The sequence below is a fragment of the Nematolebias whitei genome, chromosome 6 (assembly GCF_014905685.2).
Source record: "Nematolebias whitei isolate Nwh7 chromosome 6, NemWhi1, whole genome shotgun sequence".
NCBI lineage: Eukaryota > Metazoa > Chordata > Actinopteri > Cyprinodontiformes > Rivulidae > Nematolebias > Nematolebias whitei.
Genome location: NC_056503.1, coordinates 38,066,030 through 38,120,308, shown reverse-complemented (window position 1 = coordinate 38,120,308; position 54,279 = coordinate 38,066,030). Strand labels below are relative to the sequence as shown.

General features: G+C 40.3%; 1 protein-coding gene across 2 annotated transcripts; it reads right to left on the bottom strand.

The window, feature by feature from the left end:
* Positions 1-3,278: 3,278 nt before the first annotated feature.
* Positions 3,279-28,791, bottom strand: hnf1ba (HNF1 homeobox Ba). Of its 2 annotated transcripts, XM_037678259.1 has the most exons (10): positions 28,397-28,791; positions 26,609-26,808; positions 26,170-26,434; positions 25,870-26,093; positions 17,521-17,669; positions 14,428-14,554; positions 14,152-14,334; positions 11,430-11,548; positions 11,144-11,188; positions 3,279-3,964 (listed from the first exon to the last, which is right to left on the bottom strand). In XM_037678259.1, exons 1-10 carry the CDS (start codon positions 28,789-28,791, stop codon positions 3,944-3,946), a joined length of 1,728 nt encoding a protein of 575 aa, XP_037534187.1. In that variant the 3' UTR covers positions 3,279-3,943. The 2 variants fall into 2 exon arrangements, with proteins under 2 accessions (XP_037534187.1, XP_037534188.1); XM_037678260.1 differs by lacking the exon at positions 11,144-11,188.
* Between the last annotated feature and the right edge of the window lie 25,488 nt (positions 28,792-54,279).

Sequence of the window (54,279 nt, the reverse complement as noted above, 5' to 3'; positions counted from 1 at the left end):
TTAATATTACAAGAATAAAGTCATAATATTATGAGAAAAAAGTTGTAGTATTTTTATTCTCGTAATACTGTGACTTTATTATCTTAATATTTTTACTTTATTCTCGTATTAAGACATTTTTCTCGTATATTTTTTCTTAGCGTTGCCCCAATACTCCACCGTAGTAAACAATTTGGCATGTAAAAAAATCTAGAAAATGAATAAATGATGGTCACAGAGATGTTAATTCTTCAAATTCACCATTTTTAACTGGAGTTTGAACAATTAAAAATCATCCTCCGTCCCTACTTCGGTCCTTCTTTAGCAGCGCTGGTGACTTTTTGGTCATCAGAGCAAAATGTAGGGGGAAGGGCAAGTGACTTAAAACCTGAAAGTTGCAAGTTCAATTCCCATGGTTGTGGTGTCTTGGTCGTGGCAGAGCACAAAATTTGTCTAAAAGCTGAAACTACCAGAAATAAGCTGACAGGAGCATGGCAAGCTGAAATTAGCAGAAAGAAGTTAGAAGAAGCACAACATTTTCTTGTTAGCAGAAATAATCTGAAAGGAGCACAAAACAGATGAAAAACAGCTGAAATTTTAGCTGAAAATAGCTGAAAAAGTTTCAATTTACACAAGGAAAGAAGCTGAAGCAGAACAAAATGTGAAAGGAACAGTAAAAGGCTGTAAACAGATCTAAAGATTTGAAGGATGTAAAATGAGCTCAATTCATTTTCTATGAGAATAAAATGATAGAAAATGATGAATATCTTGCTAAAATTGCACCAATACCAAAAGTCATAGCAGGATTGTCCTGAAAAAGCTGAACGTTTTGATTTATGATTTGTTGGAATAGCAGAAAAGTTGTGGAACGAGTCGGATGCTGAAAAACGTACAGAAGAAAAATGGATCACAACAGAGTGAATGCTTCATAAACATTCACACTAATAAAAAGAGTGAGCATGCAGAAAAACTATCGACTGATAATTCCAGAAAGCTTTGAAAAACTTTCCACTCTTTTGAGACCTGGACTAAAAAAATCTTCGTAGTCGGAAAACGATCGCTGTTGTCGTGTAGACGAGCAGCCGAAACACAACCGAACCTTTTCACCAAAAACCTGGGCCTCAGTGGCACACAGAACTGTCCGTCCATTCAAAGGGTTCGAGTACGAAGAAATCCATCGGTGCCATGAATTAAATAACTCTTAACTTGATTTAAAACAAAAAAAAAACAAGTTTCATGACAAACTCGGATCCAGACGTAGACAGAGGTGAACTGAGCCAACGGACTCCCGGCTTGAAACAAAACGTGCACTTTAGATCGGTCAAAACCAAGAACTGTATCACACAGAAACGCTGCTACATTTGTTGAGGCTGTAAACACAAACGCCGAGAACTAACGTTTGTCTCTGCTGGTGAGAACGAACATTTACATTTGACTAAACTTTGAGTTTATCTGTAAGCCTAAAAAAAGATTTGTTGTTCCGCCACAGGACCTGCTCAAAACGCCGCAGAACATGACCAGGAACGTAGACTAAGAAACACGAGCGTGGAGAAAAAAAAGAAAAGTAAACATTTTACTTGAAATACCAATATATTCTCAGAAAGTATAAATAATGATTTACGGTTGATTTCAATTTTATACAAAAATAATACATCAGGAGGAAAACAAAACAACAAAAACAAATCACGGTTGGTCACACAGGTCCAGCGTGAGCGCCCTCTGATCAGACGGCAGCAGGCGTGACGACAAGTCACAAATAAGAGCTACACAATGACCTAATGTTGAACAGGAGGCTGCAGCTGCACACTTTTACCCGCCGTGTGGGAGGAACTCAGCTGAAGTGGTAGTCCAGATGTTTTAAAGCAGCGCTCGCATGAAGAAAGGTTATGAACAGTTAACGTCTCACCTGTTGTAGATGGCTCTCAGTTTGAATACTTTAATTTTGAATGAATTAAGAAGCTAACGGCTAGTCCAAGTTAGCTCAAGAAAGAAAAGCGGATCACTGACATCCTAAAAATAATAATAATTTAAAAAAACCTCACCCTTTTTTTTTTTCTTCTTTCGGCTGCTCCCTTCTTCAGGGGTCGCCACAGTGAACTAAGTCGTCCGAAGACTCGGCAACTGTTTTTACGCCGGATGCCCTTCCTGATGCAGCCACAGCCCTCTGTGTGGAGCAGAGCTGCTATGTAGGGCACTTAGGGGGTGCAGATGGTGGGGGGTTTGCTCAAGGAGTAAGGCAAATGAGAGCAGAGGCAGGTGTGGGTGCTTCACCTATCTCACCCACATTTTGATGTTGTCGGTACAGGGAGTTGAACCGACGATCTTCCGATCACACACCTTCTCTAACCTCTGCGCCACCACTCCCACCTTAAACATTTTGATTTGTAAACCTTTACATTCAATTTTGAATTACACGTTTAATTATATAGAATTACATGATCTACTGTACAACCAGTAATAAGCGCAGGAGCAGCTAGCTGTAGCACTTCCTGCATGTAATGTGAAACTGATGATGTCATTAAAAAAAAAAAAAAAGCATCTGCATTAGAGGTTTTAGGATGGCAGCAGTCCCCTCTGGTCCTGGATTAGCAGTTAGCTCGTCAGTTTGGCCAGAACTAATCCCTGGTACACAAACCTACAGAGCTATCCACAACAGGTAAGATATTAGTTACTTATAACCTTTCAACATGACCCAAGTCAAAAGTCTTTTTAACTTGGACAGTAGGTGGGTGTAGTGAGTAACGTTCAGTGATGGATTTGGCCCCACGATTGTCAAACTCTGAATCAGAACTAAATGCTAACATGTCTGCATGCTCTGGTTGTGCATGTGTGTGTGTGTGTGTGTGTGTAGGGGGGGGGTCACAGCGGCTGTCTGAACACACCTTAATACTGTCCCCGTGGGCGTCTGGAGACCAAATCAGCGTCTCTGGATTCCTGTCCGATTAGACACAACACTGTCCTCTTTCATGCATGTTTGGTTTCTGAATACTTGTCAATGTTTTCATACTACGCAGGGGGGTGGATGGAGTGGGGGGGGGGGGTGATTTATGCTGAGGAGTTATTAACAATATTTGTCCTATTTCACACTGAGGCAAGAAGTGGGAGAGATAATGGCAGGGCGAGTCCCATTCCTGAAATTCACCTGGACCTGTGTGCAAACAGTCAGAGGTTTCCACGGAGGGGGAAAAGTGTGAGTCAGTCCTCCGCTCCCAACAAAGGCCCCGCACGGCCGTCGCTCATACCTCACTCCGTTTGTGTTATTTTACAGCTTTTACCAAACAGTATACAACAGCTGATAGTGCATATTTATTTCCAGCCTTGAGTGTGTGGAGTTTTTTGTGCAGAATCCAGTTATACAAAGCATTGCTCACACGTGTTGCATAGTCCTTTCACGATTGTCGAAGTCTTTTCAATCACAGTGTACACACGGAACAACTCCAAATATCATCATTCGCAGTAAACCGAGTACGAAAGAATAACATGGAAGACTCGCTTAAAGCCCGGTAATGCATGTACAAGATCAAATAAGAGTTGATGTGATTGTCACCAGGAGGAGGACGCTCCTACAAGTCGCTGTCTCTGTTAGCGTCTTCGTATTTCCGCCGTAAATCCCAGAAGCCTTTATTCAGGTCCGAGCAGTTCATCCCGGCGCCTTTTTGTTCTTTTGTCGTGTGAAAACAGAAACAACTCAAGGCTGTTTTCAAAGTTTGTGAATCAGACGTCCTCGTTGATCATTTTTGTGCCGCAGGTGATTTTTATTTCCTCCTCCCTCCTCTTTCCTCCTCTGTCCCCATTTCTCATCTCCACCTCCTTGCCTGCCGTCGTCACTCCTCCGTGTTTGCTGACCGATCCGTCGTCTGCAGCACGCGGCTGCGGGTCTTTAAGGGTCGTCGTGGTTACGGCAGCGAGAGGGAGGAAAAATGCGCTCGGGTTGCCGGGCAGCGAGGAAGTCGGGTGGACGCTCTCACCAGGCTTGAAGAGGACACTGAAAAAGAAAACGGAAAGAGGAGTCAAACGAAAACACGCAGCTCACAAAACAAGAAAGACTGATTCAGTATGCTCAGCTTTTTAACAACAGAAGGTTCATAAATAAATGATACTTTATTCTGGTCGGTGTGGAACTGGGTTCTGTTGCACTTGTACATTACTGATTTATTTTTAATTTAGATCCAAAGCTAAATTTTGAACTTTAATACAAACACAGTGGTATGATTTTACTGATTATCACTGGGCCTGATGATTTTAACCAGAAAAGTAACTAAAACTAGAGAAATAAAGTGCAGTGTGAATGCTTATTGCTGAAGAACTTGCTGAAAAACAGCTGAAATAAGCTAAAAATAGCTGAAATGTAGCAGAAATAGAGGAACAAGCCTAAGTTAGAAGAAGAAAGCAGAAAGAACACATATTTGCTGAATTTGGTTTAAATAAGCAGAAATGAGCACAAAAATTAGTAAATTAGCTAATAAAGCTGAAATTAGCACAAAAAGGCTGAAAATTAGCTTGAAAGGGTAGAAATAAGCTTAAACTACCACAAGGAAGTGGAGAGAGCATGATTGTGCCCAATTAGGCTTAAGGAAGCAGAAATGAGCACAAAAAATAGGAAATTATCTGAAAAAAATCTGAAATTAGCTAAAACAGCTGGAAAGTAGCTAAAAAGGCAGAAATAAGCTTAAATTACCAGAAGGAAAAGGAGAGAGCACATTTTTGCTGTATTAGACTGAAACAAGTTGAAATGAATGCAAAAAATGTGGAATTAGCCCAAAAAGCTAAAATTAGCATAAAAACAGCTAAGTAGAAGCTGAAATAACAGAAAAGGCTGAAACTTGCATAAATGAGCTGAAAGGAGCATCGTAAGCTGAAATGAACAGAAAGAAGTTAGAAGAACAAAAATGTTGTAGATAGCAGAAAGAATATGAAAGGAGCACAAAACAGCTGAAATAAGCTGAAAAAAGTTTAAATTTGTACAAGGAAGCTGAAAGAAGATGAAGAAAACAAAATGTGAAAGGAGCAGTAAAAGGTTGTAAACTCATCTAAAGATTTGAAGGATGTAAAATCAGATCCATTCATTTAATATAAGGAAAAAAAGGCAGAAAATGCTAAATATTTCAAAAAGCTAAAGTTGCACCAATACCAAAAGTCATAGCAGGATTGTTCTGAAACAGCTGAACGTTTTGATTTATGATTTCTTGAAATAGCACAAAAATTGTGGAACGAGAAAGATGCTGAAAAACGTACAGACGAAAAACGGATCACAACAGTGTGAATGCTTATGAAATATTCACACTGTTAGCTTTTTATTGATTAATTACAAAGCAGCAGAGCCAATTGTAATATTTACTGAACTGGGTCAGTTGATAGCATTTATTTTATATCTTAAAACTGCGGCAGTTATTTCTTGTCCACTTGATGGCAGCAGAAATAAGACGTGAACACAGCGATAAATTATTTGGAGAGAACAAGCTAAAAAGCATTAAAGGTTATTGTCTGCAGACAGTTTGAGTGGTGGTGGAGAATAAAAAGACAGAAAAGTCACTCACAGCGTGTTTATACGCTTTAGGATTATTGTAGCAACTTCTTACATTTCTAACTCCAGCTAAAGTTGCAGCTTTTTAACGTTTGGCGAGTTAGTTTGTTAGGTTTGGAGGAAAAATATCACAGTTTATGTTTTAAAAAAACTTTACATACTTTTACAATAGTAACCTTGTTTGAAGCACATTTGTTCTTCCTGAAACAAACTTTCCCTCAAGTCTCAGAGCGAATAAAGACACATGATAATGTCAGCCGAGGAGAACATTTGGAAATTATTTCCTGTCTGTGCTGAAGTTTTTCTATTAAAAGTTGCTGTATAACCAAAATGATGCAGAGGAGTGATAAAATGTGCCGTTAGGATTTTAATAGTCAGTTTTGGCCGATTTTGACCAGTAAATTCTGTTATAAGGGAATGTGTCATCAGTGGTTCTCAAACACTTTAGCTTCTGACCCATAAAAATACCAACGGCAAAGACTTGTGACCCTGAATCCTATGCAAACACGCCTAAAAAGCTAAATAAACGAGCAGCTTCAACTGGCGTTCCACTGCCATCCATTTATGATTGTTTTTAGCTTTTGCAGCAGTAATTGTAAAAACGTTAACTTTTAAAAACTATTTTTCATTAAAGATCATCTCAAGACCCAAGTTCAGTGTTTCATGATTCACGATTGGGGGTTCTGACCACAATTTTACAGAATTAAAAGCTTCACTGCTCAGTGCTTGGAAATAACCAGCACCAAAATAAGCTGAAGGTCCAGCCCTGAATGGAGATGCTTTCTTGAGGGAGATTTAATGACTGCATCATTCTCAGGTTGTATTCTGAGCATGCAGCTTTTCTGCTTGACAGGTAAAAGTTGCCTCGGTTTCCATGACAACTGAATGCAACAAACACAACCTAACATGTGGTGGTTCATTTTTAGCTGCACCAGCATCTGCATGAACATGAGAGCATTACTTAATTACAGCAACTTAGCTTGTCTTCCTCAGATTTCTGCAAACTGCTGCTTTGTTTAGTGAACAAACAACTTTGTGGGTCATTTATCCATTTAGCTGTTAGCTCTGTCTGCACAAGCCACTGATGGTAAGTGTCTACTGTTGTATGCTGTTTTAGTCAAGCTACAAATGGCCACCTGCTGTGGCTGAAATTACCACCAACATCCAGGAACGTCAACGGGGAACCTTCAAGGCCTTCTAGGCTTTCAGCGAAGGCCTAAAAATTCAGCACATATGAAATGTTCCACTTAGTTTATTTAAAATGTATATTTTCAATGTAGTTTTTCTTATTTTGTTCTAATTTCTCAAATTTTCTGTAAATTTTTTTCTGCAGTTGAGCAAGAAACTTTTTAATTCATGAAAACACAGTTATCCAAACAGATTCTAAATATGTTTTGAAGGTTATTTGTCATTGGTTAAGACTTCACTGCCATGAGAGAAGGCAGAGCTGAGTCTGAGCCTCTCCAGGATGAGTTTGTTTAATAACTGACAGGGACATGAACTAATCACAGTGTTCATGTAAAGTGGGTGGGCTCTGAGCCTTCAGGAAGGCCTTGCAGATCGTGTTTGTTGACCATGTGAAAATCAGTGATGCATTCAATTGCATCCATCCATCCATCCATCCATCCATCCATCCATCCATTATCTTCCACTTGTTCTCAAGTCGGGTGGTGGCGGCAGCAGGAGGTCCAGACATTTCTTTACCCAGCCATCTCTTCTAGCTTTACTGGGATGACCCCAAGGCGAGACGTAGTCTCTCCAGTGTGTCCTGGGTCTTTCCAAAGGTCTACCCAGTTGGACATGCCCAGAGCACCTCCCTAGGAAGGCAACTAGGAGCATCCTTACCAAAAGCCCAAACCACCTCATTTGGTTCCTCTCGGTGTGGAGGAGCAGCGGCTCTATTCCGAGTCTCTCCTTGATAACTAAACTTCTCACTGTCTCTAAGGGAGGGTTCAGCTACTCTGCAAAAAAAACTCATTTTGACCACCTATATCAGCAAAATCATTATTTCAGTCACTACTAAGACTTTGTGGCCATAAGTGAGGGTAGGAACGTAGTTCAACTGGTAAACGGAGAGCTTTGCCTTGCAGCTCAGCTCCCTCTTCAACACCACGAATCAGAACAGAATCTACAATACAGTAAATGCGGCATCAATCAATCTGTCAATCTCCCGCTCTGTTCTCCCTTCAATGGTGAACAAAACCCTGAGATACTTGAACTTCTCCACTTCAGGCAGAACTTCACTCCCAAAGGGTAATATATCTTTTTTTCTCACTGAGGACCATGACCTCAGACTTGGAGGTGCTGATTTTCATCCCAGCTGCTTCACAATCTGCTGCTTCACAGAACTGATCCAGTGAGAGTTGATCACGGCACGATGGCGCCAACAGGACCACATCATCTGCAAAGAGCAGAGATGGAATTCTGAGGCCACCAAACTGGACTCCCTCCGCCCCCTGGCTGCACTGATAAATTCTGTTATGAACAGAATCTGTGACGACAGGCAGCCATGGGTCCGACTTACTGTCGGCAATGCAAACCAAACTCTTGCACAGCTTGTATAAGGATTGAATGGGCTGTAGCAATGGGCCTCCAATTCCATACTCACAACCCCCAGTGTACTTTGAGGAACAAGGTCTTGTAATTGGTCTTCTCCAAGTCCACAAAACACAAGTAGACTGATTGGCAAACTTCCATAACTCCTCGAGGATCCTAGTGAGGGTAAAGAGCTGGTCCAGCGTTCCACGGCCAGGACAGAAGCCATATTGTTCCTCCTGAATTCGAGGTTCGACCCTCAATTGGACTTACGTCTCCAGTACCACTGAGGAGAACTTACCGGGGAGGCTAAGGAGTGATACCACTATAACAGGAACACACCCTCTGATTCCCCTTTTTGAAGTGGGGAACCACCACCCCAGTCTACAATTCCAGTGGCACGAACCCCGATGTCCACAAAACGTTGCAAAGGCGTGTCAACCACGACAGCTCCACATCATCCAGAACCTTGAGTAAATGATATCTAATTGATACACTGATCATTTTCAATATTAAAGTTGTATTTTGTTTTCACTGCATGATATAAATGTACATGTACTTACAAACTGTAAGTTCTGGTGGTTGCTGTTAAATTCCAGTCTGAATTATTGAAATTGCACGCTATACTTGAACGCAAGACGCTGCGTGAGCCGCAAGCACGCTGGGTAGTCTTGGGATATGAATGCGTGAACTTTTTCAAGTTACGTGTTCAGATGGGATTCCCCTATTGGTTTTTATGTTCAGTGTTGAAGCAACATTTATGTTCAGATTGTTGTTAGTGACTGTAAAGAAAGACTACCAAACAGATGTTGTACTTGATGTATAAAAACGTGGAAAGCACTTCCTCTTCAGTGATTTACTGGGATGTGAAACTGAAAGTAAATTGCTGAAAATGGAATGTGTCTTGATGTAAGAATGTGTTAGATTCCTTCAATATTACATCTTAATTGAAGTGAACTGGTGGATGTTAAACAAGCAGCTAAACGTACTTAGAATTTCTTGGCTTTAATCTTTTCATGTTGATATTTCTCTTCTTAGGTTAAAAACAAGAATGCAGGAGTTCTGTCTTCTCCCCGTCGTGCGCCACACCTGACCAAACACCTTCTCATTCCTCTTCTCCTGCCTCTGAAAAGCTCATTTCCACTCTCTTCTTCAGGGACTGTTTGTGGGGGTGGCAGATTTATTTTTCACCTGCCTCTCTCCGTGGAGACAGCTGACCCCGTAGTGACCCAGCGGCCGGCAAACAGCCTCACCTGATAACGCTGACCTGCAGCCAAGACCTGAGTCATTAGACGCCGCAGTCTGAGCAGAGGGGAGCGGCAAACAGACGCAGGTATAATGGAGGGCTCTGGGTAAACAGCCAGCATTATAAAGCCTGAGCATGTTGGTTGTTTCATGAGAACGAGGCTGCCCCCTCTTTTAAATGACATGCTGATAAGAAAAAACTTGGCTATTCAGATAAATGCTAAATAAATAAGAGAGTTTGTGAAATGCTGGAGTCCAACCAGGACTCAGAGTTGCATGCTTTATTTATGGTTTGTTATTTATGCTATGTTTTTTTAGAGTACTGTATTTTTCGGACTATAAGGCACACTTAAAATCCTTTAATTTTCTCACAAATCAACAGTGAGCCTTATGATAAGGTGCGCCTTATGTATTAACTCTGGTTGTGCTTACTTACCTCGAACCAATTTAATGTGGTACACGGTGCTCAAAAATGTGTATTGTGTGTATTGTTTTGTATTTTATGTGTTACAACTGAACAATGTTGAGAGTTACTGTGAATGAGTTGAATAAAGTTTGACTTATCAGACTGTTTAGCTTAATGTGCCTTATAGTCCAAAAAATATGGTAGTTGCTTGTCAGGCTAATGTTTTACCCCAAAAAATGAAGGATATGTTTAGCTAATACTGTACACTGTGGTAGAATTTAAATTTAAATATTTTTGTTTATGCAAAATAATTCAATACATGCAATGAAATTAAAAAAATATATATATATTTTTTGTTTGTTTGTTTTAAATCAACTATGTCCAAGTTTTGGACAAGAGCCTTCACAAAGTCTGACTGAAATCATGAATGAATGTGATACTATATACTTTATGTCTATATTAAGACAGTTTTGCCAATTAATACTAGCAAAATTGCCATTTTATATCACAATTAAAAAAAATAATAATTAAATAGATTAAAATTTTCTGAGCTTATGTCTCTTTATTTTGAGGATAAAAAATCAGGAGCTTGTTTATTTTCTGTATGGATTCTTCCTTCAAAGATTATAAAAATTCTCAAAATAGGAAGTGTTTACATTTATTTAACAAAAGTAAAGATTTGAGTAAACTTAAAATACTTGGGCACACAAATCAGATATTGTATTTTAATTCTGAGGCTTTTAAAATGCACTTTACTGTGTTTTATGGTTCTTTTAGCTCATTTAAGTTCATCCACCACCAGGTGCTGCTTTATTTCTATGCATACAGTAACTTTAGCTGTTCTGAATATTTTATGAATTTTCAGACATGCGGTCACACGCTGCTCTCAGCTGCCATCCCATCAGCCCATCCGTGGGGCGGCACTCTGCCTCAGCGTGGGAAATTGAGCATGTGAAAGCACCGTGGACAACATTTCAGGCTAGAGCGATCACGGAGAGGAGGGAGAAGTAGAAAAAGAGGAAGAGCCGTAATTACTAAAGGACGAAGAAAAAAACCAACAACAACTTCCACCTCCGGCCGACTCGTCTCATTTGCACCCTCACTGTAGCATGAAGGAAAGTAGCAGCTTACAGGTTGGAAACCTTGATTAACAGGTCTCATTTCCTGATCGCAGAGGAGACTCTCACCAGCAAGATGAAAGTGAAAAAAGGGAACGATAATCAAGAGGTGTTCAGGTCGAGGGAACCTGTGATTGATTAGACAGCTGGGTTAGACACATAGGAATCGTGAGGAGTGTCCTATCCGAACGTCCATCTGATCCGTTTGTCTCAAAGTGTTCAGTCGCGACAAGAAGTCAAAGGATTAGCGTGCACGGCTGCGGCTGAGTTCAGTGATTGGTTTCTGCGATTTTACTCAAAGAAGCTGTGAGACAGAACTAATAAAGTTGTATTTACCAAGGAGAAACCCCCAACTTGCACCACCTTGTTTACAGGAGCATCCTAACATGACAAAGAATCAGACAGGTCAGCAGACAATCACAACACACACTCTTCTCCTGGCATGGCTCTCACTGTTAGTGTGTGTTTATCTATCAGTAGGAAACGATTGAGCAAATTAAAACCGTTCCGGGAGATGATTCTCAAGCGAACAGTACCTGGACTATAATCTACAACCGCAGGTGGAAATTTAAAAAAAGAGGAAAGTTTATGAGATGAGTCGTGACGTGGGGCGCAAACTCACCGTCTTGCCGGAGGACATGGAGCTTAGAGTGCTGAGGCTGTTAGCGTCTGTGACCACCATGGTTGGAGGGAAGCGTGACGGGTGGGAATATTGAGGGGGCTCCTGTTTGTGGGAATACACTGCAAAGGAAGACAGGAAGTGTGATTCTATTAAAAAACAGTACAAGAAGGTAAAATGACTTTTATGGGTAGCTCATGTCAAACCAAATACAAACAATCAGTCAGTGCTCAGGGTTAGTGTAGGACAGGGGTCTGCAAGCTGCGGTTCTGGGGCCACATGTGGCTCTTAGGTACCCCTGCTCTTTCAGGCTTTGACCAAAACTAAAATAAAACTGAATTTCATTTAAATTATTGCCAACAATGAAAATGGCTAGTTTTAGCAGATGCCCTGTCATTTTCAAATATGTGAAGGATAGTACAAATACAAGGTGTAAAACATGATGTGGGCTACATCATGCTAGCAGTTTGTTAGCCACTTTAAGTCAACTTCCAGTCTCGCAGCGTGATCTTTATCTCAAAACCACCAGAATGTTTTGGAATATCTTTAAGACAAGTTGCTGAGAAAGAATATTTAATGACACTAAGAATAAAACACAAAAAAACAAAGTCAAAGTAAAGAAAAGTATTTAGTTTTCTTTAAAAATGTAATTGGATATTCAACAAACTAGCCTAATTTGATACTGTCTTTAACTTTATGCTTAAAGTAGGACATTTAATACAATTAAGAGAACTCACATCAGCCTGTAAAGTTCAATGTTTTAATTTTTATAAAATTAAGTCCCACCCACGGGCAGCATGGTGGCGCAACCGGTAGAGCTGCTGCCTCTCAGCGAGCAGGTCCTTGGTTCAAACCCCGGTCCAGGGGCCTTTCTGGGTGGAGTTTGCATGTTCTCTCCGTGCATGCGTGGGTTTTCTCCGGGTACTCCGGTTTCCTCCCACAGACCAAAAACATGCATGTTAGGCTGATTGGTGACTCTAAATTGTCCCTAGGTGTGAGTGAGAGAGTGAATGGTTGTTTGTCTCGTTTGTCTCTATGTGTCCCTGTGATGGACTTGCGACCCGTCCAGGGTGTACCCCGCCCCTCGCACAGTGATTGCTGGACCTGGGCACCAGCGACCCCCGTGACCCAAAATAGAATAAGCGGGTAAAGAAAATGGATGGATGGATGGATGGAAGTCCCACCCACAGTTAGGGACAATTTAGAGTTACTAATTTACTTAACATGCATGTTTTTTGGTCTGTGGGAGGAAACTGGAGTACCCAGAGAAAGCCCAAACATGCATGGGAAGAACATGTAACTCCACACAGAGATACATTGGTGTAGATTCTCAACCATCCAGGACTCACAATCTTAAACGGTTAAGAAGGTTTATAAGGCATCTAGACGAGAGAAGATGGAAGAGAACAACTTTGGTGTGGTTGTACTATGTTGACACTTCGAGGCACACAGAAAGGTCTCAACCAGCGTTAGAACCTGCAACCTTCTTGCGGTGAGGCAGCAGCTCTACCCACTGCTCCATCTTTCCACCCAATTTAGGCTTTAATTTCAAGTTATAAGAACCAAACTCCTTGAGATGAAAACAGTCTGAATGTAGCTGGAAACGTTCAGAGTTAAGGGCTAACAGTAAACTCTATAAAAATCAAACTAATTTCTCTTGAAGGAAGGTCACATTACAGGTCAAAGTTTCAAACAAAGATCGCACAACATATGTTAAAAGGTAGAATCTCATTGAGCTGTGACTGTTGGAGAAGACATTGGCATCAGTTGCGGCCATGACAAACTGCCAAGTCTGTGTGAAGGTTTGTTCATGCTACGAGGACTCAAAATCAGCTGATTTATGAGCTAAACCATATAATGGAAGCGATTTGTGAGAATCGCAGGCCACCCACGGCTTTGGAACTCGTCAGCATGTTGGAGTTGACCTTGAAGAAGGCTTATAGTATGGATCAGTAGATTGCCCATAAATCTGGCCATTTTGGATCGAAAGTACCAGCAGGACTCAAGGCTGACAAGAAAAAACAGTCTGCCTGAAGAAAATCAACAATTGTGGCATTTCTGAATCTGACTCCCCCGTTTGGCCTTGGATGCGGGTCAAACTATCAAATTTCTCCTGGGACATGGGTAAACTAAGGGAAAATCTTTGTCTATCATCCCCCGCTCTTGTAGCAGCAGCAAAGTGCACTTCCATCTTTCGGACGACTGTATGAACATAATCTCATTGTATCCCGGCAAAATGATAATAAAGCTTATTCTGATTCTAACTGCTGGATGTCTGGCCCCTGAGCTCTTGGCTTTCAGTAACTGTGGCCTCCTGAGCAATTTAGTTGAACCGCCCTGCTCTAAAACATGCAGGACAGTGGCCCTCGAGGACCAGGATTAGCGACTCTTGGATTGGAGTGTGTCTAGGATGACTTTCAGCTATAACGCCACCAAACTTTAGCTCAGTTTCTGTATGACTAAGTTATTTTTGTATCTTCTGGGGTCAATTAGTTGTAGTGTCCATCTTGAATCCAGATGAGTCCAAAAGTTAATCATTTGTAGAGGTACACCCAATGATTATTAGATTGTGAATTATGAATAAGATATATATAATACTTTGTCTTGAGAACAAACTATTTGCCATCAAGTATAAGTTGCTCTAATTACCACAAACCATTGAGGTTAGGATCCATTGTTGAAAACATATAAAACATCCACTTAATGAGGCGTATGAGTTACTGACTGTGCGAGTGTGTGACTGTCGCCATGAATGGCTGCTGGCTCATGTGGCTGGGCGAATGATGCATCAGGCTCGACTGGTGGGGGCTGTGGAGCTGTTGGGAGAACTGCACCGGCTGGAGCGCTGCAAGGCTGCCAGCCACACTGTTGATCACCGGCACTGTCTGAGACTGTGATGTGTTTAAACCTGATAAGACAGAGTGAGCCAGCAGTTAGTCAGTGCAGAGTAAAATTAAAAAGTTTGGTCACATGGAAGGTGTGTGCGTGGGGGGGGACTTACTCTGTGCTATGGCCATGACTCCAGACAGAGGCATGATGAGGTTCTGTGTCTGCTGGTGGCTGTGATGGGAACTGTGGATGTTTGTCAACGTGCTGACTGGAGGAAGTCCCCCACCTGAACCTGAAATCTGAAGACAAAAGCGGGAAATGAAATTACACGGCCATTTTATTGCTCTATTATTTGTTTTTAGCTGAATATAGCACTAAGCCTGAGCACCTCCTATGTAAATTCATGTTCAAAGTGAAACAGATGTTGCTGCTAAACAAACAGCAGGCACGATGTTGACTCAGTTCAGATTCTTTTGAACAACGCTGCTCTTGTGTAACTCGTGTCGTACCGCAAAGAAAGAAAAATGGAAAGAAAAAGAAACGCACACAAGCCGACGAAAAGGAGTCTGTGTGTGTGTTTCTGCAGAAAATGATTAAAATGGCGTCAGTGCATTTACAGTAACAGCTACAGTATCAGAATCCTCCCCTTGGTGGGATGGAGTTGATTTGAATACAGCTCACTTCCTGACGACCTGCAGACAAATATCCATGATATCTGACCTGCGCAGCCCACCACCAGTTCACATATTATCACACCAAAAGAGGGAAGTGTCCTGACAGGGATGTTAGAACAGTTTGAACATTAGTTATCAACAAACTAATATTAATGTAGACAATTTATTCTTACTTCTTTGTCTTTACTTAACCAGGAAAAGCAGAATCTCAAAATTTAAACTCTCTTTTATGTGACTATCCTGGCTAAGACTGGCTGCTAAAACAGCAATAATGCACAATAAACAGAAAAAAAGGTTTACAGAGTTCAACACAGTCATTAAAAAACAAAAATGTTGCAAACCAAAAGGAGTCAACCTAAAATTACTCAGTGAGTCTTTTCAGCAGCCATCAAATAGAAAATAAAAGAACATCACTATTACCGTATTTTTCGCCATACGTCGCACCTTTTAACATAAATTTGTAAGTCCTACGATTTATACACCAAAGCAACTAATATTAATTTTTCCCCCATATTTATAACCCAATTTTCGGCTGAGATCTGATGATTTCTTTCATTCTGACATGGAAAATATTGAACACTAGGCCTGTCATGATAATAAATTTTGCTGGGCAATTAATTGTTTCTGAAATTATTGCGATAAATGATAATATTGTTTGAGATTTGACAATACTTAGTAATTATTGCCAAATTTAAGAGGAAATGTTTAATTGTTTTGCATGTAGTACCTTTTTCAATCAGATGGCAATATAAGACTGATGGCAATATAAGACTGTTTGAACTGAAGGATGGATAATGAGGGAGCGAGCAGCGTGTCTCTTTAAGAAAAATGGGAGGGAGGCCCCTTGACGTGACATGGGATGTCTCTCTTTGGTTCTCAAAATGGTGGATGCTCGGTGTGGTTTGAGCTCTTTAGCATAGCATTTTTCACACAAAGCTTTTAATTAAAAAAATCAGTAAACAAGTTCTCAGCTTCTTTTTGCAGAGAAAAACAACTTTTTACACGAAGGCACGGGTTTCAACCGTGAATTTTGGAGCTTCGACAAGACGGAGGTTTTTCCCCCGAGGTTGGCCTGTTAGCTTAGCTCGTAGCGTAGCTTCTCAGCTTAGTAGTCAAAAGAGAGTCACGATGAAACGATAAAGCCGATAAATGAAAATGAGATCAATAATTTTAATTTATCATGCGATTAATTGATTAATTGATTTGTTTATTGCGACAGTCCTATTGAACACTACCATTTTTATCCACTAGAGGGCCCTCGAGTAATATGGCAAGCCAAGTGTCTCATTAAAAGTGGCTATTAATGAGACACTTGGCTTGCCATACCAAGCCACCTTCGTCTCACTCCAGAACTCCTGGAGCAAACGTCAAATCAGCTTCATTTCGCCGCGACGCCCAGGCAAAATGCTGCTGATTTGACCATTAAAGTGCATTTATTAAGGAAAAATTCAACTGAGCCACACCTTACTATAATTTCAAGCAAACAAATAATAATTTTTAAGTGTTAATCTTGTTAAATTCTTGTTAAAGTCCTCCCGTGCACGCTCCCGTGCCCGCCTTTTGGTAGCCAATCAATTTTTGGCACAACACCGGCCCACGTTTCTGGGTCGTCAGTGGTGACGCATAATAGATGCGACTTATACGACAAAGCGACTTATTTATGTTTTTCCCCACTTTATTAGACATGTTTGGACTGATGCGACTTATACGGCGGTGCAACGTGTACGGCGACAAGTACAGTAAACTAACAATTTAAAATCTGTTTAAATTCCCTCAGTGATACCTAAACTCTTTACCAGAGCAACAATATAAGCTGAACAGTCTATTATAAGATAAACTACTATTTAAAGAAATAGATGGAACTAAAAACAAAGTGCCTCACAAGGTGTGGATGCAACAGAGTACATCACAGTATCGTCTGCATAAAGGCGGACATTAGCGTTTTAAGCTTCTTAATGAAGACTGTTGGGCTAAAAAATAAAACAGATACTTCTTGAAGAAGCGCACTGCATGTCAAACTTTTAACTAAAGATTCTGTGGGATTTGTTAGTGATCAGAGTATGTGTTAGCTCAATGTCTGTAAAACTGTCACAACTAAAGTAATTTTTTGTTGATTAGCTGTGACGGCACTTTTTGAATTGAAATGCATGTTTGTGATTTCCTTCTGAGAATTTTATAAAATCTGTCCAATACAAAAGGACCTAGAAGTCACGTCCTTTTTGCTTTCACGTTCTGAAACCAGTTTGAGATCGGACACTGAACAGCATTTCGGATAGTTTAAAACATAGTCAATTTGGTAATTGCACATGCTCAACAACTCAGATGATTTTTAATCACTGATGAAATAGAAGTACAACAAATACAAAAGTACAGATCAAACATTGGCATAATTTTTCCTCCTCCACCTCCTCTTTGTGTGGCGTTGTGGCATTGTGTCATGTCCCATTGTCAGGTTAACTGATAGAGTGGTATAAATGACTGCTGCACGCTTCTTGTGCAGCTCCACCTCTCTGACTGAACTGCTCCGGCAGAGAGGAGGTTCAGGAACTTATCTAATCTGGGGCCACTGAGTCCCAGAAGCATTCACTCACCATCTTGGCGTCGGGCGACAGCAGACTGTGGCTGTGGTCCAGTCCTCCCGGAGACACCTGCTGGAGCACCGACTGGCTGGTCGCCATGGCGTTGCTGCTGTGGTGACTGATGGCGCTGGAGGAGCTGACCTCCCCTTGGCTGTAACGCACTGAAAAGGAAATGCAGATGGCCGGTTAGTCTACTGGCTCACAGATCCAGAGTCAGGCTGTCACCTCCAACCAATCAGACTCGCCTGCTCTTTGACTCAAGCGAGGTAAAAGAGAGCAAACAAACACGCTGACCTGTCCACTGCTGCTATCTATGCAGCTCAGCCAAGGCCAGACACTGTGTGCTCACAACAGCACAACTCCCATCAGCCTCTATGATCAGCACACAAACATGGCTGACGACAAGCCTGATTACGTCAGCGTGAACATCACCGTGGGGGGGGGGGGGGGTGTCAATAAAAAGTTGCCTCAGGAGGAGTTTTCCACTAAACCGAAAACATCTCGGCAACCATAACATTTAACTTGCAGACTCACTGACAGCCTTTTTAAAAACATTACATCTCGAGGATTTTTAGACCATCAGGGAAGAACAATCCCTTTCTGGAAGATATTTTGCTAACAGACGAACAGCAACAGTTAATGCAAAAGTTTAAAGGAAAGGTTGCGCAACAGGTAGCACCCGGAGTGTGTGCTTTGAATAACTCTCAGAAACACCAAAGTTCAGCTCAAAATCTGTATAAATGACGAAATCGTAGCCATTCTTGTACTTTCCAAGCTGACTTGGCTGCAGCGGCCATCTTGAAATGGCTCTAAAAGTTAATCACTTGAAGATAGTTACGGATCATTTCAAGTTTCGTTCAAGTCTGTCCGTGGGTTCACGACATATTTTCCTAACAGACAAAGCCGCCTCTAAACTTTAAACAAACATCTTGCAGGATCTGTTAGAACTTGGAATATGTGTTGGAGACCAGTCTCAGCTACTACCACACCAAAGTTTGTCAATAGAGCCACTTTTTGTGTTTTTATCCCCCCTGCTGCTCTTGTGTCAACCCATGTTTTACAACTAAGGAGGGTTAAGGCCAGTCGGTGGCAGCCATCTTGAATCAAGCTAACTCCAAACGTTAATCATCCGATCATCCGAACACACACACACACATATATACAAACACACAAATATATGCAAATACATTAGCACCCGCATTCACCTTTCAGTGGCCAGTGATAAATATGAATCCACTAATGAATAACAGAAACGTGCATCGTGAGTTTTAAACACAAATTTACAATGTGGTAATAAAAATAAAGCTACTACCATCATTTAATCCCTTGTCTAGACTACAGGTTGTCTCAAAGGAATGCACACACACACACACACACACACACACACACACACACTCACTGACAATCAAATGCCTGTTTGCTGATGCAGGCCCCCCTCTGATACCAACAAAGTAAACATTACACAATTACAAGCGATGTCAAACACATTCTTATCCTGTGGTCTCAGCCTCTCATGGACAGAAAGCGCGTCCCCTCCCTCGGTGACAATCCCGAGACAGAGTCTGTTTGCACTCAGATCTCTCATCTTCCCTGAGCCCTCCGTCCCTGACCCGGGTGTGACGGCTCGAAGTGGGTCTTGCGTGACAGGAGGTATTGATATACAACCGTTTTGGAGATTAAAAAAATAAAAGAGGGAGAGGCAACGACACGAAAGGTGAGCAATGAGGGAGGCATTGATTGGAGCAGGATGTGCTCATCTACAGGTTGAGTTTATTTTAAACGCAAGTTTCTCTGTGAAAATCCTGCCAAACCATCTTACTCAAGAGTTAATAGATAAACAAAAACAAGTTAAATTAGATCAGTTTGAAAACAAGCAGATTAATTTGGCTTAAAATCAAAATCAATAACTGTTCACTGTTGCAAACGAGAATATTTTGAGAAACAACAAGGAAAAACAAAACTGACGGTAATGTAACGGTTTATAAAATAGCCTTTTCATCATTTGTTAATCGTTTTTTGAGATTGCAGTTGTTCGACGATGGCAGCGGTCCATTTTGGACGTGGTCCTGTTCAGGCTACTGTTAGCTTGTCGAACCCCTTTTTCACCAAACTGAGATTGTGTAAAAAGCTTTTTACAACAAGAAGACATTAAATGTGAGCTGTGCAGTGGAAATAGTCGCATTGAGGAATTTTTCTATATTTAGTTATTGTTTTTCAATTCTTTATGTCAAATTCAAGGTTTGAGGTTCTTCATTTGCATCACACATGATACAAGAAGGAATGAAATTGTGCACTGAAGGTCCCAGTTAAACCCAAAAATAACAAAAATATAAAGTATAAAAAGAAACAGTATACAAGGATCTAAGATATACACTAAAGTAACACTAAACAATACGCTCAAAGATCTAAGATACACGCTAAACACTAATAATGTGCTCTTAAATCTTACTTCTAACCTACAAAGCTCTCAACAACCTAGCTCCATCTTATATTCGAGATCTTATTGTTCCATATTTTCCTAACAGAGCACTTCGCTCTCAGACTGCAGGCTTACTCGAGGTTCCTAGAGTTTCCAAAAGCAGAATGGGAGGAAGATCTTTCAGTTATCAGGCTCCTCTCTTGTGGAACCAACTTCCAGTTTCTGTCCATGAGGCTGACACATTGTCCAGTTTTGAGACTGGGCTCAAGACTTTCCTTTTTGATAAATCCTATAGTTAGGGTTGGCTTGTTATGCTGCTATAGGCTTAGACTACTAGAGGACAAATTGACCTAATTTCCTAAAACTAAATGTTACAAGTTTTCATTTGATACTATTTCTATCTTAATGTGATTCTGCACCTGCCATTGTGTATCTGTTCCTCTCAAACCCAGCCGGTTGAAGCAGATGGACGCTTGTCCTGATCTGGTTCTGCTTAAGGTTTGTTCCCCATGAGGGAGTTTTTCCTTTCCACTGTCGCCTTCGTGCTTGCTCAAGATGAGAGTCTGTGATTGAGTTAAACTCAAAGCAGTCTGCTCCTCAGATAAATAATGTTAAATTATTATTTTTATATATATATACATGTTTCTGTTCAGTGCCCTGAGATGACTACTGTTGTGACTTGGCGTTATATACTGAAGTAAATAAAAAATTATTTAAAATGATACACAGTTTGTTGACATTTGGCAATTTATCACATGGCTAACAACAAACTAGCTTTATTTATTGGGCTGCCCGCTTGAACACTCAATTTTTATTGTAGGTGGGGGGTGGGGGGTGGGGGGTGGGTGATGTCATCGGGAGTTCAGCCCTATGTTTAAAAGTCAAGTCAAGGTTTTCTTTATTGTCATTCGCACCACATGTGGTACATGAGGTGGAATTAAATAGTGTACACAGTGTCCCAGTTACATCCAACAACAGCAAAAATATAAATTGTAACAGTACTAAGGATCTAAGAAATACACTAAACTAAGAATACGCTAAACACTAATAGGGCAAAACAATACGCCGAACAACAGCAGCACGGACGGGGGGATGCTCAAGCCTTACAATGACGTCAAGCATTGTATGAAGGGATTTCCCTGAACTATAGACGCTAACAGAGAAAAATGGTCAATGTAAAAATAAATAAACAAATAAAGGGATTTGAATTAAAAAGATCATTTCTGAAGATATACTTGTTAGAGTAACTTTGGTTTAAGTGTAGACTAAGAAGATAAAATCCTATTTTATTGACTGGGATCAGTCAGTGGTGTCTTTACGGGCTCATTTTGACACAAATCTCCATTACAGTAAAAACCAGAACCTTCACATTTGGCACTCTGCAGTCTGTGCTCGTTATGACTCATGATCCTAACAACGTTCATAACTTTTCCACAGAACCCCCTCTTCAGAAGGTATAAACTATAATTTTTAATTGTTAAAAGTTTTGGTCACGTTTTGCTTAAAGTCTCGATGTTTCCACCTGAGTGACCTGAGCTTTTTGCCTCTCATTTAAAAGACAAACACAACCTGTGTATTGTACATTTTCATTTAACTACCAGCAAGAAAGCAAACCTGATTCCAACAAGCATGGTTCTGATCATGTCTGACTGTCACTTTGAATACTGCAGAAGCCGCAGGGCCATATTTCATGATCTGAAGTACCTGTCCTCCATTTTGTACAGCCAGTAGACTTCATATTGTCTCCTGCGACATACTATCAACCCCACAACAGCCCGCCGAGCCTTGTAAACACCGCCGCAGAACAATAAAGCACTCCATTGGACTCGTGACCCCCATTGCTACACAATAGTGGAGGACTCATAAAAAGTCAGTTATCTCGAAGCTGGGCGACCTCTTTTAAGACTCACGAGGAGAGGAGGATGCTGTTCAGTGCAGTTTTGTTTCTTTAGCTTTGAATTCTAGCTGAAGCCAGCGTGGATCATGAGCTCGTCGACCATCCAAAGTCAGAAATGAGCTGGTTTTCTTCCTGAGATGTTTCCAATCTTGCTTTGATAGCTGCATAAAACCAAAGTTTTGCTTTTGGTGCGATTGCTCAATGGAGGATAATTTTTTTTTTTAAACTGAGGCGTGCACTTTGAGAGCAAGGGGAGGGCGAGAATCTCACAAGGGGAGTGGCAGCAAGGAACTTGAGCAGGTTTAAAAGGCCCACGCTCCCCGTGTGACCTGTGTAAAATCAGAGCCCGCCTCTCCAACCCCAGGCAGTGGCCATTGTAGCGCTGCTGCATGAGACGGACCTCCTGGGTCTCTGCAGGACGTATCCGGTCCCCTCTTTGTGGGACGAGGCAGAAGAAAGTGCAAAGCTCGGCCATCTTTTCTGACTGTGGATCTGTGTTCTAGGGTTAGCCTGAGGTGACGGAGAGCTCTGCAGCCCACGGACACCGGCACAAATTACTGTAGCCAATCAGGAACGTCCGAGTCAGCTGGTTTCAACTCTACAGCTCTGCTCACGCAGCACGGGTTCACCTTTACTACGGTTTTACTTTAGTATGGTCAAATGTGAAAAGTGACTGAAACATTATTTTTCTTAGAGATTGTTCCTGATGCATGAAAACAAACGCATCATCTCGCTGCTGTAACGTGCCCAGAAAGAAACATTATGCTGTTTATTTACAGGATTACAAATTTATGGGATAATACTGTGTATGTTTGATGTTGTCATCAAGGTTCAAGGTTTTTTATTGTCGTTCACATCACATGTGGTACATGAGGTAGAATGAAATTGTGTACTCAAGGTCCCAGTTACACCCCAAAATAGCAAAAATATAAAGTAAAAAAAAGTCTAATCTTCAGAAATCTAAGATATACGCTAAACAAAAATAATATAATGTTGTAGCAGCCTGAACTTGAGTCTGTTGTGAGCAGATGGGCATGAATACAGCAGCACAGATACAATGTCTGATGTTCCTGAGCTTTTATTGTTTATAGTCTTATTTGTTTTATTTCAATTTTATTCATCTTATTACTAATACTCTAATGCACATGTGTCAAACTCAAGGCCCCGGGGCCAAATGTGGCCCTCGTTGACATCGTACCTGACCCCAAGACAATATGTAAAATGTAAAATACTTTAATCACTTGATTTTTTTCAGTAATCTTTGATTATGATGTTGAAAGTACAGCAGAGAAAATCAAATGAGACCAACTAAACTTTTGTTGAGGAACCTGCAACCATGAAAAGATGTTGGATATCTAACTTGAGTTAATGTAGTTGCTGAAATTGGCGCTTAGTTTGTAAAAGGTTTTAATTTTGGCCCCCATTGGACACCCCTTAATGTTTCATCGTATTTATTTATTTTTTACCTTCATATTTTAAACAGCTTGACTTAATATGCACAAAAATTTTAATATACCAGCTATTTTTAAACTTGTATAAATGGCAATAAACTCTATTATATTTAAACTACATATTGATAAATAAAAAAACTTTGTTGGTTTGAAACATTTCAGCACGTTGCTTTAATAAAATATTCTTAATTTCTGGGCTTTGTGAAATGTTCACAAGGTTGTTTTTTTTTTGGTTTAACGGCTCAGTAATTACACGAAAATGATCCATAAAGCAAAGAATAAAAACATTATTTTACACAATTATATGTAATAAAAATGGGTTAATGATAATATGATCTAACATTTACAAGTGTTACCTTTATTCTATCTAAAACACATCTATTAATATTGTTAAATCACACAAAAAAAAGAAAATTATTGACACACATTTGTTTTTTTGGGAATATAAAAAGGGCTTTTTTAAAAACTCCTAGGATCTAAATAAATACTTGAAGATATCCTATGCTGTAATTTCCTTTGGGACTAAAAAAAAAATCATTTTAGAGGTGACCGAGGAGTAAACATGCAGGTTCTAACAAAAAGGAAATAGAAAATGGAGTGAAAGTTCTTATCAGTAAATTAAAAAAAAACTTTGTATTTAATATCTGCGCAAAAGACTCTTTAAGGTTTTGAACTCTTTATTTTAATTTTCCTGCTTCAAACCTTCTCAGAGTCCCTGCAGTAAATTTGGAGGTGTTTGTTAAATCGTTATGCATTAAATGAAGACATCACCTCCATAACATTAGTTGTGATTAATTTCTTGTTTAATATTTTTAATATTTAATATAAACCTGAGAATGTTTAAGACATGTTCTCTAACGCCGAGGTTGTTTTTGATCTCTTTACACGTTTATAAGTAGAAATTTAAATGTATTTCGATATAAATACAAGGACATAACTAGACTGTGTGGTATGTAAATAAGATGATATCAAGAGCTCTGTGGACGTTATTAATGGATTAATAAGACCGGGGGCGGGGGGCACAGGTGCCAGCTAATCTGCCCGTACGATCTGTTTCCGTTGCCAAAGTAAAAAAAAAAAAACCAACTTCACCACCAAAAATGCACGTCACAATGTTTGACTGTCCATCCAGTTGAGACCAAATGATCAATGAAGCAAAACCGAATCAATAAAAACTCCCCGAGTCAGAAGGTTTGCTTGAAATGACCCTGCAGTGACCTCGTACGTATGACTGAAGGTGAAGCGGCGGTTTAAAAGCGGGGGGCAAAAAGGTGGTGTGGGGGGGGTAGTGGCTTTTTTTTCCCTCTAAAGCTGAAGAAGCAGTGATCAGTCCTGTCTGGCCAGAAAAGAGCCAATACTCCAGTGGACAGCTCCTGCTGCTCCAAGTCTGCCACCAGATTCAGCAGCTATACTGACATCCATAAAGGTGAGGAGGAGGCGCAGCAGAGATAAATGAACCGACGTTACAGTCTCTGCACCACAGACAATAGGAGCTCCCGCTGAGGTGGAGTACAGAGAGCAGAACTCGGAGGAGCTGCTTATCAAAGGCCCGGGAGATGTAGAAGCAAAGGATTTTAATTGTCCATTAAGCATGCATAATACAGGCCGTGCCCCGGCAACGCAATGATACGTCCTGCTGGGATGTTGTTGTGGGGTCAGAGCTGACGCTGAAAAACAGCTGATGCTGTCGGCAGGACGCCAGCAGGACATCTTGTAAGCAGCCAGCTGAGGGCTTCTTCTCCTCTTCTATTTTTTTTATTTTATTTTCCCATCGACCTTTCCCTTCTGCTGGGCAACCCCAAAAACTGACCCCACCGGAGCGTCACAACCTGAGGTCAATGCCTGGTCAGGTGTTCTGAGCCGCAGCAACGAAGAAGGAAAAAAAAACACAACTAAAGCAAACAGGCGATCTACAAGTGGGACCAGTTTATCCAAGGGTAAAAGAGCAAGTCAAGGCAAACAATTTGTTTTCCCTTCAAAGGTGGCCCCGTGTTCGAACACGAGAGGACAACAATGGGCTCTGAGCGAGTCGCTCAAATCCCACTTTTATGGATGGTGAGTGATGGCACGACTTATCGGTTTTGTTTTTATTGTCAGGAGGGCTCGGTCAGTCCTGGTATCTCTGAACGCAAACATCAGGTCAAAGCAACAGCCCGCGGTGTCTCGCTGTTTAAGCTCCTCTCATTAGCAAACTAGAAGGGAGGAGAAATCACGGAAACGACGACATTACGTCAAGGTGTGGATGTGTCCTGATCCCCCCCCACAATCACACCCCTCCATCCCTGACCCTGGGCTGACCCTGGCCTGTCACAGGATGGCTGCCCTTTGTGTCATGCCTCTCCATGCTGACTTTGGAGTGGAGATTGCAGGTACAATGTGGATTGTTCTCGGAGTGTTTTCAAAGATCAGAATAACAATGGCATTTGCTCAGCTCACTCACTCACGCTCATTGATCATCTGGTCTCTCTCTCTCTGCCGCTCTGATCACATCAACTCTGCCTCGAAACCTTTCCTGACACAAGTTTCACTCTAAAGAACAAACCCACGTTCAACCGGGACTCGTGATGGAAAAAAACAAGCAGCGGGTGTCTTACTTGGAGGGGAAGCGCTGGTTTGGGCATGGTGCGGTGAGCTGTGCGACAGCAGCGGGTTGAGGAGGTGTGGCGGAACTGTAATGGCGTCCTGTGCCAACTTCTGCCTGAAGGCTTCCTCTTTACGCCGGTTGGCGAACCAGTTATAAACTCTCACTTCGGTGACCAGATTAGAGCCGAGGCCCTGAGCTTTGGAGGGGGAGACGCCTCTCTGGAGGCACTCGGCTCTGCAGGTAACAAATAAAAATATGGAGGTCAGGACTGTTCGGCTAAAGACTCTTTTCGCTGTTGTTTTTGTTTTACCTGTTGCACTCCTCTACCAGCGTCTCCCTCTCCTCCTTGCTGGGATTCTTCTGACGTTCATAGGCGTGGTAGAGGATCTGCTGGGACGCAGGCCCCCATTTGAAGCGGTTACGTCTCATTTTCTTACAGAGGGGTTCGCTGCTGACCTCATCGGGTTGGCCCATACCAGCACTGGACGAGTTGAACTCTGGGTAGAAAAACGCTGGATCCTGACTGCCTTTGTCAGACATACTGGTGGAAGAACCATGCGCTGCCTGGTTGAATTCTGAAAAAGAAGAAAGAAAAAAGAAAGAAAAAAAACACATTATGATGATTTTCATTGTTCTGCTGTGAATGTCGTCAACCGTGATAAGAAAACTTGATACAGTAGCAGGTTTTGAACCCAAATAAAAGCAGCGCGGGCTAGGCCGAGCTGTGAGAAACTCAAATATTAACTTACGTCGGAGAATTTCCCGCTGTTTCCTGACATACCAGGTGTAGAGAGCCGCTCGCTTCTGGGTTTTCATGGGCGTGCCTTTGTTGAGGTGCTGGGAGAGGTGAGACTGGTTCAGCCCCGTGATGTCCACCACCTCCCGCTGGGGAATGTTGTGCTGCTGCATGTAACCTTTGATCATACGAGCAGCTCGCCACGGATCCTCTCTGGGTTAAAACACACGAGCAGAAAACAAGACTTAAATTAAATTAGAGATGGCTCTTAAAATAAAGGATTTATTTCCATTAAATCAGCATGAACAAGAAAAAAAATCCCCATGTAAACAATAACCTTTCTGACAGTTGCATATTGGCAGAAATTAAAAATATCACAGCTGTTTGTTTCGCCTTCGCTTCCCTGTTTTTCAGGCCTCGACTTTGAAGGCATTGACACCGACAATGAGCCTGTTTTTTGCAGGAGCTCATTTAGCCGGCTGTAAATATTTTCAAAGGTTAGTTCAAGTGGATTCGGGGAAGGTTGGGAAACACAGACTACCCGTTTCACCCTGGAAACAGCACATAACGGTGTTGCGTAAATTGAAAGCAGTAAAATCTGTGTTTCAAAATTCATCTTCCTATCAGGGATTAATAAAAGCGTCAAATAAAATGACATTTTTCCAACATGTGCGCAACATTAATTCACAATATAAAGGTCAGAGGATCATTTAAGCTCACCTGTTGTATAATTTTAAATAAATATTAGAGGAATTTGTTTTTTGAATAAACGTATACCTTTATATTAAGATGCAACATGTTCTTACCTGCATGTTTAGCTTGTTTAAAGTGCCGGATTTAATCCAAAATAAAGTAATGGAGAGGTAAAACGCAGCTCAGACACACGGACATCTGTAATTGTAGCAAATCTGCTTTAGTCTGTTTGTTTTGGAGAATGCGAGGCCTGCATGAAGCCGACCGGGTTAAGTGGGAGATGTTAGTTTATAACTTTTGACAATGAATAACCAGATCTCCTTTCAGCCTAATCACACGCCGCTGTGTATCTTCCAGTTGATGATTTATAGAATAAATTTAATAATAACTTAACTACACGTGGGTTAGTTTTGATTTTTTTTTTGTCTCGTTAATCCTAGTTGAACAGGTAGAAGGAGCCGCGAATAGCGAAATATGGAAGAAAAAAAGCAGAGTTGGGTAATTAATAGCAAAGTAATAATAATAATAATAGTAATATTAATAATAATAATAATAATGACGATGATGATAAGAAGAAGACGACGACGACATGAAGCAGAAGAGGGTAAAAGAAGTTAGTCGTAGAAGAAGAAGAAGAAATATTTCTTTTTCTTCTTCTACGACATTTTTTTAAGTAGAGAAAAAAATATTAAAATCGTAGAAGAAAAAAGAATAATAAAGACAAAAAGCGTAGAAGAAGACCAGAAGAAGATTTCCAGTAGGCTTTTTTTTTTTTTTTTTTTAATCATTGAGAGGTGGAGTATAGTTAATAATAAATAGAGGTAAGTTCAGCTGATATTTTGCAAAGGTAAAGAAATAATAATCCATGTGGATAATTAGTAACCAGAATGTTAAAACCAAACCGAGGCGCGTTATTTTAAAACTGTAAACAAACAAGAGCGTTAGCTAGCTAAACGCATTTTATTTTATTTTACTGTAAAATATAGAGCAACCGCGAGTTACTATAACTCAACATTTGATATTTTAACTCTCGTGTATTTCCCTTCTAATATACTTGTTACGTGAATTTTATTCCGTTTTGAACAACTTTTAAAGGTCGGGAACTCACGCCAGCATGCGCTCCACCTCCGCCCTCTGCTCCGCGGCCTCCTCGGTGTTCAGCGACTGGAGCTCCTTCAGGATCGGCGGCGTGTCGTAGTCGTCCCCGTCCTCGGAGCCCTCGTCCCCGGACATCTTGCCCTTGCTGTGTCCGTTGGTGAGCGTGTGGAAGACGGGCTTGGAGTCTCCGTCCGCCCCGTTCATCTTGCCGCCCTGAGAGGCAGGAGGAGGCGCGGCGGGCGACATGGGCAGGCTCTCCAGTTTGACTCCGTGGAAGCTCGGCGGGGTCGGGTCCATGTCGTCCAGGGCCTGGATCAGAACCTCCCTGGTGACTCCTGAGTCCAGCAGGGCGCTGAGGAGCTCCTGCTGCAGGGACGTGAGTTTCGATACCATTTTAGAGAACATTAAAAACACAACATAAAGCCTGCTGGAAGGGGAGGATGGAGGAGGATGAACAGAAACAACAAAAAAGTAAAAAAATAAATAAAGTTCCTTTCCTGGGTTCAGATCCAGAGCTGAGCAGAGCTTGTTGGCTACGACACCTGCTCCAAGAGGCTGCTTCACTTCCCTGTTGGGGAGGATGGAGCTACTTTTGCCATGATGCTTTCTGAGCAGGGGGATATAAAAGATGGTAATGAGTGGGCCGGCTGATGTAAATCCACAGAGGTAGACCTGTTTACACTGCTGCACTGCTGCTTTTATTGGCTCCTCTTATCGGAACAACTTTCATGGACTTCGGACTCTGTTGTAGGCCATAAAGTTTTTAAAGAAAGGCGAGCTGCACACATTCACAGAGCTGCTTTTAGTCCATATAAGCACCGATACGACGCCAAGGACTTTAAACAAATCTGGCATAAACTCTCAATAATATCCTTTAATGCATAAGTTTAGAATAATTAACATGACATTTAATGGCCTAATAAAACACTCTAGGTGTGAATTTGTTCACCTAATTCATTTAAGGCAATTATTATCACTTTACTAAGATTTAATCTGCAGTATTCCCATTTTTCCTAAAGTAGGATTTTATTTCTAATTTTAATTCATCTGACACGTCAAATAAAAAAAAGTTAATACTTCAAAAGTGTCACTGTCAATTTAAAAGACTAACTTTTCTTATATTCCCCCTATAACATGAGGACCAATTATTTATTCAAATTAAATCATTTATTTTAGTAAAGAGGCACATTTAGAACATGGTGCTGTGTTTTTAAACTGTAAATCAACACAGTACTGGTATATATATATATATATATATATATATATATATATATATATATATATATATATATATATATATATATATTACACAAAAATGTTGTAGATGGGTTTTAAATATGCATGATGTTTTAAAGGAGCCAAATCATCCACTAATCATTGATGATAAGAGCAATTCGAGGCTAATAAAGATCATGGTTTAACTGCTTTTTCAACTTTGCATCCAAATATTCAGTTAGTGAAAAAAGAAACTGTGAATAAATGTAGAATTACCTGTGGCTATTTGTTTCCTTCAGGTAGATATTCAGGTGCAGAAAGCCTCTAAAGTATTTTACAGTTCAGTTGAAGCTGGAATGAAACAAGCGGACTGAACGTGTTGAAGGCTCAAAGATTGAATTTTTAATGCTGGGAAAATTCTCAAAAGATGTGATTTAATGTTTTATAAGTGAATGATCCTGAACCGTAACCCACAGAGTTTAATGTTTTCATCTTTAAATGGAGTTTTGGTGACAGGTGAAATAAAACATTAAATGGTAACAAATAAACAGAATATAAAGTAAATAAAACACCTCATTTTAGTGCCACAGGGTGTGGAATTTTAAAATTAAATGACAAAAACATGATAAAATAACTAATTTAAAGGATCAGAGGTGATGGAAACTAGGTTAAGACCTACATTACCTCCTGAGAGCTTGTCAAGAAAATCATCCAGACATTCATTTACTAATAAACTGTTAAAAATCATACTAGGCTGCAGCTCATGAAATGATCAGTTTAATCCAATTCCTCCTTAACTCGGTAAAAATGGGACACACGGACCACAGTTGTGAAATCAGACCAGAAAGATGGAAAAATGACAATAAAGGGAAACTCTAATAGATTTTTGTGCAATTAAAAACAAAATTATTGTTAATTAGTGCCTAATTAGTAAATACAAAATGTTTTTGCACATTTGTGCATTTTATTACTATTTTAGTGTTTATTTTGCTTTCATAGTTTTGATTTTCTGGGCTTAAATTTGATCTCTTTAAAATATTTATTAGTTCTCTCTTCTAAACTAATGTAAACTTGTTGAAGTCGATGTGTTTAATTGTGCTCATAAATCTGTCGGATGGGACAAAAAAAGTTGATTTCTTTGTGTTTTGGCGTTTGCTAACCTTTAAATTTAAAGCTTTTAAACTGACTGGAGCAGGTTTTTCATACGAAACAGTCGCTTCAGATACAGGAGCAGAAATTCAGGCTCTTCTGACACATGGCGAGAGAAATCAGAGACTTTATTGAGAACATTTAGCAGCGTGTGTGAATACATTTTAAATTCAGATTACATTTTTAAACAGAAACAAAAAAAAACTCTGACTTCGGCTGCAAACATAAACACAAACTGTTGACCTCCTCCGTGATCACAACAAGACTCCCAGCCAGTTATTGGTCAAAACATTGCCTTTTAGTGTAGTATCAATGAGGTTGATCATTAGTAATAACTCCTTATCCGTCGTGGTGAAAGGTTTTGTGCAGAACATCACATCATATCCTAAAAAACAACAGAAAATGGGTCAGACCCACAGCAGGAGGTGGAGCACCCCTGTAAGGTTCAGCAGCAGACACACTCAAGGCCTCTGGAGGAATGTTAACTGTTTTATTACAGTCGTGTTTTATTAATGGAACGTTTTGTTCTCGTGTCATTTCACTGCTGCTTCTCTCACCTGCTGCTGTGGTGTCGTTACACAGATTACACGCTCCCTTATCACCGGCTACTATTGTCGTATGATGTCTCCGTGAGATGCACACCTCAGATGCCCTTCGCTCCGCTGTGTAATGTGCCGCTCTCGGTGCTGTGTGCGGGTGAAGGTAATAACCTGGTGGACGCAGATAAATTAGCAGCTCTGTCATCTCCGCTGACAAGTTAATGACTCAAGTGTTGGTTTTCTGGGGCCTAAAGAGACTGATTGATTTAGTTAATGTTGTCTGACAACTTTTCACACAGTGCTGTAAAGTTATGTGTAAATGGGACAAAACTGGTGCAAAAAAAATGCATTAAAAAGGCATTTGGAAAATCGATTGGAAAGAGTTGCACAAAACTCTTGACGTAAATCTTTCTGGCTCATTTCTCACGTCTCAGGTTGAAATGTGTCACCAATTAACAACAAATCATAACAAAGAGCAAAAAAAAAAACAGTTTATCCAGAACACCACGGCTGTTGGGAAAGCAGCGTGAGTGTTGAAGCGTGGCCAGGAACACACGCTGCTCATCGTGGTTTTAGAGGGGTTGAGCAACCAGGACCCATCCTGGACCCGTACACCTGTCCCATCCGCAGCCACAGCAGGCACCTGACGGTGTCTGATTCTGGATCCGTGTAGAAGAAAGCGGTTGGTCGTGTACGTGCGCGACAACTTTTAATGTGTATTTCTCCGATAGGAATCAATGCGTGTCAGAATAAGAGCAACAGACTCAAAGGAGAGCGTTTACAGTGACGGTTTTCATGAAAACTGTTGAAAACACAAAACTGTACAATTACATCATTTCAAACACAATTTTAGGTCAAAAGTATTCATTTAAATATTGAGCTTTTGGATGATCTCTGGAAGCCAGCTTTGGTAAACTGACTTCCTGTAAAATACTGACGTGGGAAATACTTTACACCACTGCGGGCCACGGTAGCTTGGTGGTCTGTGCTGCAGTCTTGTGGTCCTGAGGTTGCAGGTTTAAATCCCCAGGGAGGGCATCCAGATAAATTTCTTGCTAAATCTCTTGTGCGCTTTTGTGACAATCCTTGCTGAGGGCAGCAGCCCAGCCCCCCCAAGAAACTTTTAATACTTTAATGTACTTTACACCATTTTATACCACGATACTTTACTTCACTATACACCTTTTTCATCTCCTATTACTTTACATCACTTTAAGCTACTTTACATTTACACCCCTTGATTTTACCTTCACCCCATTTATCATTCTGTACCATTTTACACCGCTTTACACAAATTTATATCACTTGGAACAAACTTTTTTACAGCTTTAACTTTACTTTACATCACTTCACAGTCATTTGCTTTACACCTGCTCACACTACACAATTTTACACCCTTTACGCAACTTGGCATCACTTTACACTGCTTTATTTTACTTTACACTACTATACACCTTACTTCAAACCTTACTTTACATTATCTTACAGTACACAGCTTTAAAAAAACTTTACATCACTTTACATTGCTTCATATTTACTTTACACTACTCTTTACACCACTTTACATTACCTTACATTACACTGCTTTTTTAACTTTACACAATTTTACCACACATTGCAACCCTTATTTACTTTACACCATGTAATACCTCTATACTTTACACCTTTTTACACTAACATTACACAGCTTTATTTTACTTTACATCACTTCAGAATAATTCACTTTACACCTGCTTACACTACACAATTTTACACCCTTCACGCAACTTTGCATACTTTACCCTGCTTTATTTTACTTTACACTACTATACCTTACTTCAAACCTTACTTTATGTTATCTTACAGTACACAGCTTTAAAAAAAAATTTACACAACTTTACACCACTTTACATTACCTTACATTACACTGCTTTTAAACTTTACACAATTTTACCACACGTTACACCCCTTTTTTACTGTACACAATGTAATGCCTCCATACTTTATACCTTTTTACACAAACATTACACAGCTTTATTTTACAGCAGTTCACTTGACCTAACTTTACACTGTCTTACTTTCCATCATTTCTCACTACTTTACACCATTTGATTTGACTTTACTTTGTTTTTCTTTTACTTTATTTCATCAGAACCATGTACAAAAATGAGGGAGATGCATTTTCCCAATACTATAAAGTTTACATGTAAATAAAATTACAATAAACATAAAGAAAATAATTTTTATTTTAATTCATAAGGAACATTAAATTACAGATGAATTTTATATTCATTAATGTCGACAACACTGCATGGCCACAGAAAACAAGGAAGATCTTCCACATTTTAATCAGAAGGAAGTTTGTTTAACTCCTTAATGGACCGAAACTACAAACCAGAGGAACCAGAAGCTGAGATTATTTAATTAAATCTATATTTTCCTCAAACGATGCCAGAGTGTCTCGTCATCTGCTGTGTTGCACAAATAGTTTCACGGTTGTCTTGTTTTCTAAAGACGAGTCTGAGTCCATGACGAGATTTTCAGATTTCTGCATCATAGTATTTATGGTAAATTACTGGCAGCACAAGCAGTTTCTAACAGTTTTATTTTAGGTAATCCCACTGTAGTACCTCCATCAACACACAAAGAGAGTATCTTGAAGTTAAACAAAACAAGTTTTTTTGATCTAGATACCTTTTTTGTTTTGTAATTTCACAAACGGTTCAAGACTCATCAAATATCTGCACTGAAAGCACATCCATTTAACAAATGAGTCATGGAAGCATATTTTATTTGTCAAAATATTTCCAGTTTAATATTTAGCTCTAAATAAAATCTCACCATGTGTCATGACGTGTACAGAAAACACAACTTCAAGGAATTAATTGGTAACTTTCACTCGTTTTGTCTCCTATTTACGTTTTGTCCCTGAAGTTTTGGCAACAACTTTAATCTCATCCAACTACGAAGCCAAGCTCAAATAATAAGTTAAAGTTTCAATAAGTATTGAATAATATTACAAATATTAAAAAACAACAAACACCTAGCATTTGAGCCAGGTAGTCAGTACTTTGCTACTTGGGCAAACATTTTTAGACCTGCCTGCTGAAATTACAGGACTTATTATTGAAGATATTGAACAGATTTAATATTAACATAATCTGAGGGATTATAATATTGTGGAAACACAACAGTTGTGTTGTTTTTTTGCATATACAAGTTTGCATTTAAATGTGGTGGCCTTGTATTGTTGAAGTCTCTGTTTAAAGAAAACTAAAAATTAAACAGATAAAACTCATTATGTAGCAGAAAACAGTAAAAGAACAAAACATTTCATTTGCTGCGTGCTTCTCATTTTAATTTGTGTCTAAATATTGAGTGAAAATGTTTATGCGGACTCTCCGGCAGCAGTTAACGTGGACTTTGCGTCTCCTAGTCGAGCATCAGGACCTTGTGTGAGTACTCGTGTTGGTTCAGGGTGTGCTTGGCTGCCTCGGGTGTCTTCACTGACCTCTTGTTCTTCACAAAAACCCTGCGGACGGTTCGGTGCACACACCACATCGTTTGGAAAGCATCAGAAATTTTAAAAAAGGGGGCAAAGGCTGTGAGTGCGTGAGCTTCAGGAAACCAGCAGCCATGTATCGTTCCACAGGCTGATCTGGACCTTACCCCCGACCTGAACCCTCCATCCACCCCTCCTCTCACCTCAGATTAACTCCTTCTCCAGCTCTGAAGTTCAGAGAAATCTGCCCGTTCGCTGCAAAATCAAAAGATTACTAGAAGACTCAAATTTGTTCCAAAGTACAGCCGCTGGTTAAAGTGAATTTTTCTAACTAAAATCAAAGTTTAGGTCAGCAGGTGAATCTGGCAGAGTGGCACCGGCTTTACAGGAAGTGCTAAAGTCAGCTGCTACTGCTCGTTTGTTTTAAGGCGCTTGGGTTTTGGCCCTGTTCAGACTAATCGTTACGTTGTGAATCTGGTCAGATTTATGCTTTATTTCTTCAAACTAAAGTTGTTTAAAAAGCTATCTACACAGGTAAGATACTTACTGTCATAACTTCTTCACAGTACCCACCTTTAAAATACCACGAGTAAGGAAAATCATTCCTGGCTTTTCATGGCAGAGTTTAGTCAAAGACCTGACAATGAGAGGGGGTGGAGCCAAATACATTTAGTTTAACTTTTAAAAAAGAATCTTGTGCAATAAGTTTGTGCTCAAAATATGTGTTGTGAACAACTCTCAACTACTACCATACCAGGTTTTAGCTTTATATCTGAAACATTGGCCAAGTTGTAGTGTTGTATTCTGTTGGCTAATGTCAAATTATCTGTAGCAGCCATCTTGAATTGAGCTGGCTCCAGAAGTTAATCAATTGTAAAGATAGTGATTATTTTCTGAAAGCTTCATTAACATCCATCCAGTGGTCCATGAGATATTTTGCTAACAGACAGACATAGTTGATTATAACATTTCAGAACAAAGCTTTAAAAACAGATCTTGTGCAATCAGCTAGAGCTCAACAAACTTGTTGGAGATGACTCTCAGCTACTACCATGCTAAATTTTAGCTTGTTACTTATAAAACTGACAGAGTTATAGCCATTTATGTGTTTTCCTAACTCGATTAGCTGTGGTGGCCATCTTGAATCGGGTTGGCTCTAATAGTTAGCCAGTTGTAGCTGTGCACCTAATGATGCGTTCCTGAAGGTTTTATTAAAATTCCACCATTGGCTCATGAGATATTTTGCTAACAGGCACACAAGTAAGGAGTACCTTCAGGAGGATTAATCCGCACAAAGCAACTGGCCCAGACAACATCCCCGGAAAAGTGTTGAAGGAATGTGCTGATCAGCTCTGTGAGGTGCTGGCAGACATCTTTAACACCTCACTTACCCTGGAGACAGTTCCCACCTGCCTGAAGACTGCCACCATCATCCCAGTCCCAAAAAGCTCTACAGTGACTGGTCTGAATGACTATCGGCCAGTGGCCCTCACCCCGATAGTCGCTAAATGCTTCGAAAAACTGGTCATGACTCACATCAAAACAACCATCAACATCAACGAGGACCCTCATCAGTATGCATACCGTGAGAACCGATCAACAGAGGATGTCATCTCCTCTGTGGCCCACACTGTGCTCAACCACCTGGAGCAGAAAAACTCTTACGTCCGTCTGCTCTTTGTGGACTTCACATCCGCCTTCAACACCATGATCCCCCAAACCCTGATGGACAAACTATCCACACTAGGACTAAGCCCCTCCATCTGCAACTGGGTACTAGACTTTTTAACAAACAGACCACAGTTAGTGAGGATCCACAACCTCTCCTCCTCCACCATAACCCTCAGCACTGGCTCTCCTCAGGGATGTGTGTTGAGCCCCCTCCTGTTTACTCTGCTCACATATGATTGTGCAGATACCCATCCAGGCTGTCACATTGTAAAGTTTGCAGATGATACAGCGGTGGTGGGATGCATCACAAACAATGATGAGTCCAGCTACAGGCAAGAGGTGGAACACCTGGAGAGCTGGTGCAGAGAGAATAACCTTCACATCAATGTGAAGAAGACAAAGGAGATGATTGTGGACTTCAGAAGGAACAAAAACACCTACACCCCCCTGAACATAAGAGGATCTGCGGTGGAAGTGGTCTCCAGCTACAAGTACTTGGGTGTACACATGAATGACAACCTCAGCTGGAGCAACAACACCACCAGCCTGATCAAGAAAGCTCATCAGAGACTCTACTTCCTCAGACGGCTGAGGCGAGCTGGTCTGGGAAGCTCAGTCCTCACCTCCTTCTACAGGTGTGCAGTGGAGAGCATCCTGTGCTCGAGCATCAATGTGTGGCATGGAGGCTGCACAGCTGCAGAAAGAAAAGCTTTGCAGAGAGTGGTGAAGGCTGCACAGAAATCTGTTGGAATCAGTCTCCCCACCATCACAGACATCTACACCTCCAGATGCAGGAAGAGGGCCACCTGCATCATGAAGGACCCCACCCACCCAGCACACACACTTTTTGCCCCACTCCCCTCAGGAAGGAGGTTAAGGAGCATTAAGTGTAGAACCACTAGACTGAGGAACAGCTTCTACCCTGAGGCTGTTAGACTCATGAATCTCTAACTAGAATAATCACTGTGAAAAACCATATCATGTTGCTGCTGATCTGTTTCATGTTGCTGCTGATCTGTTTCAATGTTGATGTGTTCATGCGTGCACATCTGCTCACAGACTCATGTTCATGTTTGTGGTGATGTTCAATGTTTTATGTTATGAGTGCTTAGTGTATATTTAGTTGATGTTTTTCTTAGTTCATATCTTAGATGTCATTACTGTTTTTCTTATACATTTTATTGTTGGATGTAACTGGGGCCCTGCGTACATAATTTCGCTCCACCACATGTACCACATGAGGTGCGAATGACAATAAAGAAACTCTGACTCTGACTCTGACTCTGACAAACACACTCCTTTCATGAACACACAATATAAACTGACTAATTCTATTGGATCGGAGCCAAGTCATCTCATCTGGTTTCGTCTCCTCACTGTTCTCATTAATCAGGCAAATCAGCGGTCAGGCCCTAATCACATCAGAGTTTCTCCTGAACAGACGAAGCAGCAGCTTTGACCTCTATCAGCACAATATGATGTCATCACCACACACAAATCTCTGCAACACACACACACACACACAGAGAGAAGGGTTTCGTGAGCTGATGCAAAAGAAGATAAAGAAGAGGAAAGTGATGGAGGTGCTGGCCTCCATCCACTCCTCCCAGTTCCTAAACATGACCCGCTGATGATCCTGGATCAGATGAGACCTGCGGCTGCACGCCTGGTCCAGAGACGCTGTCGGTTCTGTCAACAGGGTCTGGAGCAGGGTGTGGATTTATGTTCGTGTTCATGTCTTGAAAATCTGCGTGCCGTGTTTGCTCTCGAAGCTGCCTGAGGTGTGTGTGTGTGTGGTCAGGGATTGAGCTCTTCCTCTTCTTTTCTTTAGTTAAACCCCGTCAGATCAGAGCAGCTTTGAGGTTTCAGTCACGACTCCACAAACTCGTCTCCGTCTCCACGTTGTTTGGTTAGGTCTTAACGCCTCTGAAGTGCTGCCACTATTTATTTTTTTCAAGCAAAGAAAGAGCTGCTGATAAGAAACTGTTTCCATCATGTAAAGTTATATTTTCTCTTTGTCTTGATTTTTTTTTTGTATGTCTCCCATACGATGCTGTGTGTTGTTGGTGAGGGCAGTGTGACCCCTTGAGTTACAGTATGTCCTCTCCCCGACAGTCAACAAGAAATATTCCAAAACCTTTGCGTAACTGAGCCAAGATGCGGCTGATGTCTCCTTTTTATGCTCACAGTGATTTCAAGCCAGAGCGCGTACACACACTGAGCTTTTTCAGGGGGAAAAATGCTGTTTGATGGTTTTACATCATGAAACCTCTACAGTTACACAAAGCCTTTCAGGCCAATCCCTCCACATTGAAGTTTTAAATTCAGTTTATTTATATAGCCTTAATTAACAACAAACATCTCAGGGCACTGTCCAAAAACATTCACACACATTAAATGTCAATTAGTAAAGTTATCTATCTAAAGAAGCCAGCGGATAGTCAATTATAGACCTATATTTAATGTAACTTTCATCTCAAAATTACTAGAGAAAATAGTTGCTGGTCAGTTACATGATCATCTGCAAAGAAATAATCTGTTTGAAGAGTTTCAGTCAGGGTTTAGAGCTCACCACAGCATTGAATCTGCACTGGTGAAAGTCACTAATGACATTCTCATGGCCTCTGACAATAGACAGGTGTCTACACTGGTCCTGTTAGACCGCAGTGCTGCATTTGATACAGTTGATCACAGCATTCTATTACAGAGGCTTGAATAAGATATTGGAACTACAGGAACGTCTCTAAAATGGTTTAAATCATATCTATCTGATAGATTCCAATTTGTAAATGTAAATAATTAATTTTCATCATACACCAAAGTTAGTCATGGAGTTCCTCAAGGTTCAATGCTTGGACAAATACTCTTTACCTTATGCTTCCATTAGTTAAAGTTATTAAACAGCATGGGATCAATTTTTCATTGTTATGCTGATGATACACAGTTATATTTGTCCATTAAACCCAATGAATCCAATCAGCTACTTAGACTACAAGCATGTCTTAAAGACATAAAATCCTGGATGACCCTTAATTTTCTGCTTTTCAGTACAGACAAGACTGAGGTTTTAGTTTTTGGACATGAGTATTTTAGGAATAAATTTCTCAGTCTTTCTCCCTCCTTGGATGGCATTAATCTGGCCTCCAGTTCTAATGTTAAAAATCTTGGTGTTATTTTTGATCAGGACATGTCTTCTATCCACCACATTAAAAATGTTACTAGAACCACCTTCTTCCACCTGCGAAATATCACTAAAATTAGAAACATCTTATCTTAAAATGATGCGGAAAAACTGGTTCATGCGTTTGTCATGTCTAGACCGGACTATTGCAATGGTTTATTATCTGGGTGTCCAATTACTTTGGAAAGCATGGACTAACGAGATCTTTAATATTAGAAGGAGTTTAGTTGTTGAGAGCTTTGTTAGTTAGAAATAAGGTTTTTAATTCTGTTCTGAATTTGACAGAGATAATGGAGAGAAGGGTTGAGGTAGGGCAGCCGACTTGGGACCCGAAAGTCCCAGGTTCGATCCCCAGCTATTATCACATTGTGGTGCAGAGCAAGACACCTAATCCCTAATTGTTCCCCGGGCGCTTACATAACTGCCCACTGCTCCACCTGGGTGTATCCCAGGTGTGATGGTTTAAATGCAGAGAACTAATTTTGCCATTGTAGGAACATACAACGATGACAACATATAGCATGTTGTAGTTGATGTTTTTCTTTAGATGTTATCATTGTTTTTCTTTTACGTTTTTTATTGTTGGATGTAACTGGGACCCTGTGTACATAATTTTGCTCCACCACATGTACCACATGTGGTGCAAACGACAATAAAGACTCTCTGACTCTGACGTTATTATTATTAAAACTAGAGAAATATGATCTCTCTTTCTCATCAGAACTCCAGCAGCATTTTGGATCAGCTGAAGACTCAAGTTTTTAGACAAATTAATTTATTTTAAGTAGTTTGGTTTTAGTTTAAAAACTCAATGTACAATATAATGAGTGGATTTTAATACAATTTTAAACATAATCAGTTGGTTATAAAAATAATAATAACAACAGCGTTCAGTAGAAAAAAAAACTCATGTTTAAACCATTTGAACCAGCTTGTCAATGTTAAAAGTATTATAAACTACATGTTTTTCCAAATTACGGTGAGTAGAAAACTACCCCCCCCCCACCCCCCATATAAAAAAAAACATGTTCTCTCCGTGCATGCGTGGGTTTTCTCCGGGTACTCCAGTTTCCTCCCACAAACCAAAAACATGCATGTTAGTCTGACTGGTAACTCTAAATTGTCTCTGGGTGTGAGTGAGAGAGTGAATGGTTGTTTGTCTCGTTTGTCTCTGTGATGGACTGGAGACCTGTCCAGGGAGTCCCCGCCTCTCACACACTGACAGCTGGACATGGACACCAGTGACTCCAGGTGCCTGAAAACGAAGAATTAGGTAAAGATAATGGATGGATGGATGTTTTAGGACGACCTTTAGAGAAGTCTGATTGTTTATCTTGGACTAACTCAGTTCAGTTTATTCATATAGCGTCCAGTCACAACAGAAGTCATCTCAGGGCACTGAACAGAAACGACCCTCGTGCTGTCAGTTTATTAACTGAAGCCTCAGGCGTCATTTTGACCCAAGGGCAGCAGGAGGGTTGAGCAGCTCCTCACCTGAGTCACCTGTAGTGTTTTTTTTCTTGTGTAAATCTGTTAAAAATCATAAAGAAAAAAATTATTTATTAAAAATATACTGCAGATGCTAAACGATTTGCTTTTAACAATTAGGTAAGAACATTAATCTCAGCCTCTGACTGTAACAAATAAAGACACGTGCGTGTGTGTGTGTGTGTGTGTGTGTGTGTGTGTTGCAGCTGATGCCGTCGTGCTTCCAGCTGCTTCTCTCTTCTCCTTGGCTGGCGGTCAATATTGACTCAAGTCGAAGCTACAGCCCGTTTGTCAAGAACGCAGACGGGTCAGAACTGCTGTCTCCATAGCGCCGGGTCAAAACACAACACGTCGGGTCGTCATGCGACACAACTAAAGCCAGAACTGGTTCACAACAAACAAAACTGCGTCTTTACAAAACATTTTTGGGTTGCGAAAGTGGAAAATACACATTTAACATCCGGGGATTAAATTGATATTTAAGATATTTGAAAGTGGTATTCTGTGGAAAATATATTTCCATTTTTATATTTATGTTTTATTTTTTACTTTGACTGTGTTGATGAGCTAATGGCTAGTGTATACCGAGACAAGATGGTCGCCCTAAAGCTGAAGTGCTACTTGAATAATCTGTGTAAAATATAAACATCTATATGACTTTAATAGGCCTGTTGCGATAAACAATAAATCAATTAATCAAATGATAAATGATAAATGAAAATTATCAACCTCATTTTCATTTATTGGCTTTATCGTTTCTTTGTGTCTCTCCTTCTACTGGATGACAAAAGGCTCAACGCTGGTGTTCTTCACTGACCCCTGCCTTTCTCTTTAAAATCTGTTTTAAAGATCCAAAATTGCGTTTTTGGATCGTTAAAAGTACTTAAACTGAGAAGCTAAGCTAACAGGTCAACCTCGGGAAAAAACCTCCGTCTTGTCGAAGCTCCAAAATTCACGGGTGAAACCCGTGCCTTCGTGTAAAAAGTTGTTTTTCTCTGCAAAAAGAAGCTGAGAACTTTACTGATTTTTTATTAAAAGCTTTGTGTGAAAAATGCTATGCTAAAGAGCTCAAACCACACCGAGCGTCCACCATTTTTAGAACTGAATAAAGGAAGGAGAGACAGTCCATGTCATGCCAAGGGGCCTCCCTCCCATTTTTCTTAAAGAGACACGCTGCTCGCTCCCTCACTATCTATCATTCAGTTCAGACAGTCTTATATTGCCATCTAGTGATCGATAAAAGGTACTACACACAAAACAAATTAACCAACATTTATTCTTAGGTCAGGTCTCTCTTGTAAATGAGTCCTTGAGGCTCAATGGGATTAACCTGCCTAAATAAAGGTTGAATGAAAAATTCTTAAATTTGACAATAATTACTAATTATTGTCAAATTTCAAACAATATTATCGTTTATCGCAATAATTTCTGAGACAATTAATTGCCCAGCAGAATTTGTTATCGTGACAGGCCTAGACTTTAAATAACTTTTAAAAAATAAAACATGTTAGGTCTACTGACAAAAAAACTCTTCCCTCCTGACTGTCACCTTCCCACAATGCATCTGTTTTTTTAAAGTTTACAGTAGTAAAGTTTAAAGTAGATTACTGTCGTCTTTAAGCAACTCTGATCCCAAAAATATTTTGGTAGTTGAGCAGATGTTATTTCATAACCTTTTCCACCACTGTCAGCTTTGTAATAAACAGTCGTTACATCAAAAACAGCACGAGACGCCTGCAGGAAGTTCAGGCCACACTGGACGTGCTACAGCTAGCTGCTGCTACATATGCCCTTGCAAATAACAGTTCTATGTAAAAAGCAGACTTTTGTCGGTGTAATGAGTCAGAAATAGTCTGTTGCTGCACAAGTTGAATAAAATCACGGCTACAAATGACTTTAGAATTTTTGTTTTGCTTTTCTTTCTTTTTTTTTTTAATTAAACGCTGTGAAAACTACAAACACAAAAGACATTTAGCCCCAAATATCACCCACTTCAGCTTGTGTGAGCCTCATGTGAAGGCTGCTATTGAACATATTAATGTCCCAGATGAACACTAATTGAAGTAAAGTCTACAGATACACCTTCTGTTGTCCTCATAAATAAAAACAACTGCAGTGTGCTCCTCTTAAACCACATGCAGATAATCATTGGAACATGTGTGCTTTCCATTTTTGTCCATGTTCAATATAACCCATAATGCAACAGTCATACACTTTGGGTTTAATTCAGTAATACTTTATTAATTCCAAATGGAAATTAAATATTCTAACTCATCATCCTGGTGTCATTAAAGACTTGTTATAGATGCTGATGGCTGTGGACAGGAAGGATCAAATGGTTGCAGATGTTGATCCATCTACTTGGACTTGGCGGGTCTCTCGATCTTCTTGGGCATCAGGACCACCTAAACGTTGGGCAGAACTCCTCCCTGAACGATGGTCACTCCTCTCAGCAGCTTGTTGAGCTCCTCATCATTGCAGACAGCTAGCTGCAGGTGTGGAAGATGATCCTGGTCTTCTTCTTGTCTTGTTTCCCACCAGCTCCAGGATCTTAACAGTCAGGGACTCAAGCACTGCTGCCAGGTAGAAGAGTGGATTCACGGCACCTCTTTTTTCAACTCATTTGGGATTTAGGGCTGTAGCTGAGGTATTATTTGAGCTTTTGAGATGTCAATCAGCTGCTCCCAGTTGTTAAAAAAACACCTTGTTATGGTTATGCATCATTACAAATGTCCAAAAGCAAAAAGTTTTCGTAAAAATCCTTCCAGCTGCACAGCATCCGATCTTCCAATTCAGAGGAAATAATAATCCCCAGAAAAGTTATTTACATCCAGATAAAGAGGAATTAAAATTTTCAAAAGCAATATCCCAGAATGAATGTAACAGAGCTGCTCCAACATGCAGCCACCTTGAGCGGCACAATTCTAGAATATCAAGTAAGAAAATTTTGTATCTTAACTTAATATTAAGATTAAGTAAACGCTGGTCAACCTTCAGCAGAAGAGGAAGGATGGATGGATGGTTGGATGGATGGATGGAATCCTCTTTGTTCTTGGCCTCACTCAGACTAGCTGTTAGTGCACTAATCCAATCAGAATTAAACTCTTTATCTCCAACCAGAGGTCGTTCAAAGAGCTTTCTATAGCTGGTAAGATATTTGACTCTGCACATAACCCCTCTTCCAACTTGGTACAGTTGCTCTAAGAATCGTCACACTTTAAAGAGTTTGTGACACATAATCCAAAGTTCCTTCTTTATGGCAAATGAATACTTACAGGTTGATTCTGAATAAAACCAACAACACACCCTGACAGATTAAAGCAGCGCTGCTCTTTAGAGGAAGAACAGCGCCAGAGTCAGATGCGCTCAGCAGCTCGGCAGGACTCCAACAGAAACTTCATCTGGTCCATCAGGAACCTTCAGCACCACACAGTGTTTCCTGAAAGCACCTGTGCCCAAATATTTGTGCAGAGCACAGATCTTCCTCCCATGCAGCCTCTACGAGGAAGCTGCATTTGTTCCCAAGTTATGTATTAGTGACTGTTAGACGGGTTAACTCTGGGCAGATATGCATGACTCGGACACCAGTTCATGGGATTTAATGCAGGTCCAGTTCCATACCGGTGGTTCCGTTTGCATAGCTTGGTGCTGAAAGCATGAAGACACAGGACGCCTTTTGTTCCGAGCTGAAGGTCCCGCCGCAGGATGTCGAACCCACTGCTGTCACCTAGTGAACGACTGGACAAACAGCCAAACGTTTCGGCCTTCTCCGTGATTTCACTGGAAATGTTCAGCTTTGATCAATCTTTATTTAAAGCCAGGGGTTTTATTGCTCTCGTCTCGCAGCGTGTCACCATAACATACCCCAACAGAGACGCGTCGAGTCGCAGCGTGACCTCTGACCTTTTGATCAGACGGAACTGTGCCAGCTCCTCGCGAGGCGTGTCGCGGTGCAGTAAATCTCCCGAACACGAAGGAATGAGACGTGAGCCGTTAGCTGCCGCGCTCGGCCAGCAGGAAGTCAAACACACGCCTACAAGGAAGAGTTTCTGCCACAATAAGACGTCTCTTTATTCAGCAGAGCGTTTGAAATCGAGACTGAAGCGTCCTTATCGGGTGTTTACTCTGTCCTCGTTAAAACCCAAATGTCAGCCCACGTCGTGTTTGTTTTCGTGGAAAATATTTGCAGCTTAAAATCATTTAAGCAACCGAACAGTTTTTCCTCAATCTTCTGAACTTCAGCTAGTCTTCAGTAATCAATCAAATGGGATTTATTTATGACAACAAAGCCTGTTTGAAAGATTCCTGACACTTCGGCTTTTTTATGCGACTAAAGATGCGAAAATTCTGTGAAAAAGCAGCGTGAAGGCAAAGTGCTGAATAATTTTACTGAAATATATTAAAGAATGAACGGTGGAAAAGTTTAAAACAAGCAGAACAGAAGCCAAAATCAGCTAAACCGTAGCTAAAAACTACTCTAGTAAAACAGTAGCTGAAAGCTAAAACTTGCAAAACAGGAATTTAAAGCTAAACGTAGCAGAACAAATGTGAAAATGGATATATGTAACCATACTACAAGTAAAAGCTAAAAAAAAGCAGCTGCAAGACAGTAGCTAAAGTAGTAAAACTGTTGATATAAGCTAAAAAGATTGTGTTTCTAAAATCTACAACTAGCAAAATCATAGATAAAAGCTAAATTAGCTAATTATTAGCTAAATATTAGCTGTTAGTAAAAGTAACTATACCAAATGTAGCAGAGCAAAGGCTAAAAAATATATATGTGTAGAGAAACCATAACTAAAAACTAAAAAAGGCAAGACAGTAAATAAAACTAAATGTAAATAAAAGTAGCTAAAAGCTCAAATTAGCTAAACTGTAGTAAAAACCTAAAACTAGCAAAATCATAGTTGAAAGCTCAAGTTAGCTGAGCAGTGGCTAAAAGCTACAAGTGGCATATTAGCTAATAGCAAACCAAAACTGTAATTAAAGCTAAATGTAGCAAAGCAAAATCAAAGTATTTACAGTGAGGAATATAAATATTTGAACACCCTGCGACTTTGCAAGTTCTCCCATTTAGAAATCATGGAGGGGTCTGAAATTATCATCTTAGGTGCATGTCCACAAAAAAATCTGGAAATCAGTGCATGATTTTTTAAATAATTTATTTAGTGTGTTACTGCTGCAAATAAGTATTTGAACACCTGTGACAATCAATGTTATTATTTGGTACAGTAGCCTTTGTTTGCAGTTACAGAGGTCAAAGGTTTCCTGTAGTGTTTCACCAGGTGTGCACACACTGCAGCAGAGATTTTGTTCCATTCCTCCACACAGATCTTCTCTAGATCAGCCAGGTCTCTGGGCTGTCACTGAGAAACACAGAGTTTGAGCTCCCTCCAAAGATTTTCTAGGGTTTATGTCTGGAGACTGGCTAGGCCACTCCAGAACCTTGATATGCTTCTTACGGAGCCACTCCTTGGTTCTCCTGGCTGTGTGCTTCAGGTCATTGTCATGTTGGAAGATCCAGCCATGACTTATCTTCAATGTTCTAACTGAGGGAAGGAGGTTGTTCCCCAAAATCTCACAATACAAGGCCCCGGTCATCCTCTCCTTAATACAGTGCAGTCGTCCTGTCCCATGTGCAGAAAAACACCCCGAAAGCATGATGCTTCCACCCCCATGCTTCACAGTAGGGATGGTGTTTTTGGGATGGTACTCATCGTTCTTCGTCCTCCTAACACGGTGAGTGGAATTAAGACTAAAAAGTTCTATTTTGGTCTCATCTGACCACAGAACTTTCTCCCATAACTCCTCTGGATCATCCAAATGGTCATGGTCAAACTTAAGACGGGCCTGGACGTGTGCTGATTTAAGCAGGGGAACCTTCCGTGCCATGCATGATTTTAAACTATACGTCTTATTGTATTACCCACAGGAACCTTGGAACCAGTGGTGCCAGCTCTCTTCAGGTCATGGACCAGCTCCTCCCGTGTAGTTCTGGGCTGATTCCTCACCTTTCTTAGGATCATTGATACACCACGAGGTGAGATCTTGCATGGAGCCCCAGTCCGAGGGAGATTGACAGTCATGTTTAGCTTCTTCCATTTTCTAATAGTTGCTCTAACAGTTTATCTTTTTTCACCAAGCTGCTTGGCAATTGTCCCATAGCCCTTTCCAGCCTTATGAAGATCTACAGTTTTGTCTCTGGTGTCTTTGGACAGCTCTTTGGTCTTAGCCATGTTAGTAGTTGGAGTCTTACTGATTGTGTGGGGTGGACAGGCGTCTTTATGCAGCTAGCGACCTCAAACAGGTGCTTCTAATTTAGAATAATAAGTGGAGTGGAGGTGGACGTTATAGAGGAGGACTAACATCTTTGAGGGCCAGAATTGTTGCTGATTGACAGGTGTTCAAATACTCATTTACAGCAGTAACACACAAATAAATTATTTTAAAAATCATACATTGTGATTTCCAGATTTATTTATTTTTTAGATTATGTCTCTCACAGTGGACATGCACCTAAGATGAAAATTTCAGACCCCTCCATGATTTCTAAGTGGGAGAACTTGCAAAGTCGCCGGGTGTTCAAATACTTATTTTCCTCACTGTATTTGTAGCCAATCCATAACTAACTGCTAAAATTAGCTAAACAGTAGCCAAAAACTAAAAGTAGAACAAGCTAGAAGCTAAACGTAGCTTAACAGTAGCTAAAATATCAGTGTGAGTTAAGCATTCACACAAAAAGTTACATGATTGAAAACTAGAGTTGTCTAAAATATTCTGAAAACATGGCTGTTCGTGTGGGTGGGGAGTTGAAATTAAGCTGATGTGTGAGTGGAAACAGAAATGGTCGTCTTCATGTGTGTGTCTGTGATGATGGACCCATCTGACGGTTTACCTCTAAAAAGGGTTCTGTCAGTTTTCTGTTAGATGACCACAAGGAAACCTGTGTAAAAGATTGAATGTGTTGATTTAGATTTAACATTTCTCTGAAAAGTAAACTATCAAATAATAAAGTAAAATAAAGTATAGAGCTGTTTAGCTTTAAAGAACAAACCAACAAAAATCCTGATGGTCAGCCGACGGATGCAGACAAAGGTGCAGCAGAGCTCCACACTCGGCCGCCTGCTTTCCTGTAGATTTTTTTTTCTCTTTCCTCGTCTGCGCATTCAGAGATTTCAAAGTAATTACCTGCTCAGCCTCCTCTGCAATAAATGGCAGGTTCACAGCCCCCTGATTAATGCATGAGCATGCACGGCGGCCGTTAGCGGCCATGTGAGTTGGAATGTTCTGACCGAAACCCGTCAGAACAAACACACCTGGGTTGGAGCCGGTACAACTCTGAATTACACATCAGAACAAAAGCAATAAAAAAATACTTCTGAGATCCGTGCAGTCGCTCAGGTTTATCCCCTGAAATCATCAAAATGTTGTTTTTTTTTTGGTTTTACTCCGCATCAGTGCTGAGATGGGAATCAGTTCACGTTACAACCGGTCTTCTTAATCTTACTTCTAACCTACAAAGCTCTCAACAGCACGGCTCCATCTTATATCACAGATCTTATTGTTCCATATTCTCCAAACGGAGCACTTCACTCTCAGACTGCAGGTTTACTTGTGGTTCCTAGAGTTTCTAAAAGTAGAATGGGACGCAGAGCTTTCAGTTATCAAGCTCCTCTCTTGTGGAACCAACTCCCAGATTCTGTTTGTGACACTCTGTCAACTTTTAAGACTTTTTCCATAAATCCTATAGTTAGGGTTGGATTGGGTTTCCTGAGCCATCCTTTAGTTATGCTGCTAGACCGCTGGAAGACAAAGTGACCATATTTCCTCACTCTGCTCTTGTCTTTAACTCATTCTGTTCATGTTTTTATTTATAATTCTATCATTATCATGTTTTTCTTTCCTCCCATAGAAACTAGACCTGAACCGGCCCGTCTCGACAGACCTTCATCTCGGCTCTGCTGGTGGTTTCAAGGTGAGTCGTTCCTTCCCACCGTCGTCAGCGCGCTCGTTCAATATGGAGGACTGTGCTGAAGTGGAGATTCAACACAATTGGAAGGTTTTATAGACCTACAAGTGTTTCACTGTCAAATTACAAAGTGCTGAGCGTGAATGTTTTGTACTATAATTGGAATGAATTGGATTTGAATCTGGATCTGTTTACACTCAGTTTACAAGACGTTTTATTTTTGTATAGTGCCTTAAGATGACTTCTGTTGAAAGCTGACACTAGCTGAACAAACTGAGATAAGCTGAACTGGAAGGTAGCCGTGCCAACTGCATGCACACCATGACATACTATTACTCAGTTTGCTTTATGTTTCTAAATACTAACGTCTGTGAGGATAAATATGCAGATAAAAAAGTACCAGTTCTACTTTAGTAACTACCACAATTTTATAAAACCCAAAAAGTGACTTGCAGGTACAACTACACACCTTGAAGAGGTCAAAAGGTCATCAATACTCTCCTTGAACATAATCCATTTCCTAGTTTATGTGGAAAAACAGCTGAGACATGATCCTACAAGCTTTCCTGCTGTTTACATGTGATGCTTTCACAAACGGTGTTTAAAACAAATCAAGATAATTCTCTAAAAGACGCCGTCTGAAGATTTACAAGCTAATAAAGGTGTGGCTTCATGTCAAAGGGGGCTTGAACTCTGGTTTCAACTTATTCCTGACTTTCAACCCACTGAAAGTTGTGACTTTATGCTGCAGCAGATGATGGTAATCTTTACCACCAGCTGCCAGGAAAGGCAGGTGATCATCTAACTGGCTGTGCCTGTGCTCGTCTGTCTGTTGGCAAGATATCTCATGGACCACTGGGTGGATTCAAAAAGAACTCCCACAAAGTGATCGCTGGATGTGCGTCTACAGCTAATTAGCTTTAGGAGTCAACCCAGTTCAAGATGGCCCTCTGTAGCTAATTAACCTTGATAAAGACAAAAATAGCTATAACTCAGTCATTTTCACAGACAACGAGATATAATTTAGTGTGACAGTAGCTGAGAGTCATCCTCAACACATATTCTGATCGTCAACAGATTGTGCGAGATCTTTTCTTGAAACCATGGCGTGCGAGGCGGTGGGTGCATGGATTCCTTCAAGGATCGCAAATTTTTCTTTTTGTCTGAACAATGAAAATAGGGTTGTCACATCAAAATCAAAGATGGCCACCGCCATATACATATGTAAACTGACCACCCCTATCATTTGAAGAAGCTATGCCTTCTAGTTTTTAATATCGCATACATGTAAAGTTTCCTCAAATGATTGGGGTGACCAAAGATTAATCTATGGCGGCCAAGGCCACCACTGGTCACCACTGGTCCTCCATTGTACCTGGTGGTGGAGAAATTGCTCCCTCAGCTTGCCAGGATCCATCACTCTGTTCCACCTTGGACAAGGGAAAAAAAAAAACCATCTGTCATTATACAGAGTTTAACTCTTGCCCACTTGAATCTCTTGCGCCAAAAACATTAATGTTTACTGGCATCCCCTGTCCAATTCCAGTTCAGAAAAACACTCAACAACCCAGCTGAGCTCACATTTTCATGTTTATGGTACGAAATTCAGACTCAGGTTCCAGAAGAAGAAGAAGCCTAGCATCTATATGGTTTGTTTTAATGGAAAATACTTTGATTATGTATATCCTGCCTGACAAAAACATATAAAATAATCAACCAAACGAAGCATAAAAACATCTAAAACATGTTGGATATTTACTGTTACGAGTTGCTTCCTTTGCTCCTGGTACTCCTAGAAACTTGAATAGAGCAAGAAGTTAAAGGTGGGCCTGTATAAAGCTGCTGAAAACCTCTTTTATAAAATATTTTAAACATTTACATGTAAAACAACTTTTCTCTGCAAGCGCTCTCAGACACCGACCGTATTTATATTGGCCCTAAAGGCAGCGGTGACACAAAAACGTGACAGTAGCAACAGTGACCTTTAGTGTCAAGATTATTTTTTTCTGCCAGCATTCTATTTGCCTTGTCTGTCAGATGCAGTAGCGGGTTATCTGTCCAAGTCTATAAGCTCTTTTTATTTCTTTTTTGTTAACAGTTAATGTGTAATCGCATGAGAGAGGGATCAGCACATTTCCTTTTACCTCATGCACAGATCGATGATGGCGTGGCTCCGCTCGCCCAAAGCTAAATGGGATCTTTGTCAGGAGAGCATCTCATGCAAAGTGGAAAAAAAGAACAGCTCAAGCTACAGATGCAGCCATTCGGTTTGCAAGCTTTATATTTTTATTTTGTACAATTCTTCCAGAAAAAGCAGCTTGAGCGCGTAGTGCTGAATGATTTTACTGAAATATTCATTCAACCTTTATTTAGACAGGTTAATCCCATTGAGCCTTGAGGACTCATTTACAGGAGAGACCTGATGACAACAATGGACAACAGCGACAACAATATACAGTTATAAAAGAGGCGTACAGATTTTTTTTTTTTACAAATTAAAATAAGATGGCAAAAAAGTAGCAAAAACAGCTAGATTATAAGGTGAATGTAGAAAACTAAAAACAGGAACATGTCTGCAATGGTCCTTGCCAGGAGTCCAACAGATTCTTAAAGCCACTTAAGAAGCTGTTGCTATATGCTAACAATATGCTAACAAATGAACTGTTGCTAATATGCTAACAAATGAACTGTTGCTATATGCTAACAATATGCTAACAATGAACTGTTGAAAAGTTAAAACCAGAAGAACAGAAGCTAAAATGAGCAAAACCAAAGCTAAAAAACTAAAGGAAAACAGTAGCTAAAATTTTGAAGTTTAAAGCTGAATGAAGCTGAAGAAATGTGAAATGATGTGATACAAGTAGCTGACTGTAACCAAAAGCTAAAAGTAGCTAAAAGCTAAATGTAGAGGTGCTAAAAGCTAAATCTACAGTTGCTTAAAGCTACAGTTAGCCAAACCATTAGTCAAAGCTAAATTTAGCAAAACTGTAATAAAATGTCTAGATTAGCAAAGCATTAACTAAAAGCCAAAAATTGTACAAAGAGACCTAAAAACTGAATGTGTTAAAACAGTAGCTAAAAGCTAAAATTAGCAAAATGTAGCTATAAACTAAAATTTGCTAAATTGTAGTTAAACTAAACCATAGTAAAACTAAAACGCATTAAATCATAGTTAAGCTAAAATTTTAAGCTAAGTTTAGCAGAACAAATGTAAAAATCTATATAAAGTATCCAACCGCTAATTAAAAGCTAAATCTAGCAAAACAGTAGCTAAAAACTAAATGTACTAAAACAGTTTCTAAAAGCTACAATTAGCTAAATTGTTATTAAAACCTAAAATTTAGCAAAACTGTGTTAAACCTTGAATTGACATCTACACCTCCAGATGCAGGAAGAGGGCCACTTGCATCATGAAGGACCCCACTCACCCAGCACACACTCTTTTCGCCCTGCTCCCCTCAGGAATGAGGTTAAGGAGCATTAAGTGTAGAACCATTAGACTGAGGAACAGCTTATACCCTGAGGCTGTTAGACTCATGAATCTCTAACCAGAATAATCACTGTGAAAAATCACATCATGTTGCTGCTGATCTATTTCATATTGCTGCTGATCTGTTTCATGTTGCTGCTGATCTGTTTCATGTTGCTGCTGATCTGTTTCATGTTGCTGTGTTCATTCATGCTCGTCTGCTCACACAGACTCATGTTAGTATTGCTGTTCGGTGTATTGTTTTTATTATTGTTTTTATGCTATTAGTGCTTAGCGTATGTTTAGTTGATGTTTTTCTTATCATATCTTAGATGTTATTACTGTTTTTCTTTTAAATTTTATTGTTGGGTGTAACTGGGACCCTGTGTACACAATTTCGTTCTACCACATGTACCACATGTGGTGCGAATGACAATAAAGAAACTCTGACTCTGAATTAGCAAAACAGTGACTTAAAAAAAACCCAGTATGACAATAGCTAAAAGCTAAATAGACTAAAACAGTTGCTAAAAGCTGAAATTAGTAAAAATGTAGCTACAACCTAGATCATAGGTAAACTTAACCTTAGTCAAACTAAAAGAATTAAACCATAGTTAGGGTAAAATTTGCAAAACATTAGCTTAAAGCTAAATGTAGCAGAACAAAATCAACAATCTATAAAAATTCAGAAATACTGAGTGATGCAACACCTGCCGGTCGTCTCATCTCACACTTTAATGATAAATCCAGTGGTTTTTTTAAGTGTTTCTACAACAAACATGAACTTTGACAGGAAAGGTTTCACAGGAGCTCCTCGGAACTCACTTTGCTTTTTTAAAGTCAGCTTTTGACAATTAAGAGTCTGGCTGTGAGCCACATAAACCAAAGTTATCTATTATTTCATGAGTAAAGAGAAAAGCTTCTCAGTCAGTCGACCGTGGCTGCTGTCGTCTGACCCTCGATTGCTCAAACCACCGACAAAATCCTTCTCTGCAAAGTCATGGGATCTGACTAACTGTATAACATGTATAGATATAAATTATAAATGCATACATATAAATGTATTAACATTTTATAATATATATATATATATATATTTTTTATTTTTTTTTCTAGGATTGCGCCGCTCGGGGTGGCTGCATGTTGGAGTTGCTCTGTTAAATTCATTGAGTTGTTGCTTATGAAGACTTTACTTCCTCTTTTTCTGGATGTAAATTGCTTTTTTCGGATGATTATTTACTCTGGTATCAGATGCTGTGCAGATGGGAGGATTTTTACTGAAAGATTTTTACTTTTGGGCATTTGTTATGATGCGTAACCATGGCAACGTGTTTAACAACAACGAGGAGCAGCCGATTAACATCTCAAAAGCTCAAATACCTCAACGACAGCCTAACATACCAAATGAGTTGGAAAGGAGGCTCCATGGATGAATTCCCGTCAACCTGACGGCGGCGCTCAAGTACCTGACCACTGAGGTCCTGGAGCTGGTGGGAAACTTGGCTTGTGACAACAGGAGGACTGGGATCGTCCCCCGGCACCTTCAGCTGTCTGTCCATGGCGACAAGAAGCTCGGCAGACTGCTGGGACGAGTGACCGTCACTCAGGGAGGAATTCTGCCCGGTATTCCGGCAGTCCGGCTGCCCAGGAGGATCAAGAGGCCCGCTGGATCTGACAACAAGCTGGATCTGGGTGGATGGATCTGTGGCCAGATTCATCAGATTTGCTGCA

Excerpts from the sequence above, each read along its gene's own strand:
- hnf1ba (XM_037678259.1), bottom strand. The coding sequence starts at position 28,791 with ATGTTCTCTAAAATGGTATCGAAACTCACGTCCCTGCAGCAGGAGCTC. Across the intron at positions 17,670-25,869 it reads AACCAGCGCTTCCCCTCCAA|TGCGTTACAGCCAAGGGGAG; the intron begins GTAAGACACCCG and ends TTTCCTTTTCAG. Across the intron at positions 11,189-11,429 it reads CCATGTCCTCCGGCAAGACG|GATGCTCCTGTAAACAAGGT; the intron begins GTGAGTTTGCGC and ends TTGTCATGTTAG.